This window comes from Eschrichtius robustus, chromosome 15 (genome assembly GCF_028021215.1).
Source record: "Eschrichtius robustus isolate mEscRob2 chromosome 15, mEscRob2.pri, whole genome shotgun sequence".
Classification (NCBI taxonomy): Eukaryota; Metazoa; Chordata; class Mammalia; order Artiodactyla; family Eschrichtiidae; genus Eschrichtius; species Eschrichtius robustus.
In genome coordinates, this window is record NC_090838.1 from 21,243,739 (window position 1) to 21,296,853 (window position 53,115).

General features: G+C 46.5%; 1 protein-coding gene across 2 annotated transcripts; it reads left to right on the forward strand.

Annotated features, from left to right (window-relative positions):
• Positions 1-4,319: 4,319 nt before the first annotated feature.
• On the forward strand, positions 4,320-52,900 carry MAPRE3 (microtubule associated protein RP/EB family member 3). 2 transcript variants are annotated; one of them, XM_068564708.1, is made up of 7 exons: positions 4,320-4,495; positions 47,876-48,003; positions 49,062-49,207; positions 49,802-50,003; positions 51,291-51,445; positions 51,572-51,724; positions 51,966-52,900. In XM_068564708.1, the coding sequence occupies exons 2-7, from the start codon at positions 47,883-47,885 to the stop codon at positions 52,032-52,034; spliced, it is 846 nt and encodes a 281-aa protein (XP_068420809.1). In that variant the 5' UTR covers positions 4,320-4,495; positions 47,876-47,882; the 3' UTR covers positions 52,035-52,900. The 2 variants fall into 2 exon arrangements, with proteins under 2 accessions (XP_068420809.1, XP_068420808.1); XM_068564707.1 differs by having other exon boundaries at positions 4,407-4,495; positions 49,802-49,958.
• Positions 52,901-53,115: the final 215 nt, after the last annotated feature.

Sequence of the window (53,115 nt, forward strand, 5' to 3'; positions counted from 1 at the left end):
AGAGACCAGGTGGGGGGCTCTGCAATAACCCAGGCAAGAGATGGTAAAGGTGATGGAGATAAAGAAGAACAGACCTGAGAGCTATTTAAAAATGGAATTGATAGTGTTGGCAAACTGTTCTGGTATAAGGAGTTGGGGAGAAGATATGAGTTAGGATCACCCTCAAGTTTTTCTTGGATAGTGAAGTCATTAACAATAATAGGGAATATAGGAAAGTTAGGTTTGTGAGGGGGGAAGGGTAAATAAGTTTAATTTAAGCCCATTGAGTTTGAGGTGCCTGTGGGACATAGGGTTGGAGATATCTAGAGGGCAATTACATATACAGGTCTGACAGTTGGAAGAGCTGATTGGGATGGAGATACAGATTCAGAAGTCATGGGAATACCTGAGGCCACTCAGGAAGTATGTATAGAGGGAGGAGAGAGGGAAATGAGATGGGAATCCCGGGGATGTTTAAGGGCAGATTTAGAAAGCAAGGGAGAATGGAAAAAGGAATGTCAAAAAGTCAAGAGGACTCATCACTTCCTGGTGAATGGCCAGTTCCAGGGCTGAGGTAGGGAAAGTACAAGATGAGCCTGGAACATCTTTTACCAGAAAGCAAGGGAAAGTTCAAAGAATGATGGGGACAAATCCAAAGGACACAGGAGCCAACTTGAAGTTTCTTCCACTGGCCAAATCTGTGACACATTGAACATCAAAACAAATAATAAGAAGAAAGGATTATAACACATTGGGGGAAAAATCCCTGTCAACACTGATATAAATAAATAAATGGGAGTGTGTCTGAACCCTAAACCAGGAACTGGCAATGTGTGCCCATTGGATTTCAGAATCGCTATGAACTAGTAACTGCTGTGTGTGCCTTGTTTTTCTCCTTTTCGAAATGATAATGTCCATAGAAATTATCCTATGCCTGTGCCTCTAGTGTATGCTGGGTACGTATAAGGCAGATGATGTGTCTCTTTACGTCACAGGTCTTCAGATCAAGAGGACTGGTACTCAAGGAGTTATATCCAAGGAACTGGGCCTGAAAAGCCATATCCACACTGGGCCCTGAGTTAGCTGTTGAGATCCTGGACTTCAAGTTGGTGCTGTCATGGAATGAGACTTGGGGGTCTTGAGGGAAGGGATGAGTGTATTTTGCATTGAGTGGCATATGAATTCTTGTCATTTGATGGTAGTGGGTAGCAGATAGCATTTTCCAAAGATGATTCGACAATATCTCTCATCCACGTGCTCTTATTACGTGACTTGGACATTGCTCCCTTTGAGAGGTGTGGCCTATGTTCCCTTCCTTTGATATTAGGTAGACTTTGTGATGTTTCTCAGCCAATAGGATATGGTAGAAGTGATGTCTGAGGCAAGGTTATAAAAAGGGATGCAGGGACTTCCCTGGTGGTCCAGTGGTTAAGACTTCACCTTCCAGTGCAAGGGGTGTGGGTTTCAATCCCTGGTCGGGGAGCTAAGATCCCACGTGTCTCGCGGCCAAAAAACCAAAACAGAAACCAGAAGCAATATTGTAACAAATTCAGTAGAGAGTTTAAAAATGGTCCACATCAAAAAAAATCTTAAAAAAAAAAAAAAGATGCAGCTTTTCTCTTACTATTATATTCACCCTTGAAACCTTCAACTACCATGTAAGTATTCCAACGTCCCCAAAGCCACCATGTAGTGAGAAAGCTAGCTCTGAGAAATATGAAGAGAGAGGGTTGTCTAGTTAGCCCCTTGCTGTTTTTAAGCTCCAGCCACCATCTGACTGTAACCACTTGAGAAACCCTGAGCCAGACCCACCCAGCTGAGCTCTTCCTGAATTCCCATCCCACAGAAACAGAGATAATGAAATGGTTGTTGTTTTAAACCACTAAATTAAAGTGATTTGTTTTGCAGCAATAGATAACTGACACACGGTAAAATGTTAACGTGTGGAGAATCTCGATGAAGGGTATACAGAAACTCTTTGTAGAATGGTCCTTTAGCCCATGTGTGACAAATGGGGCGCTACAAGGACCATAGTCTCTTCTCAGGATTACTCAGGACCAGCCAGCTATGCCATCCAAGTCCACACCTACAACCATGGAGATGTGCTGGAACTTCAGAATGGAGGAGCAAAATAAACTGAGTCTGAAAATTTTCCCTTGTCCTTGTGGCACCCAGACACCCTATAGATACAGTTAGGAACAGCTTCAGTTCTCCAACTCTGTAGCTAAGAAAAGTGTAGCCTGCATTTTTACTGTCCTAACCCCTTGATTTGCCCTGGGAATTATCCTCTACAAGAAACCCTCCCCTTTCTGAGAACTGCCTTGGATGGGTGGAGACCATCTTGACTCAGCATACGCTGTGTCGTCCCTCTCTTTTCTTACTCTGTTTGTAGTCAGCTGCCTTCTCCTTCTCTCCTGAGAAAATGGGCTCAGTCAGAGTGCTTTGACACCCATAGTCCTGGGGTGGAATCTCTGGGAGCTATACAGGGAAACTCAGAAAAGAATGCTAGCCTATGAATTCTTACTTCTGAGTCATTCGAAGAGAATGCAGCATGTCAACAAGCCCAGCAGAATCCAGTGATGTTCACCAAGAGCGCTGGATCTGAGCTGGTTTAGGAGATGGTAGAATAGTAAGGCATGAAGAGCTTGTACTGATTATAGAGGGTGACAGGAATCATTGAAGAGGTCAGTACCTTGGGAGAAAATTTATTTAGTGGAAACATTAGGGACAGTGTAGAAGGGAGACTAGCTACAGGTGAGGAGTCAGGAAATAGAGAATGCCAGAGTCTCAGTTAATAGATGACTAGAGTTTTGGCATTAAGATGGAGAGCTAAGGGAGTGAGAGAGGTGTAATAGTATCAGTGGCACTTAAAGATTAAATATGTGCAAAGATCATAAGGAAAATATTAGTGGAGACTCTGAGGCAGTTAGGTCAGAGAAAGTGAGGATGAACAAAAAAATTTTTTTAACCTTCTGACTCCTTTCACTTATTTTTTGGGGGTCAAAGAAGATTCTTCTTTGAAGACCCTTTGAAGAAAATCTTTGTCTTCACTTGATCCAGTTCCATAAACACTTATTGGAACTCTACTATGTTTTATATTGGGTGCTAGATGCAGAGGGAGCAGATGAATAAGACAGAATTCCTGCCTACAAGGGGCATGTAGTCTGATTGAAGAGACACGTGCAAACCAAGGACAATACTGTAAGATGTGTATGGAGGTATACAAAAGGAGGTATGTACAAGATGGGTACAGAGGTGACCTTAAGATATCCACGGGAGTCAGGGCTGAGGGAAGGAGACCCAGAAGTAGTTTGCACAAAGAGAACCAAGCTAATGAAATCATGAAGTGGTGAGCATAGTGGAGCCCTGGGTGGAGCACTGGAGGACAAGGATGGTAGGTGTGGGCAGGAAGAAGAGGGATCTAGAAGAGCTGGGGAGACCCATAAAAGCTGACCTAGAACAGGGAATTCGGGAACACCAATGAACATATCAAGGAGGGAGCTAGTTATGAGGGGGTAGAATTTAAACCAGCTAGTGGGCAAGATGAAGAAACAGGCATCGTTTACAAATGCATCGCGACAGAGACAATAAGGTTGATAAAAATTCGTGACATGTGTATAGACAATTTTGTTAGCTCCATTTAGAGGTAAAGGTATAGACTTTCTGGCAGGAGACAAAAAGGAATGTTTAACACAGGCAAAGGAAAATTGAATTTGGGGGTTAGGGTAACAGGCTGCGATTGAAGGCCATAAACCAGGAGAGGAGAGAAAACCCAGCCTTAGCTCTCTCCTGTTGCTAAAAGAGAAGAAATATTCTCCCCTTTCTCCTTTGCAGTAGCCGTGATACAGATAAGAATCCGTCATCTAGAGGGAGGAGGTATGGGGATATATGTATATGTATAACTGATTCACTTTGTTATAAAGCAGAAACTAACACACTATTGTAAAGCAATTATACTCCAATAAAGATGTTAAAAAAAAAAAAAAAAGAATCCGTCATCTGGCTACTATGGAATCAGGTGTAAATGGTTGTTCTTTCTGTGATCAGTTAGGGTGGAGGAATTGTTACCCTGTTGCTAAGGAAAAAGGAAGGGGCTGTTTCCAGTTGCCATGGTGACAAGGTAAGAGCGTTCCCTCGATACCGCCGTAAATTTATGAGGCGGTGTCCTCTCCTTGTTGCTATGGCAACTTAGAGGGACTGTTCTCGTCGTCCCCACCTCCCATCGCAGTTGCTAACACAAGGTGGAAGTAGGGGCTGTCCTTCCCGCTCCAACCAGTTGCCTTGGAGACGGCTGGTGCCCTGGCCCCGCCCCGCTCGGACTGACAGCGGTGGCCGCATCGCGCCTGCGCAGTGCTCTCTTCCCCCGCAGTCTCTGTGCGTTGAAGCCGGAGACCGCGGCGGCCTCTGTTAGGACCCTCCGCCCCAGAGCCGCCGGCCGGAGCCGCAGCCTCAGCCGCAGCGCCCCCGCCGCCTGTCCCCCTCCCCCGCCGCCTCCGCCGGAGCCATCTCGCGCACTGTGAGTCCGGGCCGAGGCGACCGACGCCGTGGGGCTGAGTCAGCGGGAGGCCCGGGCCCGAGCTGGGGGAGGGGAACCGAGCTGCCCCCCTCGCCTCCCGACCCGCGCACCCGCCCCCCAACTGCGTCTCCCCCACGCCTGTCTCCCTTCCTCCATCCCTCTCTCCCGGGCTCCCCGCGGCCTCAGCCGTCAGGCCTCCCCGAGCCACTCCTCCTCCCCTTCTCTCCCCACAGACCCACCTTGGGGGTTCTTCCCCGCTGGATGCGGCGCTACCGCACCTCTGCTCTGGACAGATTTTTTCCCCAAAAAACTGCCTCCCGTTCGCCCTTGTCCCTTCTCCTTACTCCTCTTGGGCCTGACATCTCCGGCCTCTCGGGTTTTCCCCAGTGATATACCAGAAAAAGAGTGACAAGGGAGAGAGCGAGGGGAGACTGGGGGGAGGGGGGGACGTTGTGCCTGCCCAAACGTTGGGGCCTCAGGTTTCCTACCCACACGCTCCTGCCCCGGCTGGCGTGGGGAAGCAGGTCTGGACAGTTCTAACTGGCTGCTAAGAGCTTGTGGGGCTTTCCGAGTAGATTTGCTGGGAAGCGTTCCGCCCCATCATCATGATCAGCTACTGCTTAGTGAGCACTCGCTAGTGCACGGTGGCCTTCTAGTGGGCTGAGCTCTGGCTTTGGCGGGCGCTGTGGAGAGCGACTAGAGAGAGTGGAGGGAGGGGAAGAAAAGGTTGCGTTTGGGAGCTGAAGTTCCTGCGCTTCCAGTGCGTTGTGAATAAGCATCTTGCAGTACTCTTTAACATGCTTTCCATCCCCCCGACCCCCTTCCCTCCCCTCCCCCCCGTCCCTTCCCTCCCCCGCCCCCCCGCAGTACAACACGGATATAATGGCAGGTTTGGAAACAGGCCTGATACCCGTAGCAAATGCTTACAGTTTGTATATTGAAGGGTTGTGATCTCTGATACCTGTAAATTCCAAGTGGTAACCAACTGGGTAAGAGTGAGTTTTAACATAACATGTGCAGAGCGGAGAAGGAGGAGGAGAACTGAGGTTTCTCTCTGGTGTAGGGCTGAGGCTTGCACCCCCTGGTTCCTGCAGCTGTGTCTCTGTGGGGACTGTCACCTGATAGGGGTTCTAGCATATTTGAACAATTCCCTGGGTTATGTGTGCCACCCATCCACCTGCCCATCGTGCATTCCCTGATCTTGGAATAGAGCAGGATCCCAAACTGTTTTCTTTTTTCAGAAGAAATGGAGCTGAAGTTAGAGTTGGTGCGCACAGCCAGAAGCTGTCTCTTAATAAACGTGCCTCAACTCGAGGGCTCCTAACTATTGTGTGTACCTCATTGCCAACTTCCTTTGATTCTTTTTTTTTTTTTTTTTTTTGCTTCCAGATTTCATTGTACTGTTAGAAAATACGTGTAAATATCACCCAGTTAAACTGTAGAAGAGGCTTTGGGTTTTTTTACTTCAGGGTGCAAAAGGCGTAGATGGTTCAGTTCTAAAAATCATGGTGAAGAACCCACAAATTTGGAGTTTCTGGCTTGCAAACAGTGAGAAATAATGATTTTGTGCCTTGACTTTGCTCAATCATGGCCTATTGGCAGCCTCCTCAGAGCCACTCCCCACCCCCATGCCCATCAGATTAGTTTACAGTAGCAAAGACGGCTGTTGCCCTAGTTTTAAACATAGAGATGAAGTTCAGGAAAACTACTGCCCCCATGCAGCAGTGCAGTTTCTTCTGTTTCGAATGCCAGTCTGGGGTTTGGTGGGATGCACCTGCCTGCGGGGCGATGGGAACTGTGGGGCCTGAGAGTTACATTCCTTCTGTGTGGTCCTCTCTGTGTTGCATAGCTCACCGAAATACCCGAGCAGGGCAGGAGCGGACAGCTGTGCTGGAGAGCTACTCTTCCTGGGTTGAGTGTATTTTGGGAATCAGCGATATTACTGGGGTGGAGGGTTGTGAATTAAGAAGCAAGAAAATGTGTCAAGGCTAGATAGATCAGGAGGGTGTGAGTAAAATGTTCCCTTTACAGTTTGCTGTGGGACAGGACATTTCCAGAGCATCACAGTGGTTTTTATATAGGTTAATTTGCCTTTAAAATCCATACCTGTATTTTATGAGATAATGATGGAATGCCTTTTAAACTGCTGCTGTTGGGAAACAGGACTAATACCTGTGTCTTACACGTTGCCTATCCAGTTGTTACTGAGTGTAATTGTTAAGATCAGGGAGAGGGACATGATTTGAACCAAATTAGAACCAAATAAGCACCTGCAAATTTGAACCAAATCTATGTGATCTATGTTGTAGTTTTGTAGCACTATATTTCCTTGATTCTAAGACACACCAGCAACTTACCAGCAGCTTTTAGGTAAACTCATGTAACACTACCAGATCAAAATATATATGTTGAGTCTACGGTGCCTCCTAATTTCAGGAACATTAAAATAGCCAGGAAGCGGCAAGATTTGAAGGAGGGATTTGCGTGTCTTAGAACTGAGAATATATTTATAATATTCCTGGGTATGTGATGATCCTCAGAGTGCATGCATTGTGAGGACGGATTTCCTTAAGTCCTTTCCCTAAGCCAGCCTACTCTGTGGGGTTACGTATGTAAGATGATTGACTGGAGTTAGGCATGGCAGTTGGCTATTGAAGAGAGGAAAGTTCCTATGCGGGAATCCATCCCAAGGCCTTCATATGGTACCCTCCAGAAGCTGAGCCAACTAGCTGGCAGCAAACATCTTATGAGCTATACCTGAATTTAGCCAAGTAACATCTTTCAGAAGCTGAGCAGAAAATGTAATTTTTCTGAACCAGAATGCATCTGATTTGTTCACAGACATATTTGTAAAGATCCTAAGGCACCTGTCCTCCCCCCCATAGGATGTTAGAAGTGGAGAGGACTTCAGATGGTTCAGTGTTCTCATTTCCAGATTTCAACATGAGACACCAAGCGTTAGTGACTTGCCTGAGGTCACCCAACTAATGTAGAAAGTATGTGGAAACATTTTGTCAACTGTGTACACCATGCAAATTAATGTTGGTAGTTATTAGTGGCTGAGTCAGGATTAGAACCCAGATTGCCAGTCTAGGGCTATTCTACAATACCATGTTACCTCATCCCTCATGTTTAATATTCCAGAGGGTTTTAATAAAAAATAATTTAGTAGTCTGTAATTAGCCCTGTAGACAAGGGCTTGTTTTTTGTCTGATTGCAAAGCCAGGTGAAACTGAGTGTCACACCGTCTAATTAAATATTTATTCTTGCCACCTCAAAAATATTTTTTCCCCACGCATTGCATTTCAACTTCAAGGAAGTTTTTCCTTTCTTAAATTTGCATCATCTAACGTAAAGTAAACGCAAAGGTGGGTGTTTGAAGTCTTCGCAGCTTCTTATCTGTGAGGCTACTGCTGTATTCCAGGAAACAAGGTGGAGAGGGCTGAAAGCGGGCCGAGAGGAGGAGCAAACTGGATTATCTTCCAGCTCCCAGAATGTAACCTTCTGTGGTTCCTGGAAGCCATAGAGATTTCTAATCCCTATCCTTGAGAAAGGGAGGTGGTCTGGCCTCTGGAAGCAGGCAAACCTGCATTCAAATCCCAGTCCCACCACTTCCTGACCGTGTGGCCTTGGGTGAGTTATGGAACCTGAGTGCCAGTTTTCTCATCTGCAAGCCTGAAGTGATAACCATCTGTTTTACAGGGTGGTTGGGAGGATTAAATGAAAGGAAGTATGTAGAGCACCTGCTTATTAAGAGATAGCAACCATTAATTTATATTACTAAAGTATAAAATAAAAAATAATGCTTTCCAAATTTTATCATGACCTAAGTCTATCTTGGCCCCTCAGTTCAGCAACCCCCATCTCCCAGCAGCCCTCTCGGTGTGTTTGACATGCACAGAGGGATTTATCCTGTGAAGACCTGGCACTTGCAGTGCTGTTTCAACTGCCAAAATAGGAGTATATGAACTGCCCCTTTGTCTCCATGTATTCAGCTGACCTGGTTATCTGAAAAGCTGGCAGGGCAGGAGCAGTTGACTAAGAGAGCAGAGACTTCGTGCGTTTGTGTATGTCGTGGTGGCGGTTAGTCCTCCGCTGGGGAGGCCAGTCTGGGGAGTGATCTTAATTTGAAATGGAAAAGCTGCTGAGCTCTCCCTCGTGAGTCAAGCTCGCAATGGCCTTCATTCAGTTCCTCTGCTATTAGAGGTGTAGCTTTAATTGGTGACTGCTTAGATCAGCTCTGCATCTGGGAGATCTAGAGGGCCCAGGAGAGGAGCTATCTGCCTTAGGAGGGAAACCTCCTTGCTAGTGAGGAGAGGTAAAGGGAGGTCATTTGGGGTGGCAACGGTTCCAGACGGAGTCAAGGCAGAGACTGCCACGTAATTAGGGAGCCCAGGCAAGCCATTCAGGTGGAACACAAATGAACTTAAATTCCTAAAAATTTCATTTGGAAAGAAAATACTCATAAATAGGCATCTAAAGACTGAAAATTTAAACACAATAGTTTTAACCTCCGGGAAGTGGAATTTGAGTGTGGAGGAGTGAAAAGGACACTCAAAGGAGAACTTTTTTTCATATATAATTCTATCTGTGAATTGTTGTAAGAAGCATGTGTGCTTTTGTAGTTTAATGAAGACCAATAGAGTTCGTAGTGGTTGTTTTTCAGTAAGTACATGTTGGTGAGCAAGAAGCAGTTGCCCTTACTTGGAGCCGTCAATGCTTGGGGCAGATAGGGTTAGACTGCTTCCTTCAAACAGGCCAAGCCAGTTTGCAGCAAACCAGGCTCGTAGGTAAGGACAGGACCCTCCAAAGTGGCTGCTTCCTGGCAGCCCAGGATACTGCACTGACCTCCTACCTCACCACCTCTTCCTAGTCTTTTCATCCCCTTCTTGGGAATTGTCCCTTCCTTCTCTTGAACAGTTGAAGTAATCATTGTTATTCTAATAAGCTGTTTTAATTTTCAACTATTGATGAAAATGGCATCTGACCAGATGACCTGTATGAAAAATCCGTGCCCCTTACTTAGCATCAAGGCGGGCTTGAAGTATAATGGCACCCAGCTGAAATGCTGACCTACTCTGTTATGGTAGCTGCGTTTTAGATCAGCTCGGGCTGATAGAGCACAACTTTCCCACAGTGATTTATTAACTGCTTCCCCTAGGAATCACTGATAAACTGACAAAATTATTAAGTATTATTGAGCTTTAATTTTCTCCTAGTAGTTGTGTTTCCTAGCCAGATGTCCTGTTTATTATAGAAAGATGACACACCTATCATTGGACACGTGCTTTGACTTGCTTAACCAAGAGTTAGGATGGGTTATGATGAGTAATCCACATTCCATCACGCAATCTTCCCTTTGGCCAAGAGTACAAATTTGTGTGACAGTTGGCTAAGGTTGGTGAGGCTTCCTGTGGCCAAGTATGGTTTTTGCTCTGTGTAGAGTTGACTGGCTAATACTGGCCTAAGTCCAATATCTTGTTCTCACAAGCATCGTGCCCTACCAACTTTCCTAAATGGGTATAACGTAACACTGGTGTTTTGAGCTCTGGACACATCATTTGCCTGAAGTAAATAAAGATTTGGCCTATCTAAATGTTTTGACTCCATGTAAAATGATTTTTTTCCTGAAACTATTTCTTGTATATAGGAGATACATAGCAGTTGTGTGATATGTTTAAAATAACTGAGCAAGAAGCATGACTTCAAATTTGCCAAGTAGTTTTGACAGTATGTATCAAAAACGTTAAAAGGAGCATATGTTTAGATCAGAGATTGCTGTTATAGGAATATTGTGAAAATCAGAGATGTATATAAAAATACCTATACAGTGATTTTTATTAATGCAACATTATTAATTATAATCATTATTAATAATATCAAATAGTTAAAACAACCAAAAGGATCAATAATTAGGCATTGGTCAGTTCACCTAGATAAAATACTGCACAGGCATCAAAAATCTTGTAGAATATTTTTTGATATCAGAAACTTTTGATATAATCAATGAAAGAAGGATGCAAAATTGTGTGTCAAGAATGGTACCAATTTTATTTTAAAATATATGAAAAGGTACTAGAAGAGCACATGCCAAAACCATAAGTGATTATCTTTAAGTAATGGGATTACTTTTTTTTCTGAGTGCTTTTCAGTGTGTTCCAAACTTTTCTGCATTAAGCAGCTATAACTTTCATTACAAAATTTTTAAACCAGTGATGTATAGTTTCCATGTAGTACAGCAATCGCTAAGAAAATCTCAAGGTATTTAATTTTTTATTATTTTGTTTCACTATGGTCATGATTAAAGGTAAACACTTCTCAAAGGTGTTCCTTTAGATAGTACTTCATTTCTTCTTTTAGAGAGAGCGTGCCTGGAGTATTACTGTGTGGGTGTGTGACTTAAAACCATAGTCTAGAAACTCTCAAGTCCAACCGTCCAAATGAAGTAGTCTCTCTTGACTCGAATGAGATGTAAAAAAAAATTATGAAAAGAAAGTGTCTTACAATATAGTCTTCTTTGCCTCTTAACTTTTGCTGTTTAGATTGATCAGATTTCAGTAAAACCCCGTGTACCACAGGGCTCCATTTGGGTGGGCTTTTTCTCCCCATGTCTTTCCAGATTCTCTGGTGTCCTGGTTCCCCCATGTCTCAGGGGCCTCATTTGAAGCTTTCTCCCTTGTTTTGGCGGTTGTGCACCTATCTGAACTATCTGTTTTGAAAGACTCCACCCAGGCCTGCAGCAGCCTCCTTCCTCCCTTTGCCCTGGCCATATTCTGTTCCGCCATCAGCTCAGAGGCCCTTTTTCTTCCAGGCATGGGTGGAGAAGGTTGGGTGGCCAACTGGCAGCAGAAGCCCGCTGCGGGGATGGGCTGGGCCGGGTCCCTGGAGCTGCTGACTGTGATGGGAGGGGCTGGCCCGGCGGCTGTCCTCTCATTCATTTTCCCATCCACGTACACACTGTGCATCATCTCAGTGGCCTGTCCAGCGGGCTGATACCTGCCCTCTACCAGTGGTGGTGTCGGCCCACCTCTGAGCACCAAGACGTAGAGCTGAGGAGCCATGTGGTTTATCACACAGCTCGGCCTGTGCTGCTATATAAATGTTTTCTAAGCAGGGTCTGCCTCTTCTTCCAAGTGATTCTGACTCCCCAGACACCTGTCCCAGACGGGGTGGAGGCCTGCCCTGACACCTGGGATTATTAGTGAACATGTCTTTGGGTGTGGCTCGCTGGGGACACTCCACCACCTGGAGGGAGTGACTGTGGGAGACGCATTCATCTTCTCTTGAGAGTGTTGTTGTCTTGGTCACCTGGTAATTTAAATGGTGTTTCCTGCCTGGTAAGAAATGAAATCTCAGCTGCTCTGAGTCAGCAGGATCATAATTGAACTACTGTGTGTTGTGCCATGTGAAAGGGGCAGGCCTTGGACCACTGGATGAAATTAAATATCCCTTCCCATATGGGGAGTGTCTCACTGAAGGCTTATGTCCGGTGGTGTAACATGCACTGTGTAGCTAGACTTTTCTGCAGCACCAGACTCTTGGCAGACAGCCGTCAGCCCCCACTCCCGTCCCTGCAGATTATTGCCACTTATCAGGGTCTCTGATTTAGTCTGTGATCTGTCCTGATTTTAGATGGGTAGAGTTCACAGCTGAAAGCTCCCAGTTTGGGCATCCTATTAACACCTTTAAGTGACAGGACCACTGCTAAGTACAGAGATGTGTTATGCTGGCCCTAAAATAGCAAGGTACAGTGTTTTGAGAGTTGATAACATTTGTATTCCCCAGATAGTATAGTTTCCAGGTTTATAGGTTATTCATATAAATTTGCATATTGTCTTCTTAAGGCCTTATTCTAAGTGTACTCTCAATAAGATCTCTCCAAGTCCTTTCTGTTTTGTATTCTGAGTCATTATGGGGTATAAAAGAAATGAGATTCAACCCCTGTCCATGAGAAACTGCAGTCTGGTTTGGAAGATAAGGTGGATGTGTGGGATGATTAGCGTGCATGACGACACTGGGTGTTGATAATACATCTGTGCTGCTTTGTGGTCTAAGCCATGGTCTCTGCCCTTAAGGAACTCAGCTAACATTCTGGCAAGAGAATTGGACACAAAATTATATAAATCGCTATCACACAAGGGGGTGGGAACGCCAGCAGTGATGGGAAAGGGTGCTTGGTAACCCAGGCAGAAGAGTGACCCTGAGCGTGTAAGAGCTGGGGGAGCCTTCAGAGAGGGAAGCATATCGGAGCTGGGTATGCAGGGTAACGCAGGATCCCGCCCAGCAGAGGACAGATGTGTAGGAGAGTTCAGGCAAAAGAAATGAAAAGAACAGCGTATTGTGAGTCACTAGCACTACAGGGTCTAAATTCAAAAAGGGCTCTGAGAGGAAAATAATCATTGTGAACTGGAGTAATCAGAAAAGACTTCACAAAGGAAGCAGACCCTGAGCTTGTCCTGAAGACGAGAAGGCTTTGAGTAGACAGGACACCAGAGAGGGCTTTCCACGAGGCAAGGTGCCGCGTCTTGGAAGGAATGACTGGCCAAGGATCATAAGTAGGTCACCTTTACCAGATTGAGGCTGTGAGAGTTTGGACAACATTGGGGACATTAGTCAGAAATTAGGAAGTTGAAGAGACAGTTTGGAGATAAGTTTTGGTTTAGGCATGGAGAACTAAAGACGACAGTTGGAGACATCCAAGTCGAGTGATCACAAAAGCCCAGAAGCTGAGGATGAGGTTGGATGGAGCTATGGGTGTGAGAATCAACAACACAGGAGCGATGGCTTCCCTGAAAGGGGGTTTCTGCAGGGGTCTTGGGTACAGAGCACAAGGACCAGAGCCCCAAGTAGTAAGCTTTGAGAATTGTCCATAATTAGGAAAAAAAGTGAAGCAATGTGGGGAAGTAGGAGGCTTCAGAGCAAGGGAAGAGAGCTTCAGTGCTGCTGGTTTAACTAGACTCAAGGATTCATCCAGAAGAAAATCATGGCAAGGGTGTCACTCCAGTAAAACACTGGAGATGGAAGCCAGATTGGGTAGCGTTAAGCAGGGAACTGGGTACAGAGAAAGCAGGGGCAATAGATAGTCACCAGAGAACGGCAACAGGGAAGGGGAGAAAAGTAGTAACCAGGAGAAGCAGCAGGATCAAACTTTTTTTGTTACAATTCTATTCTTCATCAACAAACATATATAAAATTTTAGTAAGCATGTATTTTTTGTTTATGTAGTTTCTGTGTATTAAAGTGTGCTTCATCTGCAGATTTCTCTGTATCAGCATAATCCATAGGTTTGTCACTTCAAGTATCCCATTCCCTCTGTGGTATTCCATTATAGTGATACCAAAATGTGCTTAACCATCAATCTATTATTGGGCAATTAGGGTATTTCCAATATTTTGCAAGTGTAAGTATCTCTGCTCTGAGCATCACTGGACAAATTACTTTTTTTTCCTTTTTGGGTTATTTCTTCAGGGGTATATCCTATAAAGCAGAGTTACTGAGGCAAATGGTACAAACAATGTTGGGGTTTTTTTAGTTGAGATATAATTGACATATAACATTATATTGGTTTCAGGTGTGCAAATAATGATTCAATATTTGTATATACTGCAGAAAGATCACCATGATAAGTCTAGTTAACGTACATCACCACACATAGTTACAATTTTTTTTGTTATGATCTTTTAAGATCTGCTCTCTTAGCGGCTTTCAAATACATAGTACAGTATCATTAACTATAGTCACCATGCTGTACATTATATTCCCCAGGACTTATTTATTTTATAACTGGAAGTTTGTGCCTTTTGACCACCTTCACCCAGTTCCCTCACCCCCACCCCGACCTCTGGCAACCACCGATGTGTTCTCTGTATCTATGAGTTCAGTGTTTTTAGGTTTCGCATATAAGCGAGATAATACAGTATTTGTCTTTCTCTCTCCAGTTTACTTCTTTTAGCATAACGCCCTCAAGGTCAATCCGTGTTGTAAATGGCAGGATTCCCTTCTTTTCTTTGGATGAATAATATTCCGTTCTGTATATATACCACAGTTTCTTTATCCGTTCATCCACTGATGGACACTTAGATTGTTTCCATATTGTTGTTGTTTTAATAGCCTTATTATGCATTGTTCTCCATGGTGATCCAACCAACTTACAATCAGAGTCATAGTTTAGTATTGACTTGGAATGATTTCTGATAATAGGGAGACATGAGCATGTTTGATGGTGGAAAGGAAAAGGAGTTATTTGGGGAAAATAATCCACATACAAGAGAGAAAGCGAGCAAATAGGAATGATCTTGAGAACACCAGGGAAGGGATAACTTTGCAGGAGAGGGAAGGACTCCCTTCCTCTGAGACTGATAGGAGGAGAGTGTATAGCTCTTTCTACCCCTGACTTGCAGGGTGAAGTCCAGGGGAGATGACTGGAGTTCCTACTAATAAAAGACCTTTTCCTTAGTGAGACAGAGCCAAGGCTGCTTGCTGAGGTGGGAGGGCGAGGTCCTGAAGGTCTGAATTAACCACTGTGAGAAATGAGCCTGGGCGTTTGAGAGGTGAATGAAAGTCTTGTTGTGCCGGGGTGAGGGCTGAGTTGGACCCATGAATTCCTAAGGGCTAAGTCTCTGAAGTCCTCCAGCCTGGAGAAGCAGCAGTAAGTGGGGCAGCACAAGGATGGGGGCGGCTTAGCATGCTCGGGGCAAGGTTTCTGGGGAGGCAGAGTTTGAGATGGCAGTGCAGCAGCTGGCCCTAAGGTCAGAGGTGGAAGGAAGCGGTGCAAATCTAAGACAGGCACTGGTTGTCAGCAGAATGAGGGGGAAAGTAATTACAGGCTCCAGTGAGAACAGAAAGGGGGTTTGGAAGGTGAGCGATGAGCCGTGAGGAGATTTTTGACAGAGGAAGATCTTAATTTTAAGAGGCTGTGTTTACTTTTAACTATTCACCTTTGTAGAATGTTTGGGGGTGTTTTTGTTGTTGTTTTTTGTTGTTGTTGTTTCTTCCCTTAACATGGGCACGTACTACCAGCAACGTCTTTGTAGCTAAAATCTCTGGTGTAGAGCTGTGCTTCCAGGCTGTGGCAGGATTACCTCTGAGGTCGATGGAGGAGAAATGAAGATGGAGGAGCTTCACAGAGTCCGGCTTGCTAAGGGGCTTGCACTCTGAGGTGTCTTTGCTTTCAGCCATTGCTCCTGTGGCCACAGCTTGTTGCTACGGAGTAGCACCCAACCACCAGCCCTTATCCACCCACATGGTTTTAGTGTTTAAACCCTGAGCAGGCTGACCTTCCCTAGGCTCGGCAGTCATATTTTCGATGTACTGTTGTGTGGGTCTGGCCGTTTCCGACTCTGCCCGGGAGCCCTACCGAGTCATTCCTCTCTGGCCTCTGTCCGTGAAGGTTCTTCCTCCAGGCAGATACAGCCCCTTGCCAGGGACGCAGTGTTGTGAGCGGACTGTGGGTTCCGTTTCAGCCTCACCCATCCCCTCCCTGGGTGCTTTGTGCAGTGTGCAAACTGTACAACTGTATATAGCAGCCCTGTTTCTCTCTTGCCTGTTTTGAAACTTGGCCTAAGGCCCTTGCCTCCTGTGACCGCTCTCCTTCTCATGTCCTCCTAGATCATCCACTTTGACCCTGACTCTGACTGACACCCTTGGTTGTGGCCTCTATTCCACTTGCCATGTTCACATTACCATCATACCACACAGCTAAAGCCCTTTACACAGCTGACCATGCATAGCAGTCACAGGGGCCAAGCAGGGAACTGAGCAAGGTGGAAACACGTGGAAAGGGAGTGCCAGCATCAACACAGGGACGCGGAAAAGCCAGGGCCAGCGCTCTGCATCCTTTCCAGGGCCTTAAGCTGAGTCTAAACCTTGCCTGGACATTTTGTAAATGGTGTTTCATTAAAGCCAGGACTAAGCAGGAGTATGGCTCCCAGCCAGTCCCTACCAGGAAGGAACAAACAGCTCGCCAGTGCAGGCCTCAAGCCAGGTGGGGTAGGCACTAAGGTGCATTGTTTTGCATGGAGAATTAAACGGGCCCTTTGTAAACATGGCCCCCTGCCGTTGCTCTTTTCTCTTGCCTCCTAGTCAGCCTAGGTCTGAATAATTAGCCCTTGGCCCATCAGTAGCAAAAAGAAGGGGAAGAGTAAACTAATAGGCTGCAGTACGCTTAAGAACCTTGAACTCGGAGTTAGGAGACGTGGGCTTAGCGTTATACGACCTTGAACAAGGCACATCTCTTCCTTGATCCCCACTTTCCTTTTCTAGTAAATGAGGGGTCTTTGCATATGCTGTTCCCTCTGTCTGGAGCATTCTTTCCTGGCCTTTTTAGGCCAAGTCTCCATAACCTCACTGTGTCTTGGCCTAAATGTCATTCCCTAGGGGAAAGTGTTCTGTGACCTCCATCCCCACTCCACTCCAGGTTGGGGACCCCATGACAGGGTTTTTCAAACGGTAGATTACAACCACTAATTGGTTGTGAGACCAATTTATTGGGTTGTAACCAGCATTTTCTAAATGAAAAGACCAGGGAATTCCCTGGTGGTCCAGTGGTTAGGACTTCGTGCTTCCACTGCAGGGGGCACAGGTTCAATTCCTGGTCGGGGATCCTGCAAGCCACGCGGTACGGCCAAAAAAAAAAAAACAAAAACAAATGAAAAGACCAGAAAATATCAGAGGGCATCACGCATAGTAAGAGTAAGAATTGTTTAATGGAACTTTTGTTTTATTATCTATGTCTGGGTGTGTGTGTTTGTGTATGTATTGGATTGAATATAAAATGTATCTTTCACTAAGAGGCAGAAAGCCATTGCTTTCAAAACACCCTAGTCGTATATGTTTACTCTACAGCACTTAATATGATTATAATTACGTAGTTATTTGTATGATTTTATTACTACTTACCTATTTCACTAGGTAACAGGCTTCATGAATCAAGGATCAAGACTGACTGACTCATCCATATAAGACCTAGAAATTGTTGAGGCTCAGCAAATAATTGCTGAACGAGTGGATTTCTGAGGGGTGCTTTGTTGCTGTCAGTCCTTAGTTCTGTGAGGCAGTTCCTAGGAGTGAGTAGATAGTGGCTGCAATAATAAACCAAAACCCCTCACATTCGTCCCTACTGGACAAAAGTAACAGAAAGAGCAGCTCTTGGACCTCTCGGTCTCCACGTTAGGAAGGAGTGGCACCGGAAACCGGGAAGGCCAAACCAGCTCCCCTGAGAGGGAGAAGGGAAGAAGAGGACAGATACCACCACCCTATTCAGTAAGGCCTCGCTTGGGCAGAGGTACCTTTCCAGTAACAGAGAGACAGGACGTTCAGAGACCAAACCCTCCACGTAATCTGTGCTCACATAAAGACAAAGGCGACTTGCCTAGTGTAAGCTCTCCCAAGGGCCCATCTCCCACTCTCCTGGGTATGGGCGACCAGCCCTTGACCCAGGAGTCCCCTGGGTTCCCAGGATAGACTTCAGAACTCCTCTTCCTCCTGCAGCACCCTCACCCCGCCCCCCAACACTTCCAGAGAACTGATCTGCTTCTTGAGGCGTCTTTCCGAACCTAGCCAGCCTCACAACAGGTAGAATCAGTACCCTGCGCCTTCCCAGACGTGACAAGCCTCTGACTGTAGCCCAGAGGACTTCCCATGGCCTAGAAGGCTCCATTAGCAAGACCCAGCCAGGCACTGCTTTGGCCCAGAGCTGTTCTGGGATGTGCTAAAGATCGTAACTCGAGAGGACTTTGTTTCCAAGGCCCTCTTGAGGGCCTTGGGAACCCAGTGATAACACAGGCCCTGTCAGGAGTACTTAAGGAGGTCCAATTTGCTGCTTCATCTTCAGAGTTCATCATCTGAACTCAGATGGTTCTGGCAGCAGCTAGTTGTTCTGTGGAAATTATGTTACTTCCTGCCTGGAGCAGATGACCTCTTTGGGAGGGATGAGGGGATAGTAACTAGTTGTTTTAGAGCTCCTAGAACTGTTTGGTTTTCTGGCATTGACAGCCCCTTCTAGAAGTCTCTCCCAAGAGGCTGCCAATCGGCTTCCTTAGGAAGCTTTCTCAGGCACCTGAGCCGCCCTTGGTGGTTGAGGGCAGGAGACGAGCTAAGAGAAATAACCGAGAAGCCTTTACTACAGGTTGTCCCTAAACAGCAGCCGCCTCTCACCTCTGGTCCTTCTCCCCCTGTTGGAGATTTAGGGTTTGGAAAAGGATTCCTCAGAGAGCTGCCAAGTCCTGTTATTCCTCTGAAGAACACTCGAGAATTTTTGTATCACTTGTTTCATTCTCACCCTAATAATCCGTGCGTCCTAATTTGTATCCATACATTAGCTTTCCTATGAATTAAAAAAAAAATTATTCTCAAAAATCACTCTTACCTAGCCCATATTTCAGAAAAATTTCTTAGAGCAATGTGCGTTTAACTAATGCCTTTAGTGTATAGTAGTCATCAAAAAAACATTTTTTGGATAACAAATGTAAGTCAAAATTGCCTTTACAATATTTTAAAATTAGAACATTACAGAAATGCATAATGTAGAAAGTAGAAGTCTTCCATAACCTTGTCCCCCAAGGAGAAATCAGTGCCACAATTTTGTTGAATAGTCCAGCTTTTTTTCTACATACATACTCTAACATTTTATTATTTCTTTCTAAAAACATGAGATCCTACTATTTTTCATTTATAGAAAAAACGGAAAAGATAGAAAAAAGTAAACAAGGAAATTAAAGCCATTGTAATTCCACCACTCAAACAATAGTGGCATCGAGGGGTGGCCACTGTGGGCTTTAGTACTGCCCCCTTGCAGAGCCGCCCAGGTGAACCTATAGTCCAAATACAAATGTGTGCTGGTTCTGCAAACACAGTTTCAAGACTCTCTTCTGTCTCCCTCTTCCCACCAGATTACCAGCCCCAAGCCCCGCCATTCTCAAAACCTGTTGCCACCACTGTTGTTTACTACGGTGAATGCATTGCTACATTTTCCTCCAGTTTTTAATTACGTTAAAATCCTGTCCACTTACAATGTTTCCAGTAGTCATGTTCAAGAACCAGTGCAAGATACACGTGGAAAGCACTTTCCATTGTCCCAGGTAACATCATATTTGGTTTTGTCCCCAGTAGCACTATTTCCAAGACACTGAAATAATGTCAGGGAACTTTGTTTTGAATTCATCCCTGGAAGATGCTTTCACTGTGCTAGTGAAGAAGCTGAAACATAGGGCCAGTGACTTGTTTAAGCAGAATAAAACTCTGCCTCAGCTAGACTTACCTACGGATGTCTAAATGTGTCAGGATTACTAGCTGAATTGCCTAAATTCACTGAAACACTGAAGGAATAGAAGGGGCATTCCCAGGTTCTGAATTCTTCCTTCCCCAGCCTGGTTATCAGCTGCTTAGAACCATTTAGATAGATGTGCTTCAGCCCTGAGAGAGGTTAGGATATGTGCTGTTGAAACTCTTTTCTTCCCTTTGGGGAAGGATGTTGGCTCTTCCTCCGAGTCAGTCCGAATTCCACCTGGGCCATCCTCCCAGCTCATGAGATGTTTCAAAGTATTCTAGTTCTAGGTTCTCTTCTGTACATCTCATTTCTCCATGTTCTGACAGTGTGGATCTGAGTAGGTGAAGCTGTCCTCATAGAAGTAACATGGCAGAGGTAGGCTCCACCACCTCAGGTCTGGCCTAGGCCAGTGCCAAGGTCACAGAACAACCAGCATAACCCAGAGCCATCTCCACAGAGTAGGAGAACAAAGAGGGACTCTTCAGCTTAGAGAATCCAAGTGAGAGGAGATACGATCAGTCTGCATATTAGTTTCCTATTGCTGCTATAACAGGTTACCATGAACATAGTTGCTTAGAACAATGTAAATCTATTATCTTACAGTTCTGGGGGTCTGAAATAGGTATAATGGGCCAAACGGTGTCTCCCCAAGTCCTAATCCTCAAAACCTGTGAATATTACCTTATACGACAAAAGGTGTGATTAAGAATCTTGAAAGGGGGTGCTTACCCTGGATTATCTGGGTGGGCCCTAGATTCAGTCATAGGTATCCTTATAAGTGGGAGATGGAGGGAGTTTTGAGAGAGAAGAGGAGGAGACAGTGTGACCACAGAGGCAGAGATTGGAGTGATGTGGTCACAAGCCAAGGAATGCCTGGAGCCACCAGAAACTAGAAGAGGCAAAGAACAGATTCCCCCCAGAGCCTGCAAAGGGAGTGCAGCCCAGCTGACACCTTGATTTTGGACTTCTGACCTCCAGAACAGTGAGAGAATAAATTTCTGTTCTTTTAAGCTATCCAACGTGTGGCAATTTGCTACAGCAGCCCTAGGAAACTAATGCAGTGGGTTAAAAATCAAGGTGTTGGCAAGGCTGTGTTCCTTCTGGAGGCTCTAGGAGAAGATCCTTTCCTCGCCTTTTCCAGCTTCTAGAGGTTGCCTGCATTCCTTGGCTTGTGGCCCTGCATCACTCCGACCTTGGCTGCCATCATCACATCTTCTCTCTTACCCCTCCCTTCCCCCTTATAAGGACCCCTGTGATTATGTTAGGGCCACCTGGATAATCCAGACTAATCTTCCCATCACAAAATCCTTAACTTAATTACATCTGCAAAGCCTCTTTTGCCACTTAAGGTAACCTTCACAGGTTCCAGGGATTAGGACAAGGACATTTTGTGGGGGCCTACCACAGTCTGCAAATCCTAAAGGGTGTGGGTAAGAATGATGGATCTGTTTACCACATCCCTGAGTGTTCAAATTAGATGCTACTCCCTGAAGTGAGAAAGGCAGTATCAAAGGAAACACGTCTTTTGCAGAGGTAGTAAACATGGAATGCATTACACTCACAGGTTCTTCTAGGCAGAAAATGGTAATAAATAAATAAATAAATAAATATTTTTTAAAGAGATGGGGTATGAATGTGAGCTAGGCAAGGTGAAGTTCTCCCTTTAAGCTTTCGAGGTGATGACGTGGCGGGAGTGTCTCCTACAGCCTTCACCTTTGGTGCTTATCAAGCAGCCTAGCTGAATGGGTCTGTAAGGGCATTTCATGCAGCCATCAGTCATAGAACTGTTACCCCGTGGAGACACAGCCTCTTGGAGATGAGCCAAAGGATGAGTCACAAGAAGTATACATGGTACTGAGGTTAGAGAAAATGGGGCAAGTTCATTGTAATGGCTTGGGGAGTTCAGCGTACAGGGCATGTGGGAGATGTTATGGCTCCATCGTAAAAGATGGAAGTGGTTCATGGGAGTGTTGGTCAGAAGGGAGAGTGAGAAGCTGAAGATCGACCGTTTGAAACATATTTCCATCTAGAGGGGTCAGTACTCAAGAGAGAGCAACCCAGTAATAGCTGCTCTTGAAGGCAGGTGGAATTACTCGAGGCAGTCTGAGCGCACATCAAGACCGTCAAAAGCAGAGTTCCCATTCTGCTCCTACCTGCCTCTCTGACTCTGGGAAATAACTATTTCTTCCTCAGAAGTGAATAAAACTTCCTACTTGGAGAGGATGATAAGTCATTAATTATTAATGTTTATTTTCATAGTTACAGATGAAAGGCATGCTGACTTCAAAGAAGTAGAGTTAGGACAGGGGGAAGAGAATTAATTCTCAACATTAAAATTATCTACTAGAAAACACTCAAGGCCTATTTTGAAAAGGTTTTTCATGATTGAATATAAAGCTGGGGAATCTTAAAAGGAGATTTGACAACCAATAAAGGGATCAGAGAATAGTCCGTTAGGGCAGAAATGTTTGTGTTCCTAACCACTCAAACTCATTTCTAGGACAAGGCGTTAGACAAAGGTGTCCTACATGCTTGTGAAACACGATGAGAAGTTATGGTGAGTGCTTTGGAGCCTCGCCAGATAATTAATGGCTTAATTCTGCTTCAGCTCCTCTCTTCATAACACAAAGGTCTGAGACTCCAATTAATGAATTTCACTTTAAAAAGAAGCAGCTTATTGGATACATGCTCTAGTTTAGAGCATGAAGCTCAAGGTAGGGGACAAAAAAGAACCCATCATCCTAGGGCCACCTCTCTATAGACCACACTGCTCTCCTCTCCTCGGCAGACGGACCGGCTGGAGGCCAGGTTCTAACTGCCAGTGCCATTGTTACATGGCGTGTCTCTTGGCTCGCTGGTCTGAGCAGCACATCAGGAAACACCCACTAAGCTCTGGAGGCCCTGGGCAGCCCCTACTTGGTACTGGTTGTTACCAGGGGAGAAATGGCTCGTCTCTGCTGTGAGCTGGATACTGTGCAGGATGCTTTCCACATACTGCCTCGATTAATGAGAAAAGTGATCCAAAGTCTGTAATTCAGAGGAAGGGACAATAATATCATGAACAGGACGAAAGGCAGGTTTGAATTCTGTTCTCAGCTTCCGTGTTCACTCACCATGGTGGGAAATTGAGTTCCCCAGTGCCTCTATTTATCCTTCTATAAAATGAGGTTATTACCTGTTCCCATTGCCCAACCATGACGTCAACATTGGGAATACTTTGAACTTCTCAGATGAAAGATGATATAAAACTACAAAGTGAAAAGCTGGTGTAGGAGAGGATGCTAGAAACTGAGAATGAAACGGCCAAGTGAGAGTAAAATGTAAGGATGCCAGGATTTTCTCCTGTGCCGCCATGGGGGCTTTCTGGGCCTTCATTTGCCTTGCTTGTCTTATGGAGGATGGTGTGAATCCACACTATCATAGAAGGGGAGACAGACTAGTGTATTGGTAAGAGCAAAGACTTTGGGTTCACCAACCTACTGAGTCTCAAGGTAGGAGACAGCACAGCTAGTTTTAAGAAACTCCCAAGGTGATTCTGATGCACGCCGAAGTTCGAGGAACACCGTGTTCCAGACTGCTGATGGTCCTCAAAGACACTGTGTGTTTCCACACCTCTCACGCGCGCTCAGGCTGTCCCCACTCCCTTCCTTCATCACAAGCATCGCGTCCTGGCTTTTCTTACTATGATGAACTCCAGTTCTTCTCTCAAGGCCAGATCACATATCACCTTTTGCCCAAAACTTTCCCTAACCTTTTCAGAGAAATTAATTGTTCTTGGGTACAAAAGACTATGCAACCATCAGAGAATGAGGTGAATCTCTGTACACTGCATGGGAAAGTAACCATGATATTTTTAAAGGGAAAAGTGGTCATAGAATATTTATATTTTCTTTAAACAATGGAACAAATATGTGTATATATAGTTTGAGTATGTATATTAAAAGATCTGAAGAATACACGTACCTGATACCAGGAACCTTTTTTATTTCATACACATCTATATTATCTGAATTTCAATACCACTTTTTCACTTTTTCAAATTCAGTAACAATTAAAGTGATTACCAAGAGAGTAATTGCTCAAATAATTACCAGGGAAGAATGGATTGATTTTATAGCCCTTGTGTGTGTCATCATTCTGTGTGTCTGTCTCCGTGGTTCAGCTGTGAGCTCCTTGATGGCAGGGGCCTCGTCCTGTTCATCTGCCTGTCACCAGTGCCCCACGCTGTCCCTGACACATGGTGGATGCACAGTGTGTACTTACTGAATTTAGAAGATCTAAAACAGAGTCCAGGGAGGCTTGGTTGATCAGCCCCAGGACCATACATATGAAAATTGATTTCCTGTCCTTCACCACCACCACCAACCCACACACATCCTTCCTTTATGCCAACTTCCTATGAAAAACTGGATGTGTATAATTGTTTAACCTCATGATTTGGGGAAATCAGAAACTGTTATTCCTTCTGTAATTAAGGGAGAAGAATAAATGATATATGTTCATATTTATTATATTTACATCTAAAAACTACAGCAATGCTTTTTGTCCAAAAAAGCTTTTAAAGTCATATTTTATGGGAAACAGGACACTCATTCTCACTGAGTAATGTTCTCAAATATTTTTTTTAATACTAACCTATTCTAGAAGTTGTGGATGGATTGTTTGAGGGGAAGAGAAAACAGACCACTCAACAAACATTAAGCACCTACTTCGCACCATGCTTTAGAATTAAAAATACAAGTGTAAGACACTGCCCTTGCCCTGAATTCATGTTGTAGTTTTAATACACTCTGCTGTAATCACTTGGTGCGTATGGGTGTGACTCCCTGCCCAGTGAAATGGCAGGTTGAGGACCAGCTGCCGAGCCCTCTGCCCCCTTCTCAGCCTTACCAACACTGATGCTTGCTAGATTTAGGAAATAGGGCAGTTCTGGTCCTTTGTCCTACTAGTGTAGGCCCAGCTTGGTCTTGGCCACTGGTTGGGTCTGAAAGTTCATGCTTAGCAGGAAAGCCAGAACTATAATGGACACCTTAAGAGCCATGTTCTCCTGAGTAGAGGGTGGGCTTTTCCCACAAGACAGAAGCTTATTGAGAATATTGACTTTAAGGAATGCTTCCAGGATACCTCAGGATTTGGCTAGAGCCCTGATCTTTGTAGGTGGGAGCTGTCCAACATTTCAGCATACTTTTGCATCGGCCCGCTTTGAAAGAGGTGTATTGACGATCTGGCTGTTTTGACTGTTTTGTTTTGTGCCATATTCTGAGGGAAATGACACAGTTCAGGATCTAGCCTCTCAGGTCTTTAGATCTGATACTTTAATGATCAGCTCTACTTAAGGTCACTGAGCCCTGAGAAAACCGACTTATATTTATTTGCTCAGGCACATTTGTACCAGAAAGTACATTTAATACAACAAGGGATATACTTCTTCCCTATACGGTGCCTTGAAAATCAGAAAAGCAATCACAGCTTGCTCTGTGAGCATAAAATCAGAGCAAATAGAGTTGTAAGATGTTAATAAATGATATATCATCACACTCTGGTCAAGCTTAATTAATTCTCCCCTCTCCACTAGAAGAGGCACTGTCCTAGTGACTAGAACGCCAATGTCAACTAAACAGAGTGCCACTCCTTGGATAATGTTAAAATTGCACTAACATAGTTTTACTTTCCAGGCATTTTTTTTCCTAGGTCCCACAATAACCACCCCTCTGTTTATTATTGCCTTTACAACCAGATTCTACATAATGGCATGTGACAGTTTTTCTGAGTTTGTAGCTTATTTTGCATTGATAAAGGTGCTGCCTTGTGACCTCTAGGGAGATGTATTTGTCTTGTTTACAATATCTCCAAGTGACACTATTCCTCATGATAGGTAATCCTGTCTATACCATGTAGATACTTGTTAGCAGGGATCAGTAGACATTTTCTGTAAGGGCCAGTATTTTACACTTCGCCACCTGCACAGTCTCAGTCAAGACTGTTCAGTTCTGCTGTTGTAATATGAAAGCAGCCACAGACAATATGTAAATGAGTGAGTGAGTGTGGTTGTCTTCTGACAAAACTTTGTTTACAAAAAAAGGGAGCTCTATGTATAAAACTGATAACTAATAAGAACCTGCTGTATAAAAAAATAAAATAAAATTCAAATACTGAAAAAAGGGAGCTCTAGCTCATAATTGCTGACCCCTACTTATTAGTCATAATCGCAGAGGGGGCTCGTTTTTGTCCTTTCCAGACTTTACTTCAATCCTCTTTTATCGTAAATATTAATATGATGCTTAAGTCTTCAAAAGAGGTTTTTACTCTCCCCTAAGAGGACCAGGAATCCTTAGAGAAATGGCTTGTTCCAAGATGGAGGCAGGAGAAGTGCAAGTTGAGCCTGGAGCATCTTTTTACACCAGAAAGTAAGGAACTTCTCCAAGAATGTTGGGCATGTGTCATAAAAGACATAGGAACCAGCTGAAAGGGGCTCCCAATGGCCAATACTGGGACAATTTGAGCATCCAAATAAATGATAGTAATGTATTATAGCCCACTGAATAAAATAATCTGTGAGTTTATACTGATCTAAAGAGATAAATGAAAAATAAATGGAGGCGGAATGATGGGGTTAATGATGGTGTTAGGAGAGAAAAGTGGTCCTCAAACAGGTTGGAGGGCAAATAAGAATCACTTGGCGAGCTTTTCCACATACCTGAGCCTCTTTCTAGAGAGGGGTGTGTGTGTGTGTGTGTGTGTGTGTGTGTGTGTGTGTGTGTGTGTGTGTTGGAAAAGCTCTCTCTGGGAGACACTGCTGAGCCTTCCCTGTTTGGAGACCACCGATGTTTGAGCCGTAGAGGACAACGGGAAGACAGCAGATGGGAGTATTGTATCTTGAGTCTGCTTGGCCCATTCATGCCTGTCCATCGTGTCTATTCCTTCTGTTATCCTTATCAGAGTGTTTGGTCTTCCTGGGAGCTGGTGGGTCCAAAAAGTGGAGCTCTTGCTTGTGGGGTCCTTGAGCAGCCATGAGAAATAGATGAGACATTAGGAGACTGAGGTTTCCTTAACTAGCAGAGGCCACCACCTATAATGTTTCCTTTTTAAGCTCTTCACCCGAGGAACAGAGAATACCTGGAAGAAAAGTATCTAGTGAAGAATTAGTTCTTACTTTCCAGTGAATTTTCAGGAGGGAAAAGACAAGCCCACTAGCAGACAAATTAAAGTTGTGAAGTGAGCATTTAAAACATTTTTTATTGTGAACAATAGCTACGTGGGACCAAAATGTATAATACATGGTATGCGATCCCTGACTTCAAAGCACATATGTTTGGGAAGATATTGGGGAAAAATTAAATGACAATATAAAGGATAGATTGGTACCTTAAATGTTGTGTGGCAGGCCACATATATATACTTAATCACCAAATGAATTATGTAAACTCATAAAATTCATTAAATATAGAGGGATAAGGAATTGCCAAAGGCTAGAGTGGTCAGAGGAGACAGAGTAATACAATCAGCATCTATTGGAAGAGACCTTAAGAGGCCACCTAAAAATAAAAGCTCACCTAGTCCAGCCTTCACTCTGGTTCTTGACCTCACTAGACGTCCCCAAAGGGTGTCATCCAGCTTCAAAACTTGCCATGATGGGACCTTACCCCTTTCTGGGATAGCCATGCTGCCTTTAGCTCCGCTGGAAAAATTTTTCTTCACTTGGTCAAAATCTGTCTTTTTGTACCTCCAGCACTTTGGTCACAATTAACATCCCTTGTGGCCACAGAGAAGTCTAATTCTTAGTCTTCCCCTGGTAGCTCTTCAAGTCATTACAGATAGTTCTTGGGTCAGCCTGAGTTTTTCTTCCATCTCTAAACTAAACCCCCAGTTTCTCCATCAGATCCTCACATGACCTGGATTTGAGTATATTCACTGCATCCACTATCATGGTGACTCTCCTTCAAACATACCCCTGCTCGTGAATGTTATTCTAAAAGTTTGCTTCCCAGAACTGAATTCAGTATTCCAGGTGTGGTCTGACAAGCCCAGAGGGGAGCAATACTTTTTTCATCCTAGAAGAATGACTTTATAACCAGATATCTGGCTTCAAATCAGTTCTGTGCCTACCAGCTATGTTACCTCAAGCAAGTTACTTAAGCTCTCTGAGCCTCAGTTTAGTTCTACTAATATCTGAGAACATACCATGTACTGGGCACCATACTAGGGATGCAGAGACTTAATCCCGGCCCTCAAGAAGTTCATAGTGAAGTGGAAGAAAAAGATATGATAAGTACTGTCTATGTTAGAAGTACACCCACACGTATTACAGAAACACCTAGAAGGCCAATCTCACTCAGCCCAGCGGAAGGGGGTGAGAATCAGGGAATTGACACTTGAGATGAATCTGGAGGTTAGGCTGGCATTTTCCAGGTGAAGATCAGTGGCAAGGAAGGGAAGGCATTTCCAACAGAAGAAAAGTATGAACAAAAAACGCCAACGTCTGACTCAGCCTGGTATGGTGTCTTAGAGCTGGAACGTAGAGTGGGAAGGGGACATGATGGTGCGAAGGGAGGCTGGAGAGGCAGACAGGTGCCCGTCATGGGGAACGTGATGGAGGGCAAGGGAAGACATTGAATCTGGGGTTGCTTTAATGGTAGTCTGCAAAGTAGTGGGTATGAAGCCCACAAAATGGAGCTGATGATCCCCTTAGCCCAATCATACTCCCCATGTTGTGAGGAGAAATTGAGGTAAATAAAATGCACAGTAGGGTCAGGGCCACGACAGGCTCAGTCAGTGGGGTCCTCTTCCCCAGCCTCTGCCACTGTTGCCTTTTGTCAGCCCCATCCCAGTGGCAACTCACACGGAGCTCCCATCAGTTCAAACCCCTTAGGTGTTTGCAGATCCTTAGGTCCCCTGCCACATTGCTTCCTTCCATTTGGTTTTCAAGATCCAAATGTAGAACCTCATGTGTATTTCTTTTGAATGGTTTAGCCCCTTGCCATAGGCCGTCACAGCAACCTGGTATCCTGATTCCGTCAGCCAGTGGTTGCGGAAGTGGTGGGACATGAGCCTCATCTTAAAAGGAAGAAGGCCTCCAGGTATGAGTCAGGGCTGGCAGGGCTTCAGTATTAGGAAGAGTGGCGGCAGGAGAGCACCAATCTGAGGCTGAGGGTCTAAGGAATGGAGAAGCCAAAGGAAAGAACAGGAGGGAAGGAGTGGAGTGAAATTGTGAACACCAGCGCGAGAAGTTTAGTCTCTATCCTATAGACTCTATATAGGTGTAAAGGGCCACTGGAGGTTTGGTGTGGGGGGAGGCAAGGATTCAAAGCGGTGTTTTTAGAAAGTTTGTCCTGCAATGAGGGGTAAGAAAGTTTAAAGGAGACTAGAGTCAGGAATACTGTCAAGTCACAAAGTGACAATTTGGACAAGGGGGATGTCAGTGAGAATGGAAGGGATGAGATGGATGAGAAAAATCAATGACTTGACAACTTGGCCAAAATGGGAGAGGTAGGATTAGATCCAAATACATGCACTTTTAATGTGGCATTTTATGGATCCTTGCATCTTGGTGTATAACACAGATTTAAATTCTAATATTTTACCATAAAACATTTGTTTCCACATTATCATTAATTAATGTCACCATCTCAATTTTGAATACATTTATCAATATTTTAAAACTGCAGTTTGGAAGAAAAACTTAGTTTTCCAAACTACTAATTTTTCTGCCAATTCTCAGTTGTTGGTTCTTAAAAATAAAGATTCTATAAGACCTTAATGTTTTAGATGCAAGTAACACATTTCTACTTACTTATATGGATGACTGACTTTACACATAAGTGTGAATGTTTGTGCTTTATCCAGATAACAAAACAATAAAAAAATGTGCTTCAGTGATATCAAGCAAGCATTTGCCAGGAGTGTACTGTGAGCCAGGTGTTAGAAGGTTCTTGGGAGTCTAAAGACGTGGTTCCTGCTCAGGGGGCTCACCGCTGAGCAAGGGCGAGAAGCCTGTGAGCAGATAAATACAGGGCAGGGTCATGTGAAAGATGACAGAAGTACAGGTACAAGGCTGTGCAAGTCCATCGTGTCCTTGTTTTACCATGGCCACGTAAGGCAGGAGGATGGAATGGAAAGAGGAACAAGGGAAGAAGAGAAAGGACAAGAGTGAAAGACTTAAAAACAGGGAGGGAGAAGAGCAAGGAAGGACAGAGATAAGTATAAGAAAAATAACTTAACCTTTGTTACACTTTATACTGTACAAAGTACTTTAAGGTAGGTTATCTCATTTGATTCTGCCAAGTAGCTTAGGAGAGAGCAAGAAATGAGACGGCATTGGGGGATGTAAAGCAAGACCCACAGTAGAGAGGAGAGAGAGATGCACTCAGGAGTGCTCAGAGCCCCTTGCGGCCTCCTGGGCCATGCCCGAGGATAGTGCCCAGCTGGTGGAGGTTGGCCTCAGTGGGCCTTGTTAGAACCCAGTGGGGACCTTTCAAAACCAGAGGAACCAGCAAGGAAGGGCTAGAACCACCGTGCCAGGGAAGTCTGAACCACCCAGACAATAAGCAATAGAAGCCTTAACATGGTTATTTTGGCAGCTGTTGTCAAAGACTACTTGCTGCCTGACCACAGCTTTCTTCCATTACTTCTCTACCCTGCGGTTTTTTTGTTTGTTTGTTTGTTTTTATTTAACACCTTTATTGGCGTATAATTGCTTTACAATGGTGTGTTTCTGCTTTATAACAAAGTGAATCAGCTATACATATACATATATCCCCATATCTCCCTGCTTTTTTAAAAAAAATATATTTTATTGAGTTCTTTTCTTGTCACAAAAGTTATACATATTCACTGTAAAAAATTTAGAAAATCCAGATAAATCCAAAGAAGAAAATCAAAATCCCCTGTAACCCCACTATCGGACAGAACCAAAATTATTATTTTAGAATATACCCTCACATTATTCTTCTATGCCTGTGGGTATATTTCTGCTCTGTAACACTTTCCCCCAATTTAATGTATTGTAAACATCTTTCTATGTCTTTCAGTTGGGATTATGTTTTGGTACAAGTAACAGCAAACCCTAACCCAAACCAACAGTGGCTTAAACAAATTATAGGGGTATTTTCCTCACATGACAGGAGTCTGGAAGTAGGAGATACAGGCAGGGAGACCAGCTCAAGGACATCATCAGGGACACTCCAGCTCCTTAGCCTGTTGGGTGTTACCTCATGTCTCAAGGTGGCTCTTAGTTGTTAAGAGAGGCTGGGAAGCAAGTATTTCATTTTTCTGACCTCTCTAGTGGAGAAAGGCGAGGGAAAATGCTGTTGGGAGTGGGTGCTGAGTCAGCCAGCCAACGGTGCCAAAGAGGCACTACATATTCTTCTACAACATTGTTTTCTTAAGCAGCTGCGTAGTTTAGATGTACCATGATTTGTTTAACAATTCATTGTTGATGATCATTTCACTTGTTTCCAGTTTTTCATTATTATAAATATGCTTCTATGTATTAAAGTTTTATATATAGCCATAATTGTTGCTACAGTATAAAATTCCTTAATTCTATAAGTAGAATCAAGGTCCAAAAGTATGTAAAAATGTAAAGGCTTTTAATATATTTTTTGGCCAAATTGCCCTTCAAAAAGATTGTACCGAATTACACTCTCACCAACCGTGTTTAAAAGAGTACAGTTCACTGCACCCTCAACAACAGGTTTTTGTTTGTTTGTCATTAAGCTATTATCCTATGGCCATTATGTGGATTTAACTTAGTACTAGCCTTGACCAGACTGAAGTGCCCTGCAGCCTCTGGGAACCCAGAGGAGGGACACTGAGAACCTCAGCCAGCCCCACCCTTCCCCATCCCTGCCCGGAGGTGCAGGTCTGCAGGGCGTCCTGTGCTTCCAGGTGGCAGGTGCGGGTCCTCGTCCTGACGGGCACTGCAGAGGACTCGTGATGTTTCTGGTGAGCATGTGCGCCACTCATCTACCTTTGTTTTGAAAGTCCTTTCTGCCACTGTGGAGTCATCGTCATTTGTCCCGTCTTAGTCCTAAGGCAAGGCCCTCCTATCTTGTCTGGGGCTGAGGTGCTTCTGGGAGCTGGCCTCTTGAAACAGCCCTCCCCCCACCCCCGCATCCGGATGTGCCTCAGGTAAGGTAGCCTTACAGGCCCACTTCACTCTGTAACAGAGGGAAGGCCGAGAAGAGGGTATTGGTAGACTCTTGGGGGGTATTTTAATCCTACTAAGCTGCTTTGGGGACATGCTGCAGTTTCCTGGGGAGGCGGCCAGAAAAGGAAATTATCCCTGCACATCCCTTTGAAATAATTATTAACTAGTCAGCAGTTAGCCACTGTGCACAGCCCTTCTCCTCAAATGAGGAGTCATCTAGGGGTGAGAGGATTCCTCTGGCCAAGTCATGTCTGTGCACACAGTAGGTGCTTAAATACTCATATGTGTATGTGTAGGCATAGATTCGTGTGTGAACAAATGAGTGACTGATGAACCCAAGTGAGTGTGCTCAGTGCAGGAGCAGAGGCCAGGCCCTAGCACCACACCACCACCATCCAAAATAAGAAAAAGAAGAGGAAAACATAGGCAGAACACTCTATGACAGAAATCACAGCAAGATCCTTTCTGACCCACCTCCTAGAGAAATGGAAATAAAAACAAAAATAAACAAATGGGACCTAATGAAACTTAAAAACTTTTGCACAGCAAATGAAACCATAAACAAGACGAAAAGATAACCCTCAGAATGGGAGAAAATATTTGCAAATGAAGCAACTAACAAAGAATTAATCTCCAAAATTTACAAGCAGCTCATGCAACTCAATATCAAAAAAACAAACAACCCAATCCAAAAATGGGCAGAAGACCTAAATAGACATTTCTCCAAAGAAGATATGCAGATAGCCAACAAACACATGAAAGAATGCTCAACGTCACTAATCATTAGAGAAATGCAAATCAAAACTACAATGAGGTATCACCTCACACCAGTCAGAATGGCCATCATCAAAAAATCTACAAACAGGAAAGCTGGAGAGGGTGTGGAGAAAAGGGAACCCTCTTGCACTGTTGGTGGGAATGTAAATTGATACAGCCACTATGGAGAACAGTATGGAGGTTCCTTAAAAAACTAAAAATAGAACTACCAGAGGACCCAGCCATCCCACTACTGGGCATATACCCTGAGAAAACCATAATTCAAAAAGAGTCATGTACCACAATGTTCATTGCAGCTCTATTTACAAGAGCCAGGACATGGAAGCAACCTAAGTGTCCATCGACAGATGAATGGATAAAGAAGATGTGGCACATATATACAATGGCATATTAGCCATAAAAAGAAACGAAATTGAGTTATTTGTAGTGAGGTGGATGGACCTCGAGTCTGTCATACAGAGTGAAGTAAGTCAGAAAGAGAAAAACAAATACTGTATGCTAACACACATATATGGAATTTAAAAAAAAAAAAAAAAAGGTTCTGAAGAACTTAGGGGCAGGACAGGTATAAAGACGCAGACGTAGAGAATGGACTTGAGGACACGGGGAGGGGGAAGGGTAAGCTGGGATGAAGTGAGAGAGTGGCATGGACATATATACACTACCAAACGTAAAAGAGATAGCTAGTGGGAAGCAGCCACATAGCACAGGGAGATCAGCTCGGTGCTTTGTGTCCACCTAGAGGGGTGGGATAAGGAGGGTGGGAGGGAGATACAAGAGGGAAGAGATATAGGGCTATATGTATATGTATAGCTGATTCACTTTGTTATAAAGCAGAAACTAACATACCATTGTAAAGCAATTATACTCCAATAAAGATGTTTAAAAAAAAAAAAACTATTCAGAGGAAAAAATAAAATAAAAAAATAAGAAAAAGAAAACACCAGAATTGTGATTCCAGGAAGGAAACGATAAGGATTCTATTTAAGCGGTCCCTTCACGACCTTACCCTGACCTCCAGAGAGGCGGCACGCAGAGTGTGAGAAGCACTATCCTAAGGAAACAGCGCTCTGGGAGCTTTCCTTTGAGGGCGTAGTTTGAGGCTACCATCAGTTACTACCACCGTGAGGGGAGAGAAAGGAAGAGCATGGTTATGTACACGTGAGATCTGGAAAAACCTTTGGCGTTACAAGAAAAGAAAGCAACCCTGATTCCCCATTAGTGGCCAAGCTTTTGGTTCTTAAATCAAGGCCCAGTTTTTCTCCTTCTTGAATTATCCAACAGTCTCTTTTTCCTAGAGTGGAAACCAATAGGCCAAAATGACCTCACTGAGAACAAGACATCTCAAAAGTAGAGCAGCACGATTCAAAGTATTACTACAATGACTAGAAGTATGTGGGAGAGAAAGTAATAGGATTTCACTGGGGGTAAGCCTGCATGCTGAGAAACGTTGTGTATTTTCAGTGAGCTACAAACATTGTACAGCATGAAGGACCATCAAATTTAAAGGACACCCTAAAACCAAGGGGACAAAAGCCCCCACTAGCTTAGCTGCCAGGGCTAATTCCCTTAAGAGAGCTAAGTAGGCCTTGCCACAGTCAAGAGAGACCGCGGTAGACTTGATGTCTGATGAGTCCCATGAAATTGACTCATAGCATCAACAGTTTATCCAGATCTCACACACACAGACAGACATGTTTATGATAATTAGGTGGGCCCAGAGTGGGAGGTTGCTGAAGGGCTGATTTAACTCACAAAAGGCCTCTTCATGCTGAGATTCCCAGGGAAGGGACTTGTATACCAAGGACTTGATTAAGTTATAAATGTGATCATTTCAGAAAAGTTGGAAAGTTTTGAATGGCCTATAATCAGAAGTAAAGGATTTATTTACCTCCTTGGGATAAATCATGCCTGGGTAATGAACTTTACTTTGACAAAATTGTAACTTCTCTTTAAAAACCTTATGTCCTTTGGGACTTCCCTGGCGGCCCAGTGGTTAAGACTCCGTGCTTCTACTCAAGGGGGCACAGGTTCGATCCCTGGTAGGGGAACTAAGATCCCGCATGTCACGCGGAGTGGCCACAAAAACAAAAACAAAGAAACCTTATGTCCTTTCTGAAAGAAAATAATAGCTAGAAACAGTCTTAGAGCTCCCCTCATCTTTGGGATACAACAAAAGGTCATCCACATAAAGAATCACAGGGAAATTTAAGGTCCTTGAGGTTGTGGTTGAGGACTTGTGAAAAGTAGGAATAGCCTCAGTAAATCTTTTGGGCATAACAGTCCAGTTATATTGTTGATTTTCCCAGAAGGAGGCAAACACATGTTGACTATTTTGATCTAAAGGAACACTAAAGAAAGCAGAACATGAATCTATGACTGTAAAATATGCAACCGCAGGAGGCACTAGAGATAAAAGAGTATTTGGTTCTGGTCAGGGAATGACTATTCTATTTATGGCCACAAGGTCCTGAGTAAATCTGTATCCCCACACATTGGGTAGGGTTATTACGAGGATTTGTTCAAGATATGATGTGTCCTTCCTCTATTATGCTTTTGACTATTTATTTTAGTCTTTCTTTAGCTTCTGATTTAAGAAGGTTTTGTGCAAGTTTGGGTAGACATTTAGACAGGTCATTCTGAACCTTAATGGATTCAGCCTCAATAATCCTGCAAACACTTGATGTTTGAAACTTTGTTCCCTTTTCATTCTAAAGCTCCTCTCAATTTTGTTCAGATTGAAGGCTGCCTGAACCGGCCACTATGATTCTAAAGTATGCTTGCTGAAATTATGACACCTAGAAAGATAAATTCACAGACTTGGGTTACAGTATAAATGCCTGTAAGAAGCAGGAGCCTGATCTGGAGGGGCACAAACTTAGGTTTAAACTGAGACAGACCCATAATTTTTGGAATAGTCAGTCCAAAGCGTTGCTTGTGTACCTGTGTTTTCTCAACCCCCTCCCCAACCTAATGCCTGGGTCGCCCACCTACAAAACCCAATCAGATCTGTAGTTCCAGAGGACAGAATAGTATGGAGAGATCTCTGCCAGAGCCAGACTGTCATGGACAAAGCAAGAGAAGATTGAGGAAGGTTCTCACAGGGTTTTTTGTAATTGCCAAAAACTGGAAACAACCCAGATGTCCTTCAATGGGTGAATGGATAAACCGTGGTATATCCATACTTGTACCATTGTTTGGACTACTATTCAGCAATAAAAAAGAACTATTAATCCGTGCAACAACTTGGATGGAACTCAAAGGCATTATGCTAAGAAAAAAAAAGCTGATCTCAAAAGGTTATTGTATGATTCCATTTCTGTAACATTCTTAAAATTACAAAATGATAGTGATAGAAAACATATCTGTGGTTACCAGGGATTAGAGTAGGAGGAGGGCCTGGCTATAAAGGGGTAGCATGAGGGAGTTTCTTTGAGGTTATAGGATAGTCTGTGCCCTAGCAGAGTGGTGATTACATGAATCTATACATGTGATAAAATTTCATAGACTGGACCACAACAACACAAAATAAGGGTGCGTGTAAAAACTGATGAAATCCAAATGAGGTCTGTAGCTTAGTTAATAACGTACCCATGTCAATTTCCTGGCCTTAACAATTGTTATGTAAGATGTTATTGGGGAAGCTGGATGAGGATATGTGGGAATTCTTTGTCCTGTTTTGCAACTGTGAGTCTAAAATTATTTCAAAATAAAAAGTTTACCAAAATTTGGAGGGGCACTGATTTCTGCAAGCAGAACTTGGGAATCTCTTCAGTTCTTACCGGAGAAGATAATATAAACTAAAGCCTCAAGAATTATAAATTTAATGCAGTTTCTAAGCATTGTAATTTCATTTTCTGTATTTTTGATTTGGAAATTACGCGCAGCTACTATTTTAACTATAGTAGTGTTACAAATATTTTTGTATTGTTACAAATATATACATGGGGGAAAACATCCCTTGCTGAGTTTCCCCCAGGATGGAATAACTCCCAGCCGCCTTACAGAGCTCTTGGTTGTAGCTTCTGTCTACCCTTAACCACATCTCCTTCTGCCCCCAACATGCATTCTGGGGTGAACTATTTGTGATCCTCTCCCTCCTCCCAGTCTGTTCCTCTATCCTTTTGACTCTTATTTGCTTGATGAGCTTTTCCTTCAAGACCCAACTCAAACTATGCTTCCTCTAGAAGCCTTCCCTGACCCAGGAGGCAGAGTTGCTCAGCAGCATGCCCTTCCTGCATCTGGGGTTGTAGTGTAACGTGTCTCCCTGTGGTTATTACATTCACTTGTCTAACTCCCACCCTAGTCTGCGAACTCCTCAAGGGCCCAGACTGGGTCCCTTTCCTTTCCTTAGGCCCCATGCCTGGCTCAGTGCCTGGAACACACACTCCATAAACGGTGATCAATGAGTAAGTGAATCTGACGCTCTGGAAAGTCCTTAGTAACAAATTTTGTTTATTCTACCCTTCCTTAATAATTTTCAACAAAACTGAAGACCAACAGGGGATTTGATTAACCACAGTTAAACAGAACAGTATATTAATATTTAAAACATTTTCCAAACATTCAACTTAGTCAAGACTTTATTATATTAAAACTTTTTCCCATGCTTTCTTTTCGTTCATGGCACCATGTTGTAAAAAGCTTTAGTAAGACCATGAGGTTGCACTCATGAGCCTCCTTAGACAGATAAGATCTAGAATTTAAGGATAGGACATGAATTTTCCAGATTTTACTGAGAGAAGCAAGGTGTTCTCCGCCTCGCAAGCCATCACTCTCTAATCCACCTGCAGTGCTGCAGCAGACCCAACGGCCTTGGTGATGAACCCCTGATTTCCCTCCTCAGCATCCTCTCGGGCAAATGATCAGGGACTCTGTAATTGTCTGCAGGTCTAGCTTCTGTCCTCACACTCCAACAAAATGACTCAGAGTTTCATCATTTCTTCTTGCACAATCTAATGACCATTTCTCTGTCCAAGGTCTGGTAACTTCATTAAACAGGGCAGGTAACCTCCTCCTTGAAACTGGTCCCTCCCTTGGCTCCTGGGACACCACGTACCTCTCCCATTTTCGCTCTTGATTGCATCCTCTAACATTCCTCTAAGATCTAATCATTGGTCTCATGCTCATTTTTCAAATAAAAGTAATAATAAACATGTTTCCCAAGTCCCAAATTTTCCATTTTCTCTTCACTGCTTTCTGATGTCCTGTCATCTTTAAAGGCCTAAATTAGGTGCCACCTACCCCCAGAAACCATCTAACTACTGAGGCCCCACTCATCCTTTTTTTTTTTTTTTTTTCCCACTCATCCTTTACACTCTCCTGGAGCACTTAAAAGCCAAATACACTTGCACAAGTTAGTACTTCATATATTCTCTTGGAACTATAAAACAAGGAAATCTCTTATTTTATGAATTACTCTTATTTCTTCAACCAAACAAAGGCTCCTTAAGGAGAAGACCCATGACTTAAAATCATCCCATGTCCTCATGGTGCCTTGTGGGGTGCTTAGCACATTATGGCAGTGGTCAGTAAACACTTGCTGAGTGACATTAGAGCAATGTGGCAGTAGCTTGGAAAGAGAAATATGAAGAAGAAAACCGGGACTTCCCTGGTGGCGCAGTGGTTGAGAATCCGCCTGCCAATGCAGGGGACATGGGTTCGAGCCCTGGTCTGGGAAGATCCCACATGCCACAGAGCAACTAAGCCCATGCACCACAACTACTGAGCCTGCGCTCTAGAGCCCGCGAGCCACAACTACTGAGCCCGTGAGCCACAACTACTGAAGCCCGTGTGCCTGGAGCCCGTGCTCTGCAACAAGAGAAGCCACTGCAATGAGAAGCCCGCGCACTGAAACGAAGAGTAGCCCCTGCTCACGGCAACTAGAGAAAGCAACGAAGACCCAATGCAGCCAAAAATAAATAAATAAATAAAAATTTAAAAGACCACTATGGTCTTTGGCACACGGTGACTGTCAGGAGAAACAGCTCCTGATTGGGTTGTGGCTTGTCATCCTCCAGATCCGCTGGAAACCCCATTCAAGGATCAGACTGAGGTCGTGGCTTTGGGAACAGCCTGCTCTGTAGGGTCTTGACTCCTGCTACCAGGTCTGGGGTCAAGGGAAAGAAAAGTTGAGGAGGTCTAGTCTGGTGATTTGCTAAACCATTTCCTATGCTAGGACCATAAGGTTCATGGTGCAGTCACTGAACAGGAAAGGCAGTTATAGCTCTCATCAGGAGAGGTGCAGCTGCTGGTCATTCTACAGGCTGAGGCTTCCAACATGGTCGTCAAGAGCAAATCTCCACGTCCCGTGGCCGGGAAGAGCTTCTCGAGACCATCCAGCTCCTTCCCAGATACCTAGGACTGTACTTACAGCTAGGCATTATATTCCTAAGTCATAAATAAGGCTGCATAACTCTGAAAGCTCACATTCTAATATTTAATAACCTTGTCAGTGGCCTAAATCTAATTTTGGCTTTTTGTTTTTAAGCCTTCAGTGGAACTCTACCTTCCACAAACATGTCTTGAAAATAAGTCAGGGACCCTCGGTCTTCTCTAATTCTTTGGTTCCTAGAAGAACTCCCTGCAGTTCCCAGGTCTCTATCCTCTGCCCCCGACGGCTATGAGGGAAACATCAGGTCTTTTGGTCCTGCAGGGGGTGTTGGGCATGCCTCAAGCAGGCTCCTTTAAGAATACCAGATCTCCAGTCAGACAACTTGGCTTTAAATCCTGGCTGTAACATTTCCTAGCTGCTTGACTTCGGGCCTCAGTCTCCTCATCTATAAAAAGGGGACAAAACAGTCCTCATTTCATAGAGCTGTTACGAGGACTAGGTGATTCATGTATACAAAGCGCTGAGCAGAGCCCAGCACACAGCAAGTATTCGATCAGCGTTATCAGCATTACTGGGGCAGACACTGAGAATCCAAGGGCACCTGTTTGAGAAGCAGGCGCCCAACACACATCCAGCTTCAGGCCTCCAAGACCGTAGAACACCAGTCTAAGAGGGAGGCAGACTACGGAACTGTGCTTTCTCTGCCCCTTCTGCCTGGGGACTGCCATCTGGGCTTCCTGAAGCTGGGCCTCTAACCACGATCCTTCCCCAACTCCAGATTTCCCATATATTCTGCTTTGTAGATGCATCCTACCGGCCAGGAAAACTGGAACAGATGCTGTGGGATCAGAGGAGAGAGAACTCTGAGGAGCTTGCCGAAACGTTTCCCACTCCTGACACGGGGCTACGCCCATTGCCACCGGGCTACCCCTTCCTGCCCGGGCCCAGGGGCGCTGCAGTCACCTGTTGGGAAAATCTGCAAAATTGTTACTCCTTGTCCCCCTGGGTCACACATCCAGGTTATTCTGGGGTTGCATGGAGGCAATATGTGCAGGCAGGGAAGACGGTTCTGAGGGACTGGAAGAGCCCTGCTGGCGGGTCACAAAGCCCTGGCAGACCCAACCAATCACCTTCTTCTCATGGCTGACCAAAGACCTGACTCACGGGGAGGCTCAGACTCCCAAAGCTGAATTTAAAAAGTGGAGATGGGGCAGGTGGAGTAGTTCCGCGGCTGGTGGGGAACCAGCACACCTACATCTGGACGGTGTAGGTTCAGGTAGGGACTGGAGCTTCTCCAGGATTCTGTTCTCACAACACTTTTAGGTCACTCTTAGGTAGCTCTTCCCTAAGATTCTGAACCCTGCCGAGGTCCCAGCCACTGGAGTCCTGAACATGTCCTGCTGAACACGATCTAAACTCTATAAAGAGGCAGATCTGGATAATGCTGCCATGCCCCTTGTAGCTGCTATCCCGGGGAAGGAGTCCTTTGGGGAGTCCTGGCCAGATTGCTCTATCTGGTCATTACTCAAAGGGTTAATGGAAATCCAGGAGGGGAGTAAACAGAACTCCTCACTTGCTAAAATTAATCCATTTTTAGTAGGGTCCATGTCAGTTGGCAGGTAGAAAGTTAAACCTTTCTTTCCAAAGGTCCTCTACTGGACATCTTTAAGTTCCACAAACACCTACTTTTTAAGTCAACAGACTTCCACGATGGGAGCTGCCATCAAAACAAGGCTACCAGCAGCAGGCTCCTGGAGCTGTGCAGTGTGGGGAAGCGAGGCTTAATGGTAAAAGCTGCGGCTTGGCCATGGGCTCAGCCACCAACTGCCTGTGAGACTTTGAGCAAGTAGTTTGAAGTATCCAAGCCTCAGTTTTCAAGCCTGAAGAATCAGAATGATTCTCTTGAGCGTGAGATTGCTGTGGGGTTAATGAGGGACCCCGTCTGTGGGAACCAGAGGTTAATCCTCTCTCCACTTTGGGGGCTGAACAACCTTCATGACAGGCAGAGGATGACAGATGTGTCTGACTCATGTTCTTCTTCCCAGCACCCTGGAAAGCTCCCCACAGAGTTCCGATCAGGGTTCTGAGCAGGGGGAGAGCAGGGGCAGGCGTGGCTTTTGGTTGTGGCCCTCCGGCAGCTGTGCTGGAGCTCTGGTGCCCATTTCTTTCCTTAATTAGCACTGGCTCAGGGCCCCGGACGCAATAAAATATTGCTGAATGAATGAATGAATGAATGGGAGAGGCTGAACTGCAGTGTGGGGTTTCAGGTGGCAGGTGGGCTCAGAAAGTGTGGTTTTCTGGCCACATTTCCTATCTGTTGACCCCAAGGAGCAGGAGAGTAGAAAGCTGGCTGCACCTGCTGGCCACACACAACCAGATGCAGCATGAAGCCCCTGGATGCTCAGCAAGAGATTGAAAAAGACCTCTTCCTCTGATACAAGGAAAAGAGAAACTATATAACATGGCTATATAGCTGCCAGACTCCTCAGAGCAGGGCTTTGGGGTGGTTCTGAGAACAGAACTTGGTACCTGCTGGGAGGATGCCCCAGTCGGACTGGCTCTCAGGCCAGCCCTGTGCACACCCCCGGGGAGGGGATTGCTGGCCCATCTGCGGCCTGAACATAAAGAGAGAGGGGGGCTGCAGCGGCTGCTGGGACATGTGGGGAAGAGAACATTTGTGTCTGCGGCCCTGGTGTGCCTGGTGTCTCCTTACTGATCCTTCATGCTTCAAAAGCAGTTCTGGTCTTGGGGGGCACATTCAAGCCATGTCGCTTTATCTTCCTTTCAAATGATGTTTCTTCAGACCGTGTGGCTGACAGCTGTCACCTGGCCAAGTGGCATGTGCTCCCCTCCTCTGAAACTGGAGTCTATGAATCATTCAGCCGACTTTCCCTCAAGCCCAGGCCCAGCCCTTCTCTGCTCTCAGAGCCCCTCCCCCGCCGCAGCCAATCCACCAGTTTTATTTCCATGACTTTTTGACAGGCTGCTCATTTAATACTCTAACCTTTCCACCAGCAAGTCTACCTAACAATGTCCAGAACAAACCTGCCAAGGTTCAACATTTGAGTCTCTGTCCTCTCTTGTGCAGACTGTCATTCTGCACGTCCCCGAGACTCGACTCTACCTGCCCCCCTGCAGGCGATGGTCGTTCCCCCTCAGTGGGGACGTGCACGGGAGGGGTACCTTCAGGCCTGCCCACCTTCCAATAGCTTCTCTCCTGGTCTGCCATGGTGGTTGAAGTTCCCACCATGAATGCTACTCTTGTGGATTATAGCATTTGTCTCCAAAAAGCCTTAGTTATCATCTCAATTTCGAATATGAGGCGATGAAGGCTCTGGGTGCAGTGACTTGCTCAGACTCAAGATCAACCACTGGCAAGGCCAGAGCGTGAAGCCAGGCCATCTGCACCCAAACCCTGTGCTCCTCCCGCACCATGGCACCGGGGAAGGAAGAGCCACTTGATTAAATCCTCTGCACAGCTCTAGTGCAGGATGACTTGCTCTGATTTAGGCCGCTGAGCATTAAGAGAAAGGAAAGGAAAGGTCAAAGGGACGGGGTTGGAAGACCCTGCTATTGTAGCCCTTGGAACAGAGCCTGCTTCCTCTGGGTGGTTGCCTACCATTCTCTCAGGGGAGGTGAAGCAGCCCTTGGTTACAGGTGTAATCACCTTTAAGAGTTGTCTCAGACATTGTCTCTGCTGTATTTGGAGACAACTGGTCCACTCAGGGCTAGATGCTTGGGCAAATGCTTTATATGCCTCCTCCACCCCCAGAAGCTGCTCTGATTTGAGTTGAGGCCTGAGTCAACCCCCAATACAGTAAGTCATCAGAAGTTGGACCCGTTGATGAGTTTAACTTATGGCTTTGGGGAATTGGGAGGTTGGTTTAGTTGAGTCCAGAATCTTAGAGTAGGCCTAATGCCCTAGGCCACTCCAGCTGGTTCAGTTCTCAGAGGACACCTGGGTCAGGAACAAGGACTCCACTCAAGCCTGTGCCCTGACACCACCAGGTTTTGACCAAACCAGGCTTCCTCTTTGAGGGACAAGGTCAAAGTTAGGGGCTCTCCCTTTTCTAAACTGAGCTAGGGAGAGAGGGATTTGGGGATGGGAGAAACTTTTAAAGGAGTCTTTGCCCAGGACCTGGGTGCCACCTGCTGGCCATAATTTAGTTGTATTTATAGGGCCAAATCTGGGAGAAGAAAATTAAAAGGGCATCCTGCCCTCCCCATCATGATGAGGAATAAGGGAACTAGGAGGCTGGTTTCTTCGTGACCGCCCCCCCCCCCCCCAGCAAGTATGACTGAGAATCCTTGCAGAGACCCCCAAGTGTCTTAGATGAGTTCTCCTGAGCCAAAATGGACCTCAGCTGGGCCAGAGGGTAGCATCACCTGAAAGAACCAGAGCCAGTCGCAAGTGGAGACAAAGCTCTGCTCCACATTATCAACTGCCCACCCACACCCACCCCACCCTCCCACCCCGCTCCATGCGACCCACACCCACTTCCCCAAAAGCCCCACAGGAGGTAAAAAGTCATAATTGGTGGTTCAGCCCTGAGAGGAGCCATTTTTTTCCAGCTTTCTCCTTACAGGCACTGTTGGCTCTTTGGGGACCCTAGATTCAGTCTAATCAAAGGTGTGGAAAACGCCCTTCCATCATCAGGCACGGACAGAGCTGGGAATTTCTGGCCAAGCTGAGAAGATTTGGGCATTTTTCTAGTACCTGTGTAGCTTTTGGTGACTCTTAGGGCCCTGATAGCAAGGTCTTTAGTTGTGTTCTGGAAGGGAGACTGGAGATTTTTCATACTTACCAAGGAGGAAAATAGCCAACGCTGTACCCCAGGGAGGTCGCAAAACACCCCAGTATCCCAGCCTGTGCCATTGCAATGCAGGCCAGGCAATCCCAGCCAAGCACATGCATCAGATGAGGACTGTGGTTCTAATACCTTGTTGTGCACCAGGAGGATTTTTTAAATTATAAAGATATAAAATAAAATAACTATAAAATATATAGTTATACACACACATATATATAGATATAACACTAAATATATTATACAGTCAGCCCTCCATATTCGTGGGTTCCATAGTCATGAATTCAACCAACCATAGATGGAAAATATTTGAAAAAAAAAATTCCAGGAAGTTCCAAAAAGTAAAACTTGAATTTGCCATGAACCAGCAACTATTTACATAGTGTTTACATTGTATTAGGTATTATAAATACTCTAGAGATGACTTAAAGTACACAGGAGGGTGTGCATAGGTAATTTGCAAATACCGTGCCATTTTACATAAGGGACTTGAGCATCCACAGATCTTGGTATCCACGGTGGTCCTGGAACAAATCTCCCGTGGACACTGAGAGCCAACTATACTATGTATTATATATAAATAGATTGGTATATATCATATGTAGTGTATCATATATATTTATACATACTATATATGAATACTACATTATATATAAATATATACTAATGTATATTTATATAGTGTATTATATATAATTGCATATATACTATGTAATAATATACATGATGTGGTTATATGTAATATTTAGAGAGGCTAGGGAACCGCAGGTAGGCTGCCCTCAGGTTGGAAGACCCTTGAAGCTCAAATGATTTCAGTCAAAAACTGGAGGACTAGTTTAGACTAGGACCAGTGCCTCTGCTTTTCTTCAGTAATCAGCACTTGAAACTCATACACAGTAAACAGGAAAAAAATCCCTAAAGTGGCTCAGGAATTCCCAGGGCCAACCTAAGACCGCCCTATACCTCCCAGAACCACCCCTGACCAGCCCAGACTCTGTACCCCAGGAGTGCAGGGATAGAGCAGCCCCCAAGACCTCATGGAGAAATGAGTCCCCAAGCCTGTGGTAAGCCAGTATCCAGAATGGCTTGTCCCCTCTGCAGTCAGATCCCACAGGCCTCCGCAGACCCCCGAAGGCCTGGCAGGTACTGACCATTCTTATTGGAGCCGTTCAAATCCATTCTCCAGCTGTGCATGCTCTCTCCTTCCTGACTTTCTGTAGCACCTACCGTTCTCACCACACTTTGGGGCATTTGGTTATACTGTTCTGCTGTGTGTTGGTCTCCCCAGTGAGACTATAAACTCCTTGATGACAAGGGCAAATCTTTCTATTTCTCAGAGTCCCTAACTAAATACTCATCAAAATACAATGCACTTGCCTTGACCCTACCCATCTGCCTCTCTAATCAAGTCTGGTGTCCACGTGCCCCTGCCACGCCTGCTGAGGTTACTTTAGGTGAGTTCTCTGGAAATTAAGAAGCACTCTCCTAACTCTAGTCTCTGTGATTGTCATTCACTGAGAATTGATCTAGAACCCCAAAGTGAATGAAACAGCCTGGCCATTGAGTTTACAGTCAGGTGGAAGGGACAGACACACAAGTGATTTCAAGAGAATGTGATCAACGCCATGATTGAGTAAGCTCAGGGTGACAGAGAGACACAGATGAAGGCCATGTCTCCCTGCACAGGGGCTCAGAGAACGTGTCTTGGAGGCGATGGAGCCCAAGCTGAGTCCAGAAGGTTGAGTGGGGGAGGGAGGGTCCAGGTCAGAAGGTGATAAGAGATGGTTCAGAAAGAGGAGAAAAGGTGAGGAGGTGTCACTCAGTCATTCAACAAATTTGCTGAATACCTTGCCTGTGACAGGCCTGGAAACACCACTACTGGCTTTGAGATGCTTACTGATGAGGGAGGCAGGCATTTCAGCAAGTCCAGTGGTTAGTGCAAGGGTCAGGTTACAGGCCGGTGGCTCAAAACCACTGTGTAAGAAGGGACTCAAGTGCAGTCAAAATTACCCTCAGAAATCTCTGGAATTGTCAGCTCCTGAGTCCTTAGAAGCTCCCAAGATGATAATTTTTGTTTCTCTTGGCTTTTTGGCTCTGTCTGGCTTCCCTTTCCCTGGGCAATGAAGGACAAGGTCTATTTTTAAAAGGAGGAATGACTGAGAATAAACAAGAGGGTTTCTTGATTTTTCTTCAAAAAATGTATTGAAGTTAAATGTGCATCTAGCGAGGTTCCATTATATATACTTGGGGTGGGGCCATGGGGGAGCACAGCCTAGCAGGTACCAACTGAGCCTCTTCTCTAAAGCAGCTTCTCTAATTTAACTGTGCCTGTAGACCCTCTTGGTCAAGTGCAGTTTCTGACTCAGTAGATCTGGGGCGAGGCTCAAGAATTAGAATTTCTAACTTGAAATTTCTAACAAGCTGATGCCCATAGAGCACCAAAGCTGCTCCAGGGACCACAGTTTGAGAACCTCTAGAGCAGAGAATGAGTGGACTTTGGGGGTGGCGGCCGCATTCCATGCAGAGGGTGAGTAGAGAGCTGCCCGTGGCTCCCAGTTGGGGGATCAAAGTAGAAGACAGGGCTGGAGAGGGAGGGCTCATTGAAGAGCTTCGTAAGTGATGGGGAGGGGGTCACATTATAAGAGCAGATACCCACAGGGGACCGGGAAGTAGGCTGGGTGTATTCTTCCTTCAGGGAGACAATTTGCATATTAAACCTAAATATTCTTCACTCCAGAAATATGGACTCTCACAATTCTTGAAATACGCAGTCCTATTTCTCCATTTATGATAAAGACCTAGTTACAAGAAATATTTCCCTCTCTCTTAACAGTGCAAGTCAGTAATAACAACTGACACTTGACCTCTGCGTGGGGATGGGGGGAGGGTAAGGAGGCACTTACACCCACTGGCGGGGGGGGGGGGGGGGGGAGGGGGGATGGGTGGCGTGTCCAGGGCTGCTTTCACATAGATTCTGACCACAGCAGCGTCAGGGATGGACTAGGGGGAGGGAGTGCCTGGGGGCTGGAAGGCCCCCTAGGAGGCTTCTGCTAGCCTTGGCTGGAGAGAATGGATGCAGAAACCCCGAGGCAGCAGGAGGCGGGGCGAAGAGCAGGGCACACTGGGAAGGCAGAGTAGCCGGGCTCACTGAATGATGGGCTCTGAGGCTGAGGGGGAGTAGGCTGTCTGGGACGACCCCACAGGTTTCCAGCGTGGGTGACTGGGTGCCTGGTGGTGACATCCACTGGGATAACGAATGCAAGAGCAGAAGCATGTATTGAGGGAAGTTTCTGGATAAGCGGAATTTAGGTGCCTGTGGATCGGCCAGCAGGCCACAGGGATTATAGGGGTCTGAATTCAGAGCAGATGCGAAGATTAGTCAGCTTTCTAGAACCCCAATCTGGTCAAGTATTGTCTGCTTAAAATCCTCTAATGGCTTCCCTTGTTTAAACAGAGTCCAGACTCCTCCTCATGGTAACCAAAGCCCTCGCAACCAGCCCCTTCCAGTGCCGTTGCGCCACACCCCAACACAAACACCCGCTCCCCAGCCCTGCTGAACAGCTCCGAGTCCCGGAATAGTCCCGGAATAAGCCATGCCTTTGTTCTTGATAGTCCTGGGGCCTGCACTGCCCTTCTACCCCACCCCCTGTATGTTCAGAAAATTCCTACCCCTTTCAGGCTGCTCTGAAGTCTTCGCTGACCCTGTCAAGCAGAAGAGATCCCTCCCTTCTTTGTGCCATCCCTGAACTTTGCATGTGCTGCTTTTCCTGCCCTGTCACTCCCTGCTGTGGGGATTTGCCTGTCTGTAAACTCCTCGGAGGCAGAGACCACGTCTGACTTCACCACTTCTTAGTGCAGGTCTGGCATATAGTAGTCACTCACCAAATGTTTCAAGAGTGAATGAGTACCCCTTCTCCAAGAGGCAAACTGCTGGTCTGGAGGAAGATGCTTCTCGTTTCCCCAGAGACCCTCCAGCTCCCTCTCCTTCGGGCTCAGGAACAGCACAAGGCCCCCAGGGTCTTACCTTGCCTTTCTTCTTTCTTTGCAGCTGGGGTATGGCCGTCAATGTGTACTCCACGTCTGTGACCAGTGAGAATCTGAGTCGCCATGATATGCTCGCGTGGGTCAATGACTCCCTGCACCTCAACTATACCAAGATAGAGCAGCTCTGCTCAGGTGGGAGGCTGGGAATCGGGGGGAAGTGGGCCCTGCTGGGGGGGGCAAAGGGGGGTAGGCAGGAGGCAGAACAGCCACCGCGGACAACGTAGCTTGTAACTGGGATTAAGGAGGAGCACTGCAGAGCCCTCAACTAGCCAAAGTGTTTGGAGTTGGAGTAAGGAAATAGGGGTCTACGTGGGATGGAAAGAGTAAAAAGCAAAGAGCAGGGGCTTCCCTGGTGGCACAGTGGTTAAGAATCCGCCTGCCAATGCAGGGGGACACGGGTTGGAGCCCTGGTCCGGGAAGATCCCACATGCCGCAGAGCAACTAAGCCCGTGCACCGCAACTACTGCGCCTGCGCTCTAGAGCCCGCGAGCCTCAACTACGGAGCCCGCGTGCCACAACTACTGAAGCCTGTGCACCTAGAGCCCGTGCTCCGCAACAAGGGAAGCCACCACAATGAGAAGACCGTGCACCGCGACGAAGAGTAGCCCCCGCTCGGCACAACTAGAGAAAGCCCGCGCGTAGCAACAAAGACCCAATTCAGCCAAAAATAAATAAATAAAATTAATAAATTTACTTAAAAAAAAAACCACAGCTTCCTAAGGAGAGGTTAGGTTACTCTTTAAAAAAAAAAAAAAACGAAGAGCAGGAGAGGCACAGTAAAAGGCTGCAGAAGGGGAGCGGCAGTGGGGACAGGCAGTGAAGCCAGAGGTCACGTGTACCAGGTCCAGCCTAGCCACTCGGGTGGTGGGGGAGGGTCCAAATCTCAGCTCTTCTTGTACTGCAACCCTGGACAAGTCACCACACCTCTCTAGGTCTCAGTTTTCCCATCCATGAATGGAGATGACATCAGCTATCTAACCAGGGTTGCTGTTAGGATTAAAGCCCATACATGCAGTGTTTGATATGGTGCTGGTACATGATCACATCACTGTATGGTAATTGCTCTCACTCTTGGGAAGTCTGGCCCCGGCTCTGGGAACAAAGAGAGAGAAGAGGAGACAGAGAGGTTTGGGGGAGCAGCGCCAGTTGGCCTGGGGAAGTGAAAACGAGCATCTTGTGTTTCTCCACAGGGGCAGCTTACTGCCAGTTCATGGACATGCTCTTCCCTGGCTGTGTGCACTTGAGGAAGGTGAAGTTCCAGGCCAAGCTAGAGCACGAATATATCCACAACTTCAAGGTGCTGCAAGCAGCATTCAAGAAGATGGGTGTTGATAAAGTAGGTGCCTGCGCTCTGAGGGGCCCCGAGGAGCTGTGTGACCCTGGGAAAGAAGATGGCCCGCCAGCCAGGGCAGCAGGGGCTGCTGGAGTCAATCCAGTTCTCATGCCTCTCTCCACCCCGACTCTCCAGGGGGAATGTTCCCCCAGCTCCAGGCTCAGTGGAAAACCCCACAGCTTTGGACATCCCATCCTGATGACATTCCTGTCCCTTTCTCCCCTCTGGACCCTACACCCCAGCACTTGAGCCTCGGTATATTGCTCCTATTAAGTTCCTCCTCTGTAGGGCCCAAGAAAAGCCTCTTGGCTCACTCTACTGCCTCAACGGCCCAGGACCCTGGTTCCAGCAGCCCTCACCCCACATGCAGGCGCAGCACCAAGGGATGTCTCCCCACACACTTCCTCCTGTGCCTGGAGGAAAGGGCCTGCGGCCTACCCATCTGCTCTGGTGGCACGGGAGGGGGGCCCGGTGGAGAAGGGGGAGGATGCTGCAGCCCAGGGGCTGGCTTTCCTGAGAGCAGTGGCCCTCTCACAGAGAAAGGCAGCCCTGCAGCAGCAGGAGGTTAAAGTTCTCTGCTTCTGTGGTCTATTTCAGATCATTCCTGTAGAGAAATTAGTGAAAGGAAAATTCCAAGATAATTTTGAGTTTATTCAGTGGTTTAAGAAATTCTTTGACGCAAACTATGATGGAAAGGATTACAACCCTCTGCTGGCGCGGCAGGGCCAGGACGTAGCACCACCTCCTAACCCAGGTGATCAGATCTTCAACAAATCCAAGAAACTCATTGGCACAGCAGGTAATGTGCCCGAGCTGGGGGAGGGAGTGTGGGGGGCCGGGCCGGAAGGCCTCTACAGCCAGGAGCGGCCCCTGGGCCACCGGCCCGGCCCTGCCAGCCTAGAGGAGACTGTTGTCACGGAGTTCAGATGACGCCGCCTGCTGCCCGCTTAGACCAGGGGGAGTCACAGTAGGGAGGAGAGGGCTCCAGAGACTGCCACAAAAGGAGAGCCACCGGCACCAGCCAGGGTGGCAGCTGGTGATGGGAGGCCCCGGGGCACCTCCCTCTGTAGCCCGAGCCAACTCCTGTGCCTCGAGATGATGGGGCAGCCCCTGGCTTGGTTCCTCTGTCCAGGTCCATCCAGGCCAAGGGCCTGGGCCGGCACTACAGACTCTTCTTGCCCTCTGCCCACTTGATTCCCCGGGGATGGGAGTTGGCCAAGCTTGACCATATCTTCCCCCATTTCCAAAATCCCACAGCCCCAAGTCCTCAAGAGATGAGTCTCTGGCAACGAGGCTTTGTCTGGGTTCCAGAGGAGAAGGGGAAAAAGCAACAGGGCCTCTGGGGGATGGGAAGGTTGGCGAGAGAAGAGGAGCAGCCCCGCACGCGTCTGAACCCGTCATAGCAGAGCGGCTCCTCTGTGTGTGCTGCTGCCCGCCGGGGCCTGCCCCTACTCCCCTGCTTGCTTTGCATTAGAAGCTCTGTCCTGGGAGCCGCCATAGCTGGAAAATAAGTGGCCACAGCATGCCGGGTGTGCAGGGGAGGAGTGGGGTCCCTGAATCAGGCCCAGCAGAGGGCCCAGAGACCATCCTGAGGCAGGGGGCCCAGAGGGGCAGGGCCAGGCTTCTGTGGTCTCCTCCAGAAGTCACCCCCGGGGAGGATGGCTGTGGGCTGGGGTACCTGTTAGCAAAGACCCAGTGAGACCCTGTGCCAGCTGCTTTTCCCCAGGCCCCAGCTGTCAGTACAAGAGGGCCCTCAACCCTCCAGCCCCACTCCCCAAATTCGCCATCCCAGTTCCCTCCTCTCCCCCTCAGGCCAGCTCTCCTCCCTGCCTACACCTTACACTTTCTTTAGTTCCCTGTAGCCCCTGCTCTCCCAGGCTTGCCAGAGGGCTGCCCCGCTGCTGTGGTGTCACGTGTGGCCGTGGCTTGAGGCCTAGATGTAGATGCCCATCCTGAGAGGGAGAGGAGGGGAGGGCGAGAGTGCCTGCCTTTCGCATGGGCCTGCCCCGCAGTCACACCAGGCTGTCTCGTGCCACGTGAGCTGTGGGCTCACGCAGCCCCGATCTGACTTTTCTCCTCTGGGCAGTTCCACAGAGGACGTCCCCCACAGGCCCCAAAAATATGCAGACCTCCGGCCGGCTGAGCAACGTGGCTCCACCCTGCATCCTCCGGAAGAATCCTCCATCAGCCCGAAATGGTGGCCATGAGACCGATGCCCAGATTCTTGAACTCAACCAGCAGGTGAGTGGCGTGGACACTGGCAGCTGAGAAAGCCCCGCCACAAAAGCCAGGCCCCCGGGGCGTCAGGGCGGGAAGGGAGTCCGAGGCAGGGGTCTCTGGCTTGAACACCACCTTCTCCCCGAGCAGCTATTGGATTTGAAGCTGACAGTGGATGGGCTGGAGAAGGAGCGCGACTTCTACTTCAGCAAGCTTCGAGACATTGAGCTCATCTGCCAGGAACACGAAAGTGAGAACAGCCCTGTCATCTCCGGCATCATCGGCATTCTCTACGCCACCGAGGTGAGCCCTGCCAGCGCCTGCTGAGCCTCACGCATTCCCGCCGGGCCCTCAGACCAGAAGGGGCCTGGGAGAACGTGGGCCGATGAGGGCAGCCCGCTGAAGTCACCAGCCCAGGGTCTCACAGGGCGTGAGCAGGGGAAGTAGGACAAGAACCTGGGCCCTGGCTCCCAAGCTACCCTCAGGAGTCCGCACCCTCAGCCTGCCTGCCTGCCTCACCACCTCTCTCCCTTCTGCCCTCCAGGAAGGATTTGCACCCCCGGAGGACGATGAGATTGAGGAACACCAACAGGAAGACCAGGACGAGTACTGAGGGCGGCTCCAGCCCTGGCTGACCGCACGGCTGCCGTGTCTCCTCACCCCCGCTCCCATGCCCACATTATAATCCTTTCCTGACAGCCAGCTGGCCGGGTGCTTTGTGTCAGTGCCGTGGCCCTGGGGAGCCTGGCGAGCAGGGCTTGGGGGGTGGGGCAGGCGAGCAGGCAGAGGCCCCTCCTCCTGTGGCAGAGGCCCAGTTGGGCGGGATCCCTGCCCACTCCCCACCCCTATTTATTTCCGTGGTCTCTATGCTGTGTCGGCCAACACTTCCCAGGGGGCTGCTGCCACCCACCCCAGCCAGCCGCCTGCTCCCCTGACAGCCAGCAGCTGTATATTTGACAAAGTCATTGGTATATTTTTACTTACTGGATTTTCCTTGCACTTTACCTGTTCTTTTCCCAGGGCTGACAGCACGGGCTCCGGGGCAGCGTGTCTGGCTTGGCCTCCCTTCCCCGTTGCCAGGGCTGTGGCAGGACTCACCGATTCTTATTTATTTTGTCTTTTGACTTCCCAGTAGTTGAGGGAAAGGCTGATGTCAGGAGAGGGATAGGGTGACTGAGGAGGGGGTGCCTTAGGCCCCGGTGGTCAGGGAGAGTGAGGGGAGCACGTGAGGGATGAAAATGACCTCGTGGCACCAGGCTCGCCCACCCTCGGCCCCCTGCCCCCAGCACCGAAGCCCAGCACTGCCCCGAGGCCCCCAGCTACTCCCCCTGCAGCTTGGTTCATACCACACATGCTCTGCCTGGACCCTCCTGTACGTCTGCCTCCCCTCTGCCCGCCTCCCCAACCCCTGCCCCTCGGGCCACCCAGCCTGCATATGTGTTCACTTTTATTTAAATAAACTTGTGTGGTAAAAGTCCATACCATATCTCCCTCAACTGAGCCACAGCCTGGCTCTCAGTGCTCTTCTCCTGAGCAACCCCGTCTCCAGAGGCGATGGCCATGGAGCACAGCACCCCTGCCGTCCTCCCTCGGGCCCAGAAACCACCACTGGCTTAGCCTCAAGCGCCCAGCTCTGACCTAGCCCCCATCTCCCAACGCTGATTCCCCGGGCTTTAAGGGCTTGCCATTTCCCT

What these genes read in the sequence shown, in the direction of transcription:
- MAPRE3 (XM_068564708.1), top strand. Translation starts at nt 47,883, where the DNA reads ATGGCCGTCAATGTGTACTCCACGTCTGTGACCAGTGAGAATCTGAGT. An exon ending in GATAGAGCAGCTCTGCTCAG is followed by an intron (nt 48,004 to 49,061) that starts GTGGGAGGCTGG and finishes GTTTCTCCACAG; the next exon opens with GGGCAGCTTACTGCCAGTTC. An exon ending in GCATTCTCTACGCCACCGAG is followed by an intron (nt 51,725 to 51,965) that starts GTGAGCCCTGCC and finishes TCTGCCCTCCAG; the next exon opens with GAAGGATTTGCACCCCCGGA.